The 61,915-nt window shown below is 42.5% G+C and overlaps 4 pseudogenes; all 4 read right to left on the reverse strand.

Annotated features, from left to right (window-relative positions):
• LOC116536983 overlaps positions 1-3,564 on the reverse strand; it is a 5,387-nt pseudogene extending 1,823 nt beyond the window's left edge.
• An 8,310-nt stretch (positions 3,565-11,874) lies between these two features.
• Positions 11,875-17,954, reverse strand: LOC116536984 (annotated as a pseudogene).
• A 10,859-nt stretch (positions 17,955-28,813) lies between these two features.
• Positions 28,814-44,955, reverse strand: LOC116536985 (annotated as a pseudogene).
• Positions 44,956-46,363: 1,408 nt separating this feature from the next.
• Positions 46,364-53,175, reverse strand: LOC116536986 (annotated as a pseudogene).
• Positions 53,176-61,915: the final 8,740 nt, after the last annotated feature.

The raw sequence follows: 61,915 nt of genomic DNA on the forward strand, positions 1-61,915 counted from the left end.
ACTATTATCACTGCTGCTTCTTTAAACCCACTTATCAATTGGAAACTGATGAGCTTGTCCTTTCTTTACCAGTGTACACTATTTCTATCTTTATTGCATTTCCTTTTTGACCATGCCTATTCTCCATGATTTCCCTAACAGCAGCAACACTCAGTCCTGCCCCAAGGTGTGTATAATCTGGGCCTGTCTTTTTGTATAACTCGATCAAGACAGTTGAAGGTGAGCAGTTCAAAATCTTAGGTTATAGACACTAGATTTTTTGTAAGGTTAATGAAGTTCATGGCATAATATCAAAATTTTCCTGTGTACTGTCTACTGTGGACAACTGATGTTTCAACACTGGATAAACAGACTTCCTCTTCACTTTTGGTAGAAACCAATGTAAATTCCACCTAAACACACCACATTTACATTCTTGAGAGTTAGTGCTGACTTCGGTAAAGGGTGTTCAATGAGAGATACCAGGCAGTATTGGCAGTCTGTGATGCATGAGTTGCTCCTTAACCTACTGAAGCTGTCTTTGGTCATCGCCAGCCATCACGTTAGCACAGTGGTTAGGTGAAGAGGTCTGGGTCAAAAAATGTGCTTTCTGATTGGCATTCACCATTAACTACCTGAGTATTAGAAACTTTATCGGTGAATGCCTTCCCATTGGATTCTGTTTCGAGATGAAATAAGCTAAGTGAATAGAACAGTTCAATCTTAGTCTTTTCCTCTGTTGATTTATGATATCTCTAATTTTATCTGAATGAGTGGGTGGGAAAGCTTTGGGTTGTACAATAGACCTCGTTAGAGCAAGTACCATATTTTGGTTGGAAAATAAATTTTCCCAAATGCAGTAGAAAAATCATGTGGACAAAACTGCTCAAAATGTTGAATTCCGTTGCTATCCAAATGTCACATATTGTGCCACACATAGGACAACTTTTCGCACTTCTGATCGTCATCTTGATACCTTACAACTGTGGGCTTTTTCGGCCGATCTCTTGATGGGGTGGATTTTGTCTTTTTCTGTGATGTGGTCTTTTGCTTTAATGATGAATCGTTATTTTGTACATGTGACAGTGGTTTCTGTTGTACTATACACCAAAAATACACTCGGGAGAAGAGCACATTACATGCCACAAGGCTTGTTGGTGTACTTGCAACTCTTTTGTCCTGTGGTTTTATATAATCAAACTTAGTTTTTGAAGCAAGTTCTGTCAACTGTTGCAACGTCTGCTTCCATTTGAGTATGGGCTGCTTCCTGGCATACATCAGCAGAGTCCAAATTTTTGCTGCTGTCAAGTGTCTGGTTACAATGACCCACTTCATTATTTCTTGGTGGCAACTGATGAAAATTCTTGGAACAACTTTCCAGAGTAATTATCCCTGGAGCAATACTTGTATTGATGTCAGTCTTGGATGAGTTTGATTTGGTATAAAAAGAAAAGAATGAATTTTTGGCTTCAAAATATTCATGTGACTTTGTGGATGCTTGGTTAGTAGCTGAGCTGCTAGGTGAGTTGGACAGTGTAGTTTGCCCATTGAAAACCACTGTGTTGCATGAACTTTGTTTTTCCAAAGATGGACAGTGATGAAGGTTTGGTGACTCTCCTTGTAAGTTTGGGTCTTGGAGGTCTTTTTATAACAGTGTAGAGGATAGCTTTGCAGCTATGAAGCAAACTGGCTGCTGTCTGCGTAATTCTTCATCCTTCTGACTTTGGGGAGGAATTCTCTGAAGGGGCTTCTGAGAGTTGAGTCAGGGCCTGTATGGTTACCACTTGCTCCAATGTTAATCTATCTTTGAGATAAGAGACTTGGTTGAACTGGAGATTCATCTTTTGGTTTTTTACCTGGAATACTCTCTGGAGTTTTGGGTTGATTGCCTTCATTGTGTATGCTAGCATGACGACTTATGTTGGAGTGTAAAGAATGTGGAATGGAATTTCACTTAAAGCCAGGCTGCTGGAATACTAAAACATGACTTCTCTCCTTAAGATGATCACTACTCAAATCAGTAGCAATGAAGCTCATAGCACTGTTACGGTTTTCAGTGTCTTTTAGGAATTTGTAAGATTTATTTTCCAGTGTGTTGCTGAATTCTTCAACACTGAATTTTTTAAATGACACGTTTGTTTCAATTAGTAAATAGTGTACATGCTTATTGCCATTTCTTAGTTTGTACAATTTTGCAGGTTTGGGTCATTTCTTTTCAACCTCAGCTTTTCTATTTGTCGGCTTCTGAAACATTAACACTGAAATCTCCTTCAATGTGATCAGTTAAATGGGATTTCTTGTTTTGTGTCCACTTCACCTCGATGCTGTCATGCTTTCTTCATTCTTACATTTCAAGATGTGGTTTCCATTCCAATTTTTGTTCCACCTGACCACATTTACTGTAGTCCATGGATTCTGACTTAGGGACATTTACTGGTTTGTTGTCAAAATCTGCCTTTAAAACTTGGGGCTACTTTTCCCTCTGGAGCCTCTTGTGTTACTTTGTAACTTCCAGATTCCTCTTTGCAGGCTCAACATGAGCAACACGTGGTGCTAAACCAGATCAAGAGATCCTTCAAAGCTACTGAAAATCAGCAGGAAGTTAGGCAACAACCAGTGAAGCATGGAAGAGTCCTCTGGGGCTAATGGGAACCCCTCAGTGTTAGCTGGCAGAAAGCTTATATGAACCTTTCTATATTTTCTACATTTTCTACATTGCTGATACCCATTACTGGAGTTAGTAAATTTGTCTCTAAGCTAGATGGAGTATTAAAGGTAGCAATTGGATTTGAAGGAACAGGAATGAAGACAGGCAAGTCTGGGACAACACCCCCACTAATACCAAGAGTTTCTTGTTGCTCTAAAAGAGTACCGAAGACCCCTCCTCGGACTGAAATAGCACCAGGAATCTCAGATGGATCTGGGGTCTCCCCCAGGGCCTCAGCGTGACCTGGGTCAGCCCCAGGAAGTTCCCAGTGAAGTGGGATAGCATCAAAGGCCTGTCCCAGGACAGAGGTGATACCAGAAACTTCCTGTTGATTAGCAGTAACCTCTTGGCTCTTACCTTTTAAAGAGGGATTTTGTACACCACTTAGTCTCTGGATAAGGAAGGACATGAGTGTCTTGGCTTGTAACCAAATCATTTTCTGAGTGCTTTACTCCCAAATCAGGATCTTATAATCACAATCATGTTGCTTTTCTAAACCCTTAGAAAAGGGAACATTTTTGGATTTGGCTATGACCAGTGGGGCTTGGGAGAGTTGCCTGCAAGAGGCGCTTCGTAGAGCCATGGTAAGCCCATTGCAGGTTAAGGACTCTGGGTTCTGACATCCTCAGTCCTATCAAAATTCATACGTGCTGCTCCAGTTCTTGTCAGAAGGCTTCTGACTGGCATGGTTGGTTTGGATTCTGGCTTTTTTCTTAACATCTCTTCAATTATTTGCTTTAATTTTCCAGGGCTTAAAACCTTGACCAATGCCACATTTTTGTTGACTGCCTTGGTGTCTTTCATAGTTGACTGTTTTGCTTTTTTGTTTACATCTTCCTGACTAATCTGGAAGGACTTGCGTGGCTGGATCGAGACATAGATACAGAGCAGGAAAAAATGAAAGCACAGGAAAGTCAATGGTCCTTTGGAAAGTCGCACTTCTGAGGAGAATCTGGATGCGCTGCTTTTGAGCCCAGTCACACAAGGTTTTGGTCACTGGCCAGGTCACACTCCCAGGGCAGTGCATGGCTTCCAGCTCTAAGCCTGTACCAGCTCTCAGGCAAACTTTCCAACTCTCACTCATGCCAACAACTTTGGAGCCCAGGGCCCCACAGGGCTTGAGGAGCATAGGCAGGTCATGAGGAAGCCTACTGGTTCCCAGCACAGTCAAGGCCTGAGCGCCCAAATAGGCAGCCGCTTCCCAAAGGTGCAGAGTGGAGAGATGCAGGGAAGGCTGCATGTCTTGGGTGGGGCAAGAGGGTACCCCAGGGGGATAGAGCCAGGAGTAGAGGGGCCAGTGGCTGTCTGCACAAAATTGCACAGGAGCAGCCTGCGGGGTCATTCCCCTCCAAGCCACTGGAGCAGTAGTGTGTCCCTAGAACAGATCTCGGGGAGTCTCTTTATTCCTTAGGTTCTTTGACAGAAGTCTTCGAAAAGAAATCTTAAGGACACTACTCATAACGGGTATTAGTTCTTCCCAAAGACAGACTGATGTGGGCATAAAGTTGAAGATTTCCATGGGACTTAACAGAATTGTGTTATAATAGGTCATTCCAGAACAAATAAAAATGGAATTAGATATCTGAGGCTTATTGAAGGGGGCTGGAAGGGAAATGTCCATAAAGGAAGAGGGAGAGGAATCTCAAGAGGCTAGGAGCCAAGAGATCACAATGCAAGTCCCATCTTGGGAGGCTGTTTTTAGAAGGTATTCTCAATATCCTGAGGACAGCTGCTTCTGGTAGTTGAGATAATGTTATACTGCTAATGAATCCCATGGTCATCAGCCCTATTCTATCCTGCACATGCTTTGCTGTGTAACATGTCTTCTCCATTGATCCTGTCCCATGTCAGGTCTTTTGCCTATAGATAAGGAATTTTGGAAGCCAACAAAGTAGTACTAATGGCCAAGGCTCTGTGGACAGGACAAGCAAACCCATGCCCAAAATGAAAACATAACTGGAAGTAGAAACCACTGGCCCTCCCAGAATAAAGAGGCTTAATGTAGTTCTGAACTGCCACTAAGTTCTGAATTGCTCCTTGAGCAATACATCAGGGCTTCAGGAGCCACACATAGGATCTCCTGCTGCCACTGATGCCATTCTATAACATCATTCTAGTTCTGAGCTGTACCTAGCTAACTTCAACTGGCAGAACCACTTCATCTATTTGTTCAGTGCCTCTTTTGATAGATGCCTTTTAACAATACAAGCATCTTCACAATTTGGGTGTGACTCCCATATGCTCGTATTTATATTCCTCTCCCAGTCCCTCTTGCTTCTAATCACCTAGTCCCTTTCTAAGCCCCAGATCACACAGAAGGCCATTGGCCACTGCCCAGGGATTTAGAGAAATTCTCACCTTGGGCTACTTTTTCTTCCATAGGAAGTGGATGACCAGGTATAACAAGTTCACTAATTAAAGACTCCTTCTCCACTCTTGAAACTGCCCCGATATGGCTGTAATGCACAGGTCATGCATCTTAATTCATAGCTTGCCAACCCAACTGTAAACAGGCTCTAGCTTCAGTCATATGAACCTACTCCATAGGGCCACTGATGGGATGTGAGGAAGGAGGACTGGTACAAATATTGTGGGTGCCCTGAGTCTGAGCTACCAGCTCATGCAACCCATGCTCTCTGGTTGTGTCGGGCTTGGTCCCAGAATAACCACTTCCACCTTATGAACCTGGACAGGTCCAGTGAGAAGGCTATGGTATTGTAGGTCAGACAAACTCATTTCAGAATAGGCTATTTTGAATGCGTGATCACTTTGTACCCCAAGAACACAGCCCAGCAAAATGCAAGGAGCTATTTCTCAAAAGATCTACAATTGTTTTGCAGTAGATGTGACTAATTTCTAAATACCAGGGTACTCTACAGTGATAATTCCATAAGCTTTATTCTGCATCTCTTCCTACCACTGGTAACTCCAACACTTCTCTGTCAGCTCCTAAGGCTTGAGTGGCAGTGATGCTTGCACCAAAGCCTGGACCTGCTGTAGCACTCATTCCTGCTCTGGGTCCTCTTAAAGTTGGAAGTCTTCTATGACTCTTCATATTGGCCAGGGCAGGATTCCTAGGTGACAAATGTTATCTCAAGAATTCAGAAGCCTACTATTCTTGTGTCCTCCTCTTTGAGATAGAAGACACCAGATGAAGGCTATTTCTTTATTCTGGAAATGTTCAATGTAACCTTGGACCTAATTAAATATTTCTGACATGATGGGTCCTAAAATTCTTTGGATTTGTCTCTACCCTCTGGATCATGTGTCTTACTAAGGCCTTTACAAAGTACCTCATGTTCATTTGGCACAATCAACATGATACCATTGGATCACTGATGTTCTCTGGGATGTTCAGGCAGTCCAAGTCTTGTAGGACTATATGGCAGATGACAGTTAATGTGTCCGAGGCAAACTGTATGAGTCTTATTTTCTATCCTGTATGAATATGAACTTTCTGATCATATAACTGAAATAGAAAGCAAGAAAATGCCAAGTTCTCTATCATGCATTCAAAAAGCTTTCTATTTGGGTGGAGAGAGCAGGTTCAGAACAAAGTCCCCATATGATAGTTTTAAACAATCTGGAATAGCAATTTAAGTGACTAGAAAAATAACCAGTGTGGGTCTCTGCATCCAGGATACATGGAGACTGTTTAAAGCAGAGACTCTATTCTAGATATTAGGCTTTGTAGTAAACTGAGGAACCATGACTATACTTCTAATTTCTGGATATCAATGTTGACTCAAACTGTTCAGTAATCCTCAAAATCAAGTTATTCCTTCCCCAATGTACAGTTGTCTGAGTAAATTATCACAGGTGCCTTGAGGAGGAACTGAGATAATCATGGTATATGATGGGGGCTTTTTCAGGGCTTTTCTACTTAAGGATTCAGGTACCTCTTCAAGGAGTTCTAGGTATAGAAGCTGACATGAGTTTGGGAATTGAACCTAACATTTTCACTGGTGATTATCTCAGCCTTCTGATCCTCCACTTTTGTCTTGCTCATAAGTGGTGAGCAGAGCCTTCCTGGCTGCATAACTAATTTGGTCCTTGGGGGACAATACTCAACAATCTCCACAACCCTCTCTCTGGGCAAGCCCCCTTAGTGTCCCCTCTGACCTTTCTGGCTCTTACAGAACTGCAGCCTTCTGACTTCTTGATGTTAAATGTTACCACCTGGCCTCACTATAACTTTTTATCCCCATAGGTATTGATCAGCCTCTGTCTGTGACTACCCCTGCTGCCATGTATTCTGGCCTGACGAAAACCATCACTGCACTATTTAGTAGTGTTGGTGTTCATGTTATCAGATAATTTGATGGCCTTTGTGAATAATGTCTTCTGGCTTCTCCCATTGGACATAATCTTGATCTTCTCCCCTTCTGTCTATTATAATATGTTCCCTTCCCTCTTTCTGTCTTCCAGGGAAATCTAAGTTTTTTGCTTGTTGAGCAGTGCCCAGCACTATTTTTCAGGTTTACAAGAGGCACCCTAGTGAGAGAGTTCCCCTGCCCTCACCACAGGACATGTGATGGGTGTGGCTCATCTGTTCAACTATCATGCACACTTAAACACCTTACAGGAGGAAGGGAGCATGCAGATGGGTAGGGCAGGAGCCTGTGCTCCAGTCCCACAGCAGCATGCAGGGCAGAAACCTGACTCCCGAAGCTCAAGTGGATTTGATACAACAGATTATTTTACCCTTGCCAGCTACAGACAGTTTAGGCATTAAACAGCTCAGTGGACCCTCTGCCTTTTTTGCAAGCACAGAAGGCCAGTGTGACAGCTTGCCATATCCTAAGCTCTTGTTGGGTGTCCAGAAACAGTTGCACACAAACTTGAAGGAATGGGAGGTCTGAGTGGTGGATGTGGCTCCCAGTGGTATGGCTAGGGAGCTGGAAAGGGGATGCAGTGAGAAAATAATCTTCCCCTGGAATTTGGCCATCCAGTGGCCAATTTCTTCTCTGACTACTCCCACCAAACTCCTGAGTTCATATGCTCCTTTTCTCTTTGCTGCTGTTCTGTTCATCTCCAGGTCTGCTCATCTGTTCATCTGCTTATCTTTTGTAGAGCCTAGTGTCTGGGGTTTATGTGAGTATAGGATAGGGGGTTATGGCAGGCCAAAAGGCAACTTTGAGGCATGATCCCATTTAGGGACACTGGCTTTCAGGCTGAAGAAGGTGGGGCCTTTGCTCAGGAATAGCCCTCTTGTAGCCAGTATTTCCCTGTCTCTTGTCTGTATTCCCCTCTGAAGATGCACACGTAGCTGCCGTTAGAATATGGATAAGGACCAATCTTAGCTAATTCCTGCTTGACAGGTGGTAGAACTTAAGGGAAAACAGTTACATTCCTCCCAGAGGTTTATTTAAGTGTCCTTGGCAATAGAAAGCCATTGTCTGAGATTCCAGTTGCCTAACCATTTGGAGTTTGGCCACAAGGCAAGAGAAATCATTTTATAAGGTTTAGTATGCAGGGGTTATACATGGGCATTATACAGGGAAAGAATCTAGTGCCAAAGATATGACAACAAGTGAAATATACTAACAACATTGTACCCTGAGCTGTTCACCCTGATGAAAGAAATTAAACCTCATACAGGAGTGGTTAAACTTTAGAAGAGCTAAAGTTTAACCACTCTTGCCTCATCTGCAGCAATTAATAAATACACCTTGGGAATTCTGGAGTTTGTGGAATGGCATGGTGGCCATAAAAACTGCTTCTGCTTTTTTGTGTCTCCCCATCTTTATCGTGAAAGACTGAGGTAGCCACTTTCCCGAGGTTCTTTAAAGTAGTGTCTGGTCCCAGGGCCCATTTCTGCAATGTCCTCCTGATATCAGGGGCTGCCTGGGTAATAAATTTATCCTTCCTAATTCATCAACTGAATCAGGAGATAGCTGTGCTTTCAAGGGCCCTTCTAGCCTTTCCAAAAAAACAGATTTTTGTTAAATTCCTGGTATATCATGGTCTATTTCATCAAATTCCTGGTACATCTAATTGAGGCTTGGTCTTAGTTCTAAAAAAAAAGCCCTCCATTATGCACACCTGAAAAGACCTCCTCTTCCAGTCTCCTCTAGTCACTGGAATCCCATCCAGGGTCATTTGCTGTTGCCACTTTTCTTCCAGTTGGATAAAGTTAGCCCTCCTCCCTGATGCTATGTGATACAAAGCTCATCCCCAAATTTTTCTCACACTGGCAGAGCAGCTTAGCTTGCTTCTCAGTGTCCAACAGGGTTTGATTTCAGAGTAACATTTTCAAGAGGGCTTAAATATTTGGGTTGCATTCTAAAAACTCTCTTTCTCTCCATACATAACAACCTATATAAAGACTCTCCGGGATATCTGAAAACTTGCCAAGATTCCCTTAATTTGCTTTAATTTCTGTGGAGAGAATAGGACCTGGACCTTACTGGAGCCAAATTCACCAGGCATCAGTTGGAGGTGCAACAGCAATACTGGGGCTTGTCTATTGTGAGGATTTCTAGGATGGGGCAGGAGAGAGACTGAAGCTGGATAGGGAGGTTGGCATGGACCTGGAGAAGCAGGGCTGGAGGGAGCTGGCTGCTCAGCTGGGGTGCCTGTGGAATTCATTTCTTTAGTTTTTTGGGATTGCCTCTTGTGACCTTTCCTTAGATGGCAAACAGGAGGGCTTCATTAGCCCTACAATGCTCTAAATTGCCCTGCAAGGTATAGAAAGTCTGTACATATGGAACCTCAATCTGTCTTCATGCCTATATAAAAAAAGTCCAACTGCCTAATAGTATTGAAATAAATGACTCCTAAGCCCAGCCAGTCCTTTATAATTTTGCCAAACCTTTGTGCAGAGGGCTATGAGGCATTTTGTTCTCCAGGTATTGAGGGTTAAAGCAGTCTCCATGGTTCAGGATACACTCCAGAGGAGTAAAAGTTGGGGGTGGTAAAGAGAGCTCGTTGCCCATTCTGAAAGTAAGGGAAATAGAGGCAATCCTCATTTCCCTTCTTTCACCAAAAGCTTGGGGTATAAGAAAGCATTCCCTCTTTTGTCCCCAAGTCCCAGTGACCCTAGACAGATGCCACCCATGCGTACCACTGTAACCTGCAACTGTGAAGCAGGGAGCACCTAGAGAATAGGAATTACCCACTGTTGCCTGTGTCTGTATTTTCCCTACTGTCAGCAACCTTTGAGTTTCCTGGCCCTTCTCTGCCGTGGAGCATGGCCTCCTTCCCTGAAGCAGGGTTTTAGTCGGCAGGCATTTGTTCTGCCTATTTACATTGTGCCTGTCACCTGGCTTTGGATTCCTCAGATCTGGTTTCCTTTCTAGGGCCTCAGCCTGAAGCCTGGGATTGAGTTTCAGACAAAATATTTCAGAGGCCTGCATGTATCTAAGTCTCAAATGAGGCCAGCCATATTTACAATTATTAGCCAGCAGGGGGCACTTCTTCATTATTTCTATCATAAGCAGAGTGCTAGAACCTTCTCACCTAAGGAGTAGGAAAAAACATTGGGGAAAGGAGAAAAACACAGTGTAAGTGGTAAAAGAGCAGAGGTCTAGAGGAAGAACTTCTATGCAGGGCCCTAAGGCAGCTGCAGTTTTCTCCTGCCCTTTGTAGGCATTGTGCATGGCTTCTGCTTGCTGCTGGACACTGAGGCACCTGAGCTGGGAGGGAAGGCACCATGTACCACGTGCACCTGTGGCTGTTGTGATGGGGCTGGGGATGGCACCTCTAAGAGACCACATGGTTCTGAACTGTACCTTTTGGCTGAGCCAAATGCCATCATTTAATGTCATTGCTGCAATCTGTAGCAAAGCCATTAACATTATAAAAGAAGAAATAGGAGCCATTTCAAATTGTGAAAGATACCATAACAAAGTCTAGGGATCTTGGCCAATGTAGTTCAGTCTTGGAGTCTTCCAGGAAAAGATGCCTTTGGTTGCCCCAGGGCTTTACTCCAGTCCCATGTGACAGCTAGATCTCTGAAGGGAAATGAAGCCAACATTCCTTTAACTTACAAGAAAGAGTGGCAGGGTATGGAAAAGAGACAGATCTGACAGTTCTGTGTTTTAACTTGCTATTTTTTGTGTAGCAGACAAGCTCTCAGAGGACATGGAGTTCCGTGACCCTCATTGCAGGATATGTGACAAGGGTGTGGCTCGTGTTTAGATGCTGTGTATGCTCAAGCCCCTTATGGGAGTGGGAGCACCCCTGGGCTCCAGCCCCATAGCAGTGTCCAAAACGGGAGCCTACAACTCCCAAAGCCCAAGTGAGCATGTGTTAGTGTGCTTAGTAGGATGGGTGGGAAGCCGGAAAGAGGACGGATCAGAATTGACTACTGGATGAGCTGAAGTGTCTAATTTGCAGGCCAAAGTCGCCAGGGAGAGACATGCTGTGGTAAAGATGGGACCTTCAGAGGGTGAATGGTACCTTCCAGAGGGTGGAAACAGTGATTTTTGAAAAACGAAAGCTGACTAAAGCTCAGTTTGTGTATGTGGTGCCCAAAGGCAAAGACCAGAGCTGTTTCTATCAGGCCATCTGGGCCCCTCCCTCCTTTATTTCTTTTTTTAGAACACACATTCCAAATATTAAAATGGAACTCTATACAAAAGGATAAATTATTTCTCCTTAAGCAAATATGCACAAACCATAGACAATAGGATTCTTTTACTATATTCAAGCTGCCTTTAAAAACAGGAAGTGCTTTTAAAATGTTTACAATGATTTACACAGGAGAAATATTTTAAGAGGAAACATTTCATAAGTTTATTTCAAAAAAATATGCCAGTTTTCTAGCAGTGAATGGAAGATGTTGGAGCAATGGCAGCATTAAATAATTCAGCTTATTTTTAACAGGTTGCATGTGTTTAAACATCAGAAGCTGTGTAGTTAACACTGTCTTGATTTTATATCATAGAAGATGAACCTGATCAAATCCTCTAAAAATGTTTCTTAGTAAACAGACTTAAAGCACCAGTGATCCTATCAAGGTTAATTTCTAACTGAAACATTTAATACTATAAAACTCTTATTTTTGCTTAAAATATGTATTGTCTAATTGTGAAAATTTAGGAATACCCACCCTGTTTATATATCAGACTTGAAACGGGTGAGATGAAGATATAGTAAATGACAACATGACTTTCTTTTAACAGCACCTTGAAACAAATGCACTGAACTAGCAAAGGCATTAAGAGGGAGAAAGTCCTTCAGACTCAATAGTTACAGGGCCCTGCATCATGTGTGAGACCATAAGGGGACATGGTGACAACACTGTCATGGGTCAATGTTAATGCTTTATAAAAAGAAAATAGGTTCAATTCATTCACTTCAAAGGGCAGATCTGGACCTTCATTAGCTGCCTGGTGTTTCTGTCCTGAGGTCTTAATTTTCTTATTCTTAGCTTCTTTAGCCTCAACCTTAATCTTGTTTAGTTCCAAACAGTATTGGGGCTTACTCAGGTTTTTGTGCTGGTAACGAGACAGAGGAGAGACAGGTTGGATTACTATGGTTGAGATGCTCAACAGGAGTGGTAAAGTGCAGCTCTTCCCAGGCACATACAATCAAAACCAAGCCCTGAGCAGATGCAATGGCCAATCCATCAGTATTTGCATCGAAAAAGATGTGCTCATTGTCTGAACAATACTAATCAATGTGGGGCAATTTTTCCTCAGCAGGTGACAAGAGGTCATCAGATAGGAGCTCCCCTGATAGAGGCTCATCTGCTTCAGAGTGCTGCTCATCTTCCATTGTGGAAGAGGCAAGGTCTTGAGCAGAGGTGAGGAAGAATGGCTGCTGGTTTGGCTGATGAGACATTAGTGGCTCAGTCACACTAGTGGGAGGCTCAGAATTAATCAGGGGCTCCACAGGAGCAGACAGGGCAGGGAGAGGAACCACTGCCTCAAGCTGTGAAATGCCAGGGCCTTCTGCAGCAGCTGCATGGGCACCACTGCGTCTTCCTGAAGGCATCGAGCAGTGGGGAGTGCTGCTTAAAACCCACACAAGGCTATTGGATTATTCTTCAGTGGAGTTAATGTCGCTGAAGCAGTCTTCGGGGACCAGGAGAAGCCTGGAGATGGCTCTTTTATTGGGCAAGAAGAAGATGGCATCAGTGAATAGGTTTAGTGTTGACTGAACTTTTTCAGGTAAAATGGGGATCAGTTTTACTGCAGGTCACATGGTCTGTTATACTCCCTAAGGTTGGCAGTGGCAAAGCCTTACTGTTTGTTGAGTTATTCTTCTGCTTGATTTGGCAAACAGCTTTCTTCTCCACTGCCCTTATGTTATGTGCAAAAACCTCCATTATTATTGTAGCCCTCTTCTTCCCAAAACAGGTAACAGGCTGAGTGATAGACGTTCTTTTTTTTTTTTTTTGTTTTTTTTTTTTTTTTTTTGCCATGGGGTGCCAGGACCTCAATGTCCCCAAAGTCCCCAAATTTGATCTTGGCTTCCATTTCTTCCTTGAAGCCAAACTCAACTGTGTCTGACAGTTTATAAAGAGGTAGCACATGGAGCTGTTCATCTTGAGGAACAACATCCAAAGAGTGGTTATCTCCTTGAATGGAAGCACTATGGTTTGTACTTTAACTCGTGTTCTGAATGTCCCTGTGGGGGTGGGCACAGAAGTTCATGCAAGCGGTGACCCCAGAGAAGAGATGACCATTTTTGCCACCAAGCCAACATTCTTGGGCAACGTTTTCATACTCCACCTGGTTCTGGTAAGCTACTGGAGCATACTGCTTATAAATTGGAGCTAATCCTGTGGCCAAACTGTTATCTTCAAGGTTTTTTCATGTAAGGAAGAGCTTGGATCAATTCTAAATCTTCTGGGGCTTGGGCTTCTACCAAACTTACAGCTATTAAAGTACATATTCCATGAAGAGCCAAAAGAGAATGAAGCTCCACAAGTATCTGGATCAATTCCTTGACATGTACAGGAACAATTTTCATTGAGGGTGCATCTTCCATCGGTAGGATGCCCACTGTATGATAGATTTTCTGTGAACACTGTTTATAGCTGATTGGCTTTTGAAAGAGGGATGCCATCCCATACCATGAGCACCACCATCACAGCAGTTGGACAGTGGTGACCTGGCACGCTGCTGAACCAAACAAACTATTCATCACTGCTGCTTCTTAAAACCCACTTAGCATTTGACACCCATGAGAGCTTGTCCCTTGTTTACTGGTCTACAATATTGTTTCTATCCTTACTGCATTTCCTTTTAGAACAAATCCTATTCTCCCTGATTTCCCTGACTTCAGAAACACTTGGTCCTGACCCAAGGTGTGTATAATATGGGGCTGTGTCTTTTTGTATAACTCGATCAAGACAGTTGCAGGTGGGCAGTTCAGAATCTTTATAGACATTAGGTTTTTTATGATCAGTAAAGAAGTTCATGGCATAATCATTGAAATTTTTCTGTGCACTGTCCACTGTGGACAACTCTGATGTTCTAACACTGGATGAGCAGACTTCCTCTTCTCTTTTGGTAGAAACCAGTGTAATTCCACCTGAACACACTACATGTACATTCCTGAGAGTTAGTGCCAACTCCAGTAAGAGTGTTTCATGAGAGATACCAGGCAATGTTGGCAGTCTCTAATGCATGAGTTGCTCCTTAACCTGCTGAAACTGTATCTGGTCACTGCCAGCTATCATGTTAGCACACTGGTTAAGTGGAGAGGAGGGCTGGGTCAAAGGATGGGCTTTTTGATGGGCATTCATTGTTAAAGCTTGTAATTCTCACGCATCAGTGAATGTCTTCCCATTGGATTCCATTTTGAGTTGAAATAAGCTGAGTGAATCAAAAGGTTAACCCTTCATCTTTTCCTCTGCTGACTCAGGATATCTCCGTAATTTTATGAGTGGAGAAAATACTGTTTGGGTTGTATAATTTGAGCCAGTGGTTTCCATAATTTGGTTGAGGAAGAAATTTTCCCAAATACAGTAGGAACATTGTGTGGACAAAATTTTGAAATTTCAATGCTATCCAAATGTCACATATTGTGCTATACATATGTGACAATGTTTCCTACTTCTGCTGATCATTTTCTTAATAACTTACAACTGTGGGCTCTGTTTTCCACCTGATGTCTTGATGGGTTGGATTTTTATCTTTTTCGGGGATGTGTTCTTTGCTTTGTTAATGATGAACCATGATTTTGTACACTTCAAGGTGGTTTCTGCTGTATGTATTGTACAGCAAAAATACAGTCTGGAGTAGGCACATTATATGCCACAAGGCTTGTGGGTATACTTGCAACTTTTCATCCTGTCGTTTCACATAATTGAGCTTAGATAAGCTGTCCCAACCGTGCTGCAACATCTTCAATTTGAGTATGGGCTGCATCCTGATATGAGAGATCAGCTAAGTCCAAAATTCTGCTGCCGTACAGTAACTGGTTACAATACCCTACTTCATTATTTCTTGGTGGCAACTGATAAAAATTCTTGGAACAACTGTCAAGAGTAATTATCCCTGGAGCAATACTTGTTTTGGTTTCAGTCTTGGATGAGTTTGAGGTTGGTATAAAAATTTGACTTTTGAATAGTCATGTGAGTTTGTGGATGTTTGGTTAGTAGCTGAGCTGATATGTGAGTTGGAAAGCATAGTAGTTTGCCCATTGGAAAAAAGTTCATTTAACACGGTGGTTTCCTAAGATGGACATTGATGAAAATTTTGTGACTCTCCTTGTAAGTTTGGGTCTTGGTCTTTTCTTACAATGTAGAGGATAGCTTTGCAGCTATTAAGCAAACTGGCTATTCTCTGCTGATTCTTCCTCCTTCTGACTTTGATGGGGAGGAATTCTGTGATGGGGCTTCTGAGAGTTGAGTCAGGGTCTCTGTCTCCCACTTGCTCCAATGTTAATCCCCTATCTTTCATTAATGATAAGACAGTTGGTTGAACTGGAGATCAATCTTTTGGTTCTTTTCTTTGTATATTCTCAGGAGTTATGTGTTGATCACCTTCGTTGTGCATACTAGCATGACGACTTATGGTGGAATGTGAAGAATGTGGGATGGAGTTGCAGTTAAAGCCAGGCTAGTGGAACACTAAAACATGACTTCTGCCCTTTGAGATGATCACAACTCATATCAGTAGCAACAGAGCTCATAGAATTGTTATGGGTTTTAGTGTCTTTTAGGAGTTTATAAGAATTGTTCTTAAAGTCTTGCCAAAATCTTCAATATTGAATTTTTTAAAGGACACATTTGTTTCAGTTGGTAAATAGTGTACGCTTAATGCCATTTCTTACAGTTTGTACGAACAATTTTGGAGGTTTGGTTCGTTGTCAGCTTCAGAATTTTTCAATTTTTCAGTTTCTGGGACATTAGCATTGAAATGTCCTTTGTGACAAGTTGAATGTGATTTCTTGTTTTATGTCCACTTCTCCACCTCGATGACTGTCATGCTTTCTTTATTCTTAGTTATATTATCAACAGGATGTGGGTTCAATTTCAATTTTTGTTCTTCCCATGAGCACATCTTCTGTCCATGGATTCTGATCTGGGGCCATTTAAAAGCAATTTTGACAACAAACCATTAAACCTTTGGGCTGCTTTTCCTTCTGGGGCCTCTTGGTTTTCTTTGTAGCCTCCAGATGCCTCTTGGCAGGCTCAAAACAACTGACCCTTGGTGCTAAACCAGATAATCAAGAGACCCTTGAAATCTGAAAATCAACAGGAAATTGGGCAACACCCAATGAAGCATGGAAGAGTCCTCTCTCAGAACTTAATGGGAACCCTTGAGTGTTAGCTGACAGGAAGCTTATATGAACCTGCTTCTCATTTTCTGCATTGCTTATAGCCATGACTGGAAAGTGAATTTTTCTGAGTTTGAGAAGTGTGTCATGAGCCAAAAGGCTAGATATGCATACCACCCTGGACTGCAAGTTCATATGGGACAGTGCTTTGGGGCTCAGGCCATTTGGAAGGAGCATTAAAGGTAGCAATTGGGTTTGAAGGAAGAGAAAGGAAGACAGGCACATCTAGGACAACACCCGCACTCATGCCAAGAGTTTCTTGTTGCTTTAAAAGAGTACCAAAGACCTCTCCTTGAACTGGAATAGCACCAGGAATCTCGAGTGGATCTAGGGCCTCACCCAGGATCTCACCATGACCTGGATCATCCCCAGGAAGTACCCACTGGAGTGGGATAGCACCAAAGGCTGTCTTAGAAGAGAGGTGGTAACAAACTTCCTGTTGACTTGCAGTAGTTTTGAAGGTCTCTTGATCTGGTTTTAGCACCAAGGGTCACTTATTTTGAGGCTGCAAAAAAAAAAAAAAAAAAAAACAAAAACATTACGGTAGGAGATGTAGACTCACCAAGAGCCAAGCAGTTTCTACGGTTCCTTTCAGGTATAACCTTAAGACTGAAATGGTTGCTACTCCACACCCATTTTTAACAGAATCCATGTAAGAATTGGATAACTAAAGAGATTCTACTCGTGAACCCAACTCTTCTAACTGAATGCTGGGGTTTCCTTAAGAGGTAACTTTGGGGCTTGCTCTTTTAAGACAAAGGACCACACACTGTCCTGAGCAAACATTTTGGGGGAACCACTGGTATCATTCAATGTCTCTTCAGAGAATAGTTCTTCACCACTGCATGTCCCTTTCAGTGGCACAAGAAGGATCCCATCTGCAGGGCCACTGTGATTAGGGATACTGATTTTTGGAATCTTCAACTCTTTGGGACAAAGACTGAGTTGTCTCTTGGCTCTTAGCTTTAAAGAGGGATTTTGTACACCACTTAGTCTCTGGATTAGGAAGGACTTGGGCATCTTTCACTGAAATCGAGTCATTTTGAGTGCTTTACTCCCAAATCAGGGAGTATTTTATAATCACAATCATGTTGCTTTTCTAAACCCTTCAAAAGTGGAAACTTTTGGTCTCCAATGTCTTGCAAAAGTCTTTAAGAATTTGGCTATTACCGATGGGGGTTGGGAGAGTCACCTGCTAAGAGGTGCTTCATAGCACCATTGTAAACCTATTGCAGGTTAAGGATTCCAGTTCTGAAAAAGAATCTCAGTCCTATCCAAATTCATTCGTGCTGCTCCAGCTCTTGTCAGAAGGCTTCTGACTGGCATGGGTGGTTTGGGTAGTTTTTTTTTTTTTTTTTTTTTAATTAACATCTTTCTTAAATTAATTGCTTTAATTTTCCAGGGCTTAGTCTTGACTGATGCCACATTTTGGCTGTCTTGGTGGTCTTTAGTAGTTGGCCGTTTTTCTTTGATTTACATCTTTATTCCTGACTAATTTGGAAGGTCTTGCATGGCGGGATCAGGACATAGTTACAGAGTAGGAAAAAATGAAAGGGCACAAGAGTCATTGGTCCTTTTGGAAAGTCTCACTTCTGAAAAGAATCTGAGCTCTTGAGCTCAGTCACACAAGGTTTCATTCACTGGCCAGGACACACTCCCAGGGCAGTGCACTGCCCCCAGCTCCAAGCTTGCACCAGCCCTCAGGCGAATTTTCCAATTCATGCTCCTCCCCACAACTTTGGAGGTAGGGCCCCTTGAACGCAAGGAAGCAAAGAACTGGGACAGGTGTGGGAGGTTGCCTACCTGCTCCCAGCACTGTCAAGGCCCAAGCCCCATAGGTGGGGAGCCACTTCCTAAGGGTACACAGTGGAGGGAGGCAGATAAAGCTGTATGACTTGGTAAGAAGTGGGTGTGCCAAAGGGGCAGATCCAGGAGTAGGAGGATTAGGGGTTGCTCACACAAAACAGCACGGAAGCAGACTGGCCACTCCCCACCAGGTCAGCGCCCCCCCCTCCACAGCAGCACTGTCTCCCCAGGACAGACCTCAGGAAGTCCCTTTATTCCTTCTTAAATGTCTTTGACAGAAGTCTTTGAAAAGAGATCTCAATGGACTCTACTCATAAAGGGTATAAGTTCTTCCCAGAGACCAACTGTTGTAGGCATAAAGTTGAAGACTTTCCTGTGGGACTTGCCGTAATAGTGTTAGCATGGGTCTTCCCAAGAACAAAGATGGAACTAGATATCTCAGAGGCTTTATTGAAGGGGGCTGGAAGGAAAATGGCCATAAAGAAAGATGGAGAGAGAGAGAGGGATCTCAAGATGCTAGGAGCCATGAGGTCACAATGCAAGCCTCATCTTTGGGAGGGTGGAAGGAAAATGTTTTATATGTCTGTGCATCTCTAAGAAAGTTTTGGAAAGGTTAATGGAGACCTCGAACAAGGGTGCCTACAAAGAGTCCAGTATCTCACAAGATTAGGCCTGTCTTAAAGTTATGTGCTGATTCATTGGTTAGAAACAACCGAAGGGAAATGGAGCCCAGACAAATCCATGTATTTCTAGAGCACAGAGCATGGTGACTGAGGCCATCCAATATACTGTCTGCATTGAAGTCTGAAAGGCATATTTTCATGGCCACCACAGTCCATTCTTTCACTGCATGGATCTCCTTGAAACAGATGTGGAGAAACATCTCCTTCATAGCTCCAGTTGGCCTCCCTTTCTGAAGGGAATCTTAAGGTTAGTAGAACAAACTACAGGCATTTCATCTGAAGTTTTACACCACAGCTCTTCCCCTCATTCCTTTCCTACTTAATTCTCACCCTCAACTATCACAATGGCAAATCTTGGTGGCTTACCTAGTGGGGTGACCCCAATCCTTTATTCCAGAGGGGACTGACACTTTAATCAAGGAAGCACCAGAAAACGTCCAAGTGGATCACCTGGCTTCACATATTTTACATATCTCTTTCATACATTGCAACCCTCTCTTCCTGCTAATCAAGCTCAATTACTTTTTCCAGTATGGCAACTCATCCACAAATGTTGACCCCTGGGCATAGTAATCCAAGGTATCCTGATAGCTGTTGGTTATAGCTCAATGGGACCTTGAGTCCCTTGCCCAGAATGAATCTGCTTTGGTAACCAGAATTTCCAACCCTGAAGAGCCAAGACTTCCAGAGATGGGAAGTCAGTCTCCTAGTGGACTATTAGAAATGACTATATATAAGATACTGCTATTTTTAACCCAGTGGCTGCTAGTATGCGGTACTTCTATTGGAGACTCAGCACCATATTGATCTCTAAACACACATAATATATTCTGAAGGCTGACATTGTTTCTGTTAAGTGTTTTCTGAGATGCTGCTTTAGTTTTTATTCTTAGATGGTATCCTCAATATCCTGAAGAAAACTGCTTCTGGTAGTTGATATGTTATACTACTAGTGAATCCCATGGTCATCAGCCCTATTCTGTCCTGCATATCCTTTGCTGTGAAACATGTCTACTCCTTTGATCATGTACCGTGTTGGTTCTCTTGCCTGTAGATAAGCGATTTTGGAAGCCATCAAAGTTGTCCTAATGGCCAAGGCTCTGTGGACAAGAAAGGTTAAACCCATGGCCAAAACAAACATAAAAAGAAATTACTGGCCATCCCAGAATAAAGAGGCTTGATGTTGTTCTGAACTGCCACTAAGTGGCCTCCTTGAGGAGCAATACATCTGGGCTTTAGGAACCATACATAAGGTCATCTGATGCCACGGATGTCATTCTATAACCCACTATAACCCATAATTCCAGTTCTGAGCTGAACAATGAAGCCTAGCTAACTTCAACTGGAAGAATCACTTTGATGGTTCAGTGCCTCTTCTGGTAGAATCTTTTAAAGATACAAGAATCTTCATAATTTTGGTCTGACTCCCATATACTCATATTTATGTCCCTCTCCCAGTCGTCCTTGTTTCTAATCATCTAGTCTCTAAGCCCCTGACCAGACAGAAGGCATTGGCCACTGTCCAGGGATTTGGAGAAATTGTCATCTTGGGCCACTTTTTCTTCCACAGAAACTGGAGAACCAGGTATAAAAAGTCTCACTAATTGAAGACTGCTTCTCTGTTCTCTTGGAATTGCTCCTGTATATGGCTGTAATGCATGTGCCATGCATCTTAGCCCATAGCTTGCCAGTGCATCTGGAAACAGGCTGTAGCTTCAGTTGGTCATATGGCACTACTCCACAGAGCCATGACCCGATGTGAGGAAGGAGGACTGGTGCAAATGGTGTGGGTTCCCTGAATCTGTACTACCTGTTCATGCAACGTATACTCTCTGGTTCTGTCTGGCTTGGTCCCAGATTAACCACTTCCATCTTAGACCTGGACAGGTCCAGTGGTAGTCTATGGTGTGGTAGGTCAGACAAACCATTTCATAATAGGCTGTTTAGAATGGACGATCACTGGGTACCTCATGACCAGAGCCCAGTAAAATACCAGGAGCTATTTCTCAAAATACAATTGTTTTGCTGTAGACAAGACTAATTTAAAAATACCAGAGATAGCTATAATTCCATAAGCTCCGTCCTGCATCTCTTCCTACCACTGGCACCTGCAACACTTGTCTGTCAGTTCCTAAGGCTTACGTGGCAGTGACGCTTGCACCAAAGCCTGGACCTGCTGTAGCACTCATTCCTGCTCTGGGCCCTCTTAAAGTTGGAAGCCTTTTATGACTTTTCACATACGCGCCAGGGCAGGATTCCTAGGTGACAAATGTTCTCTCCAGAATCCAAAGAGGCCTATTACTCGTTGTGCCCTCCTCTTTAGGATAGCAGATGCAAGATGAAGGCTGCTGCTTTCCTCTGGAGATGTTCAGTGTAACCCTGGACCTAGTTAAATACTTCTGACATGATGCATCCTGAAAGTTTTTTGGATTTGTCTCCAACCTCTGGAGCATATGTCTTACTAAGGCCTTTAGAAAGCACCTCGTGTTCTTTTGGCACAATCTATGTGATACACCATTGGATCACTGATGATCTCTGGAATGTTCAGGCAGTCCATGTCTTTTAGGACTATACTATGGCACACGACAGTGTTAATGTGCCCGAGGCAAACTGAGTCATATTTTCTATCCCATATGAATATGAACTTTCTGATGATACAACTGGAATAGAAAGCAAATACAACTGCAAAGTTCTCTATCATGCATTCAAAAAGTTTTCTATTTTGGTGGAGAGGGCAGCTTCAGAACAAAGGGTATATGGTAGTTAAACAACGTGGAACAGTAACTTTAAAATAGTAACTTTAAGTGACTAGAAAAATAACCAGTGAGTGGCTCAGTCTGTGGATCCTGGATGCATGGAGACTGTTTAAAGTGGGGGCTTTATTCTAGATACTAGTCTATGTAGTAAATAGAGGAATCATGACTGTACTTCCAATTTCTGGATATTGGGGTTGACTCAAACTGTTCGGTAATCCTTAGTGTCCAGTTATTCTTTCTCCAAAGTACAGTTGCCTGAATAAATTATCATAGGTACCTGTGTGGAGGAACTGGGAGAATCATGTTATATAATGGGGGCATTTTCAGGGCTTTTCTACTTAAGGATTCAGGTACCTCTTCAATGGGTTACTGATCTAGAAACAGACACAAGTTTGGGAAATGGGCCTGACATTGGCTTCACTAGTAATTATCTTAGCCTTCTGATCCTCCATTTTTGACTTGTTCATAAGTGCTGAGTTAGAGCCCTGCTGTGGCTGCAAATCTAATTTGGTCCTTGGGGGAAAATATTTAATCTTCACACCACTCTGGGTCAAGCCCCCTTAGTGTACCCTGTGACCTTGCCAGCCCTTACTGAATTGCAGCCTTCTGACTTCTCAGGGTTAAATGTTACCACCTGGCCTCACCATCACCCTCCTATCCTCATAGGTATTGATAAGCCCATCTGACTGCTGTCTTGTGTTCTGATCTGAAGAAAGCCATCACTGCACTATTTAATAGTGTTGGTGTCCATGTCATCGGATCATTTGTGATGGCCTTGGTGAATACTGTCCTTGGGTTCTACCATTGGACATAATCCTCTGGATCTTCTGCCCTTACATGTCTATTATATATTATGTTCCCATTTTTCCTCTTCTTTTTTCAGGGCAATCTACATATTTTGCTTTGCTGAGCACTGGCCATCACTACTTCTCAGGCTTACAAGAGCCACCCTAGTGAAACAGAGCTCACCAGCCCCCATCACAGCACATGTGACAGAGGTGCGGCTCATCTTTTCAACTGTCTTGCACACTTAAACACCTTACAGGAGGGAGGCATGCACACGGGCAGGTGCAGGACCCAGCAGTCCAGCCACACAGCAGCATGCAGGGCAGGAACCAGTGACTCCTGAAGCCCAAGTGGATGTGCTGGAAGAGGGATGCAGTGAGAAGATAATCTTCCCCTGGAGTTTGACCACCCAGTGGCCAATCTTGTATCTGATCACCCCCAGCAAAAGTCCTCACAGTTCATATGCTCCTTTTCTCTTTGCCATGCTGTTCTGTTTTTTTCTGTTCATCTTGTTGTCTGCTTATCTGCTAATTGGTTCATCTATTTGTGGAGCCTGGGGTCTGGGGCTTATATGGGTACAGGATAGGGGACCATAGCAGGCCAAACGGCAACTTTGGGGCATGAAAATAGGAATGTCTGTTCCCATTACGGGGCTGCAGGATTCCAGGCTTAAGTGTGGGGCCTTCGCTGAGGAATTGCCTCTTGTACCCATTATTTCCCTGTCTCTTGTCTGCCTCATTTCCCCTTCTGAAGAGGCACATCTGCCATTAGAATATGGATAATAGCTAGTCTTAGCTACATCCTGCTGAGAAGTGGTGTTAAAGGGAAAACAGTAGCTTCCTCCCAGAGGTTTATTAAAGGGTTGCCAGCACAAGGGAGCCATCGCCCGAGGCTCCAGTTACCTAACCATTTGGAGATTGGCCACCAGGGAAGAGAAATAAAGTTATATAAGGTTAAATATGCATGGAATAAACCTGTGTATTATACAAGGAAAGAATCTAGTGCCCAAGATTATGGAAACAAAAAGTGAAATATACAAACAACATTGTACCGTAAGCTGTTTCACCCTGGTGAAAGAAATTAAACCTCACACAGCAGTGGCTAAACTGTTCTTGCCACATCTGTAGCCATTAAGAGGTACACCTTAGGAATTCTGGGGTTTGTGGGCTTGCATGGTGGCCATAAAAGCAGCTTCTGGTTTTTATCTATCTTTATTGTAAAAGACTGAATGTCCAGAGGTTTTCTAAAGTATTGTCTGGTGTCAGAGCCCATTTCTACAGTGTTCTCATGATATTGGGGGCTGCTTGGATAATAAATTTTTCCTTCATAATTGTTGACCAACTGAATTAGGAGATAGAGGAGTGTGCTTTACCAAGGGCCCTTTAAGTCTTTCCTAGAGGGCAGTGATATTTTTATGAAATTCCTGGTCTATCATGGTCTACCTATTAAATTCCTGGTCTATCTATAATTGAGGTGTGGTTCTAGTTCTACATAAGCCCTCCATTATGAACACCTGAAAATGTCTCCTCTTCCAGTCTCCCATCTCGTCATTGGAATCCCCTCCAGGGTCATTTGCTGCTACCAATTTTCTTCCAGTTGGATAAAGTTTGCCCCCCTCCCTGATGCTATATGTGATACAAAGCTCATCCCCAAATTTTTCTGCCACTTGCAGAACAGTTTGCTTCTCAGTGTTCATCAGGGTTTGATTTCAAAGTGACGTTTTTTTTTCAGGAGTGCTTAAATACTTGGGTTAATTGCCAAAAAAACCTCTATATATCAGGGTTATCTGAAAATTTGCCAAGATCCCCTTAATTTGATTTAATTTCTATAGAGAGAAGAGGACCTGGACCTTACTGGAACCAAATTCACCAGGCATCTGTTGGAGGGGCAAGAGTGAGACTGGGGCTTGTCTAATGTAAGGATTTCTAGGAGAAGACAGGAGAGAGAATGAAGCTGGATACACAGAGGTTGGCATGGACCTGGAGGAGCAGGGCTGGAGGGGGCTAGCTTCTCTGTTGGGGGTGCCTCTGGAATTCATTTTAGTTTTTTGAGATTGCCTCTTGTGACCTTTCCTTAGATGGCTGTACATATGGAGCCTCAGACCATCTGTCCTTGTGCCTATATAAAAAGGTCCAACTGCCCAATAGTATGGAAATAACTCCTGAGGCCCAGCCAGTCCTTTATAAGTTGGCCAAACCTTTGTGCAGAGGGCTATGAGGCATTTTGTTCTCCAGATATTGAGAGTTAAAGCAGTCTCCATGGTTCAGGATACACACCAGAGGGAATATAAACTGGGGTGGTAAAGAGAGCTGGTTGCTCATTCTGAAAGTAAGGGAAATGGAGGCATTCCTCATTTCCCTTCTTTCAGCAAAAACTTGGGGTGTGAGGAAGAAAGGCATTCCTTTTATTTTGTCCCCAAGTCCCAGTGACCCCAGACAGATGCCCCTCACATGTACCATTGCAACGTGCAATCCTGAAGCAGGGAGCACCTAGAGAATGGGAATTCTCCACCCTTACCTGTGCCTTTTATTTTCCCTACAGTCAGCAACCTATGAGTTTCCTGGGCCTTCTCCCTGAAGCAGGGTTTTAGTCGGCAGGCATTTGTTCTACCTGTTTACATTGTGCCTGTCACCTGGCTTTGGATTCATCAGATCTGGTTTTCCTTTCTAGAGCATCAGCCTGAAGCCTGGAATTGAGTTTCAGACAAAATATTTCAGGGGCTTGCATGTCTGTCTGTCTCAAATAAGCCCTGCCGCCTTTGCAATTAGCCAGAAGGGGTCACTCCATTTTTTTTTTTTTTTAACCACGAGCAGAGCATTGGGGAAAGGAACCCTCTCTTAGAGAAGTGAGGGGAAGAAAATGGGGAAGGGAAATAGCTTAACGGGCAAAAGCGGGGGAGGTCTAGGGGAATAACCTCCATGCAGGGCCCCAGTGGCAGCTGCAGTTTTCTCCCGCCTTTGTGGGCATTGGGCATGGCTTGAGTGTGCTGCTGGACAGAGGCACCTGAGCTGGGAGGGAAGGCAGCATGCACCACATGCACTTGCGACTATTAGTATGGGACCTGGTATGGCACCTCTAAGAGACCACGTGGTTCTGAACTGCACATTTTGACTGAGTCAAATACCATCATTTAATATCATTGCTGCAGTCTGTAGCAAAACCATTAACATTATAATAGAAGAAATAGCCATTTCAAATTGTGAAAGAAGAGATACCATAACAAAGTCTAGGGGTCTTGGTCAGTGGAGTTCAGTCTTGGAGTCTTCCAGCAAAAGATGCCTTTGGTTGCCCTAGGGCTTTACTCGAGTCCCATGTGACAGACCTCTGAAAAAAAGCCAATATTCCTTTTACTTACAGGAAAGAATTAGCAGGGTCATGGCAAAGAGATCTGACAGTTCTGTGTTTAACTTGCTATTTTTTGTATAACAGACATGCCCTCAGATAAAACACTTCCCTGCCCCCCCATATCAGGACGTGTGACAAGGGTGTGGCTCATCTGTTTGGATGCTGTGTGTGCTCAAACCCCTTATGGGAGTGGGAGCACCCCTGGGCTCCAGCCCCACAGCAGTGTCTGAGGTGAGAGCCTGCAACTCCCGAAGCCCAAGTGAGCACGTGTTACAGTGTGCTCTGTGGAATGGGTGGGAAGTTGGAAATGAGACCAGAGTTGACTATTGGATGAGCTGAAGTGTCTAATTTGCAGGCCAAAGTCACAAGGCAGAGACCTGGGGTGGTAAAAATGGGACATCCAGAAGGTGGAAACAAAGTGATTTTTGAAAAATGAAAGCTGACTAAAGCTCAGTTTATGTGTATGAGATAAAGGCAAAGACTGGAGCTATTTCTGTTCAGCTGTCTTGGCCCCTCCCTCCTTTATTTTTCATTCAAATAAATTTATTTCCTTGCTTTGTGAGAAAGAGCATTCTAAAAGCAGTGTCGCTAGCATACAATCACAATACTGCAGAACATTGAATAAGCTTTTGAAAAATCACAGGGCAGAGAATGAGATGGTAAATTGTTGAAATTAGCAAAGACTTCAACAAAGCAGGAATCCAATTTGGTTCCACAGTGGCATAATCAGTTTAAGTCCATGATAATTACAACAATGGAATGAAAATATTTCAGTTGATACTAGATACTTTCACATACTTGGTAAATTGCAACAAGCATCAGAAATCCCAATAGTCCCAAAAATTAAATGTACCAAGTTTAGATTAAGAAACCTATTGAGACAGGTCAATTTGAATTACTGCATATGTTACCAGATTATTCTGAAGATAATTTGCTATTTTGAAATATTTGAGGGTAGTTTTTATTCAAGTTTACTATGTCATAGGTGGTGATTCAAAAGAAAACAAAAGTGACAGATTTTGCAGGCATTCAGTAAGTGTAGACTGGAAGAATGAATAAATGAGCAAATGCGTAAAGAGCCATAGAACTTTATCCATTAAATCTGGTGAAGAAATAATTTCTAGTGGGAGCAAAGGCCTAAAATCTAAAACATAATCTCGCGAGGTTATATTCCTGATAGTCGATAGTCAAACACTAGTAAACATCTTACTGAAGCAGCTGAAGCAGTAAACAATCATTTATATACTTAAATGTGTAAGAAACCTTAGGCTCACAAAAATACACATGTTTTAAAACAGAAATCTAAGGCACACAAAATACTAAAGTCAATGAACTACCCTATTACACATTTTTACAAGCAGTAATCTACTTGTACATGATGCTCTATCAATGGACATTTTATTTACGATCCCTTCATATTCCTTTACTTGGATGAGTCAAAAGCTCAAAACAGATACTTTGTACCATATATTAATAAGTTACAGTGAGTTTTACTTTAGAGAGCTGGCTGGAACTGTTTGCTTTTGCACCAAAATTTTAAGTGTTAGTGGTTGTGGGATTCCCATGGAGAATTCCAAGGGAGAAGCACCATTAGGTTTTCCATACTCCCCAGGAATCTGACACTTTGAATGTTACAGCACCTCTGCATTTTAACAGAATCAAGTATTTTATTGAAAGTTCTCCTTGTTCTAAACATGTTGTTTGGGTAATCCTTTTTGTTTTGCAATACAATGAGTCAAAGTAATGGGAAAAAATGGAATGACTAAAATAAACGACTTTTTTCCTGTTACTTAGAACATCAGCAATTATCAGAAATTATTTTCCCAACTCTAATACGCTAAGATAAATCAGTTAGCTCTTAAAGGACAAAGCCATGTTTATAGTATCATTCCTCTTGTTTGACATGGGGTTGGGGAGGCTGATTAAGTAGAGATACTTTGAAAACAAATTCTCGACAAAAACTTAATTTTCTAATTCTATATTAGACTTCAGTATGAATATCTACTTAATTTTTGTGTTTTATTCACCTTGAGGCATTAGAAGCATTTGACTCTGGTGAAACCTAACCTGTCCCATCATCTCCTTTTGGAAACACACCTCATGGATTATACCGAGAAATGTGGGATGACACTAAAGTGAGAGTGTTCAATAAGTCAGAAAAGACCACTCTTACCTAAAAGACCACTCTTACCTAGTTCCAAAGAAAATGTTCATGTTGGTGATAGGCTTCCTAATTCCATAATTAACAACTTCTCATTAACTATATACTGCAAGTTGCTAATAGTTGAATGTGAAAGGACACAGTAAAAATACAAACCATACACATGATTAGAATACATACTGCACTTAAGAGGAACTCTGCAGAGCAAGGATAAATGATTTCTCTTGTATGCAAATAAGCACAAACAGTAGACAATAGAATTCTTACATTATTTCAAGCTACTTGTAAAAATAGAAAGTGCTTATAAAATATATTTACAATTTATGAACAGCCTCCAACCATTGCTAACAACAATGATTTATTTTACACAGGAGAAATATTTTAAGAGAAAACATTCCATAAGTTTATTTCAAAAGACTATGCCAATTTTCTAGCAATGATTGGAAGATGTTGGAACAATGGCACCATGAAATAATTCAGCTTATTTTTAACTGTGTGGATGTGGTTAAGCACCAGAAGCTGTGTAGTTAATACTGTCTTGATTTTACATCATAGAACATGAGCCTGTTAAAATCCCCTAAAAATGACTCTTGTTTCATAGTAAACAGAGCTACACACCACCACTCTTGTTGAGCATCCCAACCATCTCTCCCTTGTCTTGTTACCAGCACAAAAATCTGAATAAACCCCAACGTAGTCTTGGTAACATAGTCTACCAAGGTTAATGCCTAAATGAAACATTTCTTTTATGTATTTAAAACTGTAAAACTTTTATTTTTGCTTAAAATGTGCACCTTCTACCAAGTGTCAAAATAGTTAAGAACACCCACCCCATTTGTTACTATTCTTTTTACCTCAGACTTGAAATGGGTGAAATGAAGACATAGTAAATGACAACATGACTTTCTTTTAACAGCACCTTGAGAAAATACACTGCACTAGCAAAGGGATTAAGGGAGGAGAAAAGCATCCAGACCCCATGGTTATGGGGCCCTGCGACGTGTGTGAGAGCATAAGGGGAAATGGTGACAACATTGTCATGAGTTAATGTTAATTCTTTGAAGTGAATGAATTGAACCAAATTCTTTCTCATAGAAGACAGTTCTGGACCTTCATTAGCTGCCTGGTCTTTCTGCTCTGAGGCCTTTATTTTCTTACTATTAGCTTCTTTAGCCTCAAACTTAATCTTGTTTAGTTAAAAACCGTGTTGGGATTTATTCAGGTTTTCGTGCTGATAACAAGACAAGGGAGAGACGGTTGGGATGCTCAACAAGAGTGGTAGAGTGCAGCTCTCGCCGGTCACACTCAAAACCAAGCCATGAGCAGGTGCGACGGCCACTCCACCAATATTTGCATCCAAAAAGATGTGTGCTCATTGTCTGACCAATACTTATCAATGTGAAGCAATTTCTCCTCAGCAGGTGACAAGGGGTCATCAGATAGGGGCTCCTCTGATAGAGGTTCATCTGTTTCAGAATGTTACTCATCTTGTTCCATCGGAGAAGAGGCAAGATCTTGAGGGGAGGGGAGGAATGAGGGCTGCTGGTTTGTCTGATGAGACTTTAGCAGCTCAGTCACACCAGGAGAAGGCTCAGAATAATGAAGGGCTGTGTCACAGGAGCAGACATAGAAGAAGAGCAACTTCACCAAGCTGTGAAATGCCAGGGTCTTCGGCAGCTGCATTGGCACCACTGAGTCTTCCCAAAGGCATCATGCAGTGGGGAGTGCTGCTGCTTTCCGAAAACCCACAAGAGACTGCTTAATCATTCTTCAATGGAGTTGGTGTGGCTGAAGCAGTCTTTGAGGACCAGGAGAAGCCTTGAGATGCCTCTATCGCTGGGTGAGAAGCAGATGGCATCAGTGAATAGGTTTTCATGTTGTCTGAACCTTTTAAGATAAAGTGGGGATTGGTTTCACTGTGTACTCCAGATTGCATGATCTCAGCTTGACTCCCTAAGGTGGCGGTGATAAAGCCTTACTGTTTGTTGTTGTTCTCCCGCTTGATTCGGGGAATAGGTTCCTTCTCCACTGCCCTTATGTGCAACAATCTCCATCATCTTTGCAGCCCTATTCTTCCCAGAATGGGGAATAGGCTGAGTGAAACACGTTCCTTTTTCTGGAGGGTGTCAGGACCTCAATGGCCCCAGATTTAATCTTGGTTTCCGTTCCTTCCTTGGAGCCAAACTCATCTGTGTTGAACCAGTTTATAAAGACGCAGCACATGGAGCTGCTCATCTTGAGGAATAACACCCAAAGAGCAGTTATCTCCTCGAGTTAAAGTACAAACCAAGGTGCTTCCATTATTCACGTTGTGAATGTCCCTGTGGAGGTGGGCACAGAAGTCCAGGTAAGCAGTGACCCCAGGGGAGGGACGACCTTCCTTGCTGCCAAGCTGACATTCTCAGGCAATATTTTTATATTCCACCTGATTTTAGTAAGCTACTGGAGCATACTGCTTATGAATTAGAGCTAATAGTGTATCCAAACTGTTACCTTCAAAGTTTTTTCTTTCGTGTAAGGGAGAGCTTGGATCAATTCTAAATATTCTGGGGCTTGGGCCTCTACCAAACTTAGTTGTTAAAGTACATACTCAATAAACAGCCCAAAGAGAAAGAAGCTCCACAAGTTACCTGTACATGTCAAGGAATCCGGAGACAATTTTCACTGAGGGTGCATCTTCGGTCAGTAGGATGACCATTGTATGACTTAGATTCTGAGCTCTGTATAGTCGGTCGGGATGCCATCCCATACCATGATGAGCACCATCATAACAGTAGTTGGACAGTCATTACCTGTATGCTGCTGGACCAAAGAACTTTTTCTTCAAATGCTAAGTGGGTTTTAAGAAAAAGCAGTGATGGACACCCATGAGAGCTTTTCCCTTCTTTACTGGTGTACACTATTTCTATCCTTACTGTATTTCCTTTTTGACCATACCTATTGTCCATGATTTGCCTGACAGCAGCAACATTCGTCCTGCCCCAATGTCTGTATAATATGGGCCTGTCTTTTCGTATAACTCGATCAAGACAGTTGCAGGTGGGCAGTTCAGAATCTTTACAGACACTAAGTTTTTTGTAGGGTTAGTAAAGAAGTTTATGGCATAATCGTGGACATTTTTCTGTGCACTGTCTGCTGTGAAAAATGCTGATGTTCCCACACTGGATAAACAGACTTCCTCTTCACTTTTGGTAGAAACCAATGTAATTCCACCTGAACATACTACATTTACATTCCAGAGTTAGTGCTGACTCAACTAAGGGTGTTTCATAGGAGATACAGGGCAATGTTGGCAGTCTCTGATGCATGAGTTGCTCCTTAACCTGCTGAAACCGTATTTGGTCATTGCCAGCTGTCATGTTAGCACATTGATTAGCTGGAGGGGAGGGCTGGGTCGAAGGATGTGCTTTCTGATTGGCATTCACTTTTAATCGTACCTGAGAACTATAAGCTTTATCAGTGAATGCTTTCCCATTGGATTCCATTTTAAGATGAAATAAGCTGAGTGAATCCAATGGTTTAACCTTCATCTTTTCCTCTATTGATTCAGGATATCTAATTTTATCTGCGTGAGTGTAGGAAATACTGTTTTGGGTTGTATAATGGACCTCATCTGAGCCACTGGTTTCCATAATTTGGTTGAGGAAGAAATTTTCCCCAATACAGGAGGAAAATCATGTGGACAAAATATTGAAATTTCAATGCTATCAAAATGTCAAATTGTACTGTACATAAAGGACAACGTTTCCCACTTTTGATCTTTTTCTTGATAACTTACAACTGGGCAGCTTTTTCCGCCAATCTCTTGATGGGGTGGATTTTCTTTTTCTGGAATGTGTTCCTTTGCTTTGTTAATGATGAAGCGTGATTGTTTTGTAATTTGAAGGTGGCTTCTGTTGTACAGCAATAACACAATTATTTTTGGATAAATGTGCCCTTGTGCATGTAATGTGCCTATTTTACCTTTGGGCTCATGAGACATTCCTCAGTCATCAAACTCAGAAAAATTCAATACCTCCAATAATGGCTATAAGCAATATAGAAAATGGGAAGGACACATTACATGTGACAAGGCTTGTGGGTCTACTTCCAACTTTCTTGTCCTGTGGATTTATATAATTGAACTTAATTATTGAAGCAAGTTGTCCCAACCGTGTTCCAAGGTCGTCTTCAATTTGAGTATGGGCTGCATCCTGACATAGATAGCTGAGTCCAAATTTTTGCTGCTGTCTAGTTATGAGTTACAATACCATACTCCATTATTTCTTGGTGGCAACTGATGCAAATTCTTGAAACAACCATCAAGAGTAATTATCCCTGGAGAAATACTTGTATTGGTGTCAGTTCTGCATGAGTTTGATTTTGGTATAAAAAGGGAACATTTGTGATTTTTGAATATTCATATGACTTTGTGGATGCTTGGTTAGCAGCTGAGCTGTTATGTGAGTTGGAAAGCATAGTTTGTCCATTGAAAACCACTGTGTTGCATGAACTTTGTTTTTCCAAAGATGGGCAGTGATGAACGTTTGGTTACTCTCCTTGGAAGTTTGGGTCCTGGAGGTCTTTTTTTTTTTTTTTTTTTTTTTCCCAGTGTAGAGGGTAGCTTTGCAGCTATTAAGCAAACTTGCTGTTCTCTGCTGACTTTTCATCCTTCTCTGACTTTGATGGGGAGGAATTCTCTGAGAGTTGAGTCAGGGCCTCAATGACTCCCACTTGCTCCAATGTTCATCTCTTATCTTTTATTAATGATGGGAGACTTGGTTAAACTGGAGATTCATCTTTTGGTTTTTTACTTAGTATATTCCCTGGAGTTATTGGTTGATCACCTTCATTGTGTATACTAGCATGACAACTTACTTTGGAGTGTGAACAATGAAGGATGGAATTTCAGTTAAAGCCAGGCTAGTGGAACACTAAAACACTACTTATCCCCTTGAGATGATCACAACTCATATCAGCAGCAAAGGAACTTATGGCATTGTTATGGTTTGCAGTGTCTTTTAGGAATTTGTAAGAATTGTTTTCCAATGTCTTGCTGAATTCTTCAATACTGAATTTTTTAAATGACACATTTGTTTCGGTGGGTGTAAATAGTGTACATGTTTAATGCCATTTCTTACAGTTTGTACAAACAATTTTGCAGGTTTGGTTTATCTCACTTGAGTTTTTCAATTTTTTCAGCTTCTGGGACATTAACATTGAAATTTCCTTTGACATGATCAGTTAAGTGTGATTTCTTTTGTTCACTTCTCCACCTCGATCCCTGTCATGCTTTCTTCATTCTTAGTTACATTTTTAACAGGATATGGGTTCAATTCCAATTTTTCTTCCCCATAAGCACATCTACTGTAGTCCATGGATTCTGACTTGGGGCCATTTACTGGTTTGTTGTCAAAATCTACCTTTAAAGCTTTGGGCTTCTTTTCCCTCTGGGACCTCTTGTTTTCCTTTATAATATCCAGATTCCTCTTGGCAGGCTGAAAACAAGGAACGCTTGGTGCTAAACCAGATCATCAAGAGAACTTCAAAGCTTCCGCATCAACAGAAAGTTGGGCAACAGCCAGTGAAGCATGCAAGAGTCCTCTCAGGGGCTAATGGGAACCACTGAGTGCTAGCTGTCAGGAAGCTTATATGAACCTACTTCTCGTTTTCTACATTGCTTGTAACTGAGTGTGTCATGAGCCTAAAGGCAAAAATCTGTATAGCACCCTGGATTGCAAATCCATATGAGACAGTGCTTTGGGGCTCAGGCCATTTGGAAGGAGCATTAAAGGTAGCAATTGGATTTAAAGGAACAGAAAGACAGGCAAGTCTGGGACAACACCCCCACTCATACCAATAGTTTCTTGTTGGTCTAAAAGAGTACCGAAGACCCTCCTTGGACTGAAATAGCACCAGGAATCTCAGGTGGATCTGGGGTCTAACCCAGGGCCTCACCATGACCTAGGTCAACCCCAGGAAGTTCCCATTGAAGTGGGATAGCACCAAAGGCCTGTCTTAGAAGAGAGATGGTATCAGAAATATCCTGTTGATTTACAATAGCTTTGAAGGTATCTTGATCTGGTTTAGCACCAAGGGTCACTTGTTTTGAGCCTGCCAAGTGGAATTTTATTACAGAGGTAGGAGATGTACTCCCACCAAGAGCCAAGGAGTTAATAAGGATAACCTGAATTGAACCTTTGGAGGTGAGGTAGCGATCATGTTCACTTTTAATGAGATCCAGGTAAGAGTCGGGTAAGTTCAGGGGTAGAATCTCTTAAGTTAACTCTTCTAACCAAATGTAGGGGTTTCCTTGAGGTAACTTTGGGCGTTGCTCTTTAGGGCAAAGGAGCACACAGTGTGTCCTGAGCAGACAATTTTGAGGAACTACTGGTATCATTCCATGTCTCTTCAGAGAATAGTTCTTCACCACAGAATGTCCCTTCCAGTGGAGCAGGAAGGGTCTCAGCTGCAGGGCCCCTTTGGGTAGGGATACTGATTTTTGGAATCCTCACCTCTTTGTAACCAAGACTGCGTTGTCTCTTGGCTCTTAACTTTTTATTAAAGAGGAATTTTGCCCACCAGTTAGTCTATATCAGAAAGGGCTTGGGTGTCTTTCATTGGAACCAAATCATTTTCTGAGTGCTTTACTCCCAAATCAGGGAGTATCTTATCATCATAATCATGTTGCTTTTCTAAACACTTAGAAAGTGGAAACTTTTTGGGTTTGGCTATGACCAGTGGGGGTTGGGAGAGTCACCTGCTAAGAGGTGCTTCATAGTGCCATTGTAAGCCCATTGCAGGTTAAGGACACTCCGGGTTCTGACAAAGAACCTCAGTCCTATCCAAACTCTTATTTGCTGCCCCAGCTCTTGTCAGAAGGCTTCTGACCAGCATAGGTGGTTTAGGATCTGTTTAACATCTTTCTTGAATTAATTGCTTTAATTTTTCATGGCTCACAGTCTTGACTGATGCCACATGTTTGTTGGCTTCCTTGGTTGTCTTGTAGTTGACTGTTTTTCTTGTTTACACCCTTTTTCCTGATTGATCTGGAAGGCCTTGCATGGTGGGATCAAGAGATAGCTAGCTACAGAGTAGAAAAAAATCATAGGGCACAGGAAACTGTCACTGGTCCTTTGGAAAGCCTCAGTTCTGAGGAGTATCTGCATGCACTGCTGTTGAGCTCTGTCACACTCCTAGGGCAGCACATGGCTTCCAGCTCCAAGCCTGTACCAGTCCTCAGGAAACCTTTCCAATGCCCTCTCACCCCACGACTTTAGTGACGGGCCCCCACAGGTGGGAGGGGCGTGGGCAGGTCAGGAGGAAGACTACAGGCTCCCAGGACAGTCAAGTCCTGACCCCCCGGTGTGGGGAGCCACTTCCCACAGGTCTACAGTGGAGATATGCAGGTAGGGCTGCATTTCTTGGATGGGCCAGGAGGGTGTCCTGGGATGGCAAGCCCAGGAACAGAGGGGCCAGCAGCTGCCTGCACAAAGCAGTGCAGGAGCAGACCGCACAGCAACTCCCTGCCAGGTCAACCCCTGGAGCAGCAGTATCTCCCCAGGACAGACCTCAGGAAGTACCTGTATTCCTTCTTAAGTGGCTTTGACAGAAGTCTTTGAAAAGAGATCTCAAAGGACTCTACTCATAACAGGTATTAGTTCTTCCCAAGGACCAACTGCCGTGGGTATAAAATTGAAGACTTTCCTGTGGGACTTTACATAATTGGGTTAGAATAGGTCTTCTGAAGTACAGATAAAGATAGAATTAGATATCTCAGAGGCTTACTGCAGGGGGCTGAAGGGAAAATGGCCATAAAGGAAGATGGAGAGAGAGGGATCTCAAGACAGGCTAGGAGCCATAAGGTCACAATGTAAGACTCACCTTTGGGAAGCTGAAAAATTAATTCAAGAAAGATGTTCAGGGGAAAAAAAAAAAAAACAGAACCTTAGATGTCTGTGCATCTCTAAGAATGTTTTGGGAAAGGTTAATGGAGACCTTGAATAAGGGCATCTATGAGGAGTCCAGTATCTCACAAGATTAGGCCTGTCTTAATAGGCCTAATTCATTCATCAAACTCTGTGCTCATTCATTGGTCAAACAACCAAAGGGAAGTGAAGCCTAGACAATGCCGTGTATTTCTAGAGCACGGTGACTGAGGCTGTCAGCATTCAAATCTGAAAGGCATGTTTTCATGGCCACCACAGTCAATTCTTGTACTGCATGGATCTCCTTCTAACAGATGTAGGGAACATCTCCTTCATAGCTACAGCGGGCCTCCCTTGCTGAAGGAGAAACATAGAGGAAGGTTAGTAGAATAAACAGCCCTTTTCTCTCAAGTTATAGGCTACAACTCTTCCCCTCATTTCTTTGCTACTCAATTCTTCTCACCCTCAACTATCGACATTGTAAATCTTGGTGTCTTCCCTAGTGGGGTGACCCCAATCCTTTATTCCTGAGAGGACTATTTAATTGTACCCTTATCTGAGGAATGATCTACATATATGCCCATAGTCACAATTGGTCAAGGAAGCACGAGAAAATGTCCAAGTGGATCACCTGGCTTCACATATTTTACATATCTTTCTTCATATACATTGTATAAAGGCAACCCTCTCTTCCTGCTAATCAAGGTCAATTACTTTTGCCAGTATGGCAACTCCTCCTCACCTGTTGATCCTTGGGCATAGTAGTCCAAGGTATCCTGATAGCAGCTGTAAGTTGTAGCTCAATGGGACCTTCAGTCCCTTGCCCAGAGTGAACCTGCTTTGGAAACCAGAATCTCAAACCCTGCAGAGCCAACACTTCCAGAGATGGGAAGTCGGTCTCCCAGTGGACTATTAAGGATGACTATATATAGGATATTCCTGTTTTTACCCCTTGGGTTCTGGTTTATGGTACTTCTCCTATTGGAGACACAGCAGCACATGGATCTCTAAATACACATAATGTATTTTAAAGGCTGACATTCTGCTTCTGTGAAGAGTTTTCTGAGATGCTGTTTCAGTTCTGTTCTGAGAAAGTATCCTCAATATCCTGAGGACAGCTGCTTGTGGTAGTTGAGATAATGATATACTAGTGAATCCCATGGTCATCGGCCCTATTCCATCCTGCATATGTCTTCCTGTGAAACACGTCCACTCCTTTGATCCTGTGCTATGTCAGGTCTCTTGCCTGCAGATAAGGAATTTTGGAAGCCATCAAATCACTAATGGCCAAGGCTCTGTGGATGAGAAAAGCAAACACATGCCCAAAATAACTGGAAGTAGAAATCACTGGCCATCCCAGAATAAAGAGGTTCAATGTGGATCTGAACTGCCACTAAGTGGCCTCCTTGAGCAATACATCTGGGCTTCAGGAACCATACGTAGGATCTTCTGCCACTGATGCCATTCTGTAACCCATCATTCCAGTTCTGAGCTGAACAATGAAGGCTAGCTAACTTCATTGTTAGCAGAATCCCTTTCTCTACTTGATTGTTCAGTGCCTCATGGGGTAGATGTCTTTCAAAAATACAAGCATCTTCACAATTTGGACCTGACTCTTCCCGTATACTCATATTTATGCCTCTCTCCCAGTCTTTCTTGATTCTAATCTGGTCTCTTTCTAAGCCCCTGACCTGACAGAAGGCCATTGGCCACTGCCCAGGGATTTAGAAAAAATCTCATCTTGGGCCACTTTTTCTTCCACAGGAAGTGGATAACCAGGTATAACAAGTCTCACTAATTGAAGACTGCTTCTCCGTTCCCTTGAAACTGCCCCGGATATGGCTGTAATGCAAGTGCCATGCATCTTAGAACATAGCTTACCAACCCATCTGTAAACAAGCTCTAACTTCAGTTGGTCATATGGCACTACTCCATAGGGCCACTGATGGGATGTGAGGAAGGAGGACTGGTGCAAATGTTGTGGGTGCCCTGAGTCTAGGCTACCTGCTCATGCAATTTATGCTCTCTGGTTCTGTCAGGCTTGGTTCCAGATTTACCACTTCCATCTTGTGGACCTGGACAGGTCCAGTGGAAGTCTATGGTGTTGTAGGTCGGGCGAACCCATTTTATAATAGGCTGTTTTGAATGCATGATCACTTGGTACCCCATGACCACAGCCTGGTAAAATAGGAGCGATTTCTCAAAAGATCTACAATTGTTTTGCTGAGAGACAAGACTAATTTCAAAATACCAGGGATCTCTATAGCGATAATTCCATAAGCTTCATCCTGCATCTCTTCCTACCACTGGCACCTCCAACACTTGTCTGTCAGTTCCTAAGGCTTGAGTGGCAGTGATGCTTGCACCAAAGCCTGGACCTGCTATAGCACTCATTCCTGCTGTGGACCCTCTTAAAGTTGGAAGCCTTTTATGACTTTTCAGACATGGGCCAGGGAAGGATTCCTAGGTGATAAGTGTTATCTCCAGAATCCAAAGAGGCCTACTATTCATTGTGCCCTCCTCTTTAGAATAGCAGATGCAAGATGAAGGCTTTTTCTTTACTCTGGAAACATTCAGTGTAATCCTCGACCCAATTAAATACTTAACGACATGATGGGTTCTAAAAATTCTTTGGATTTGTCTCGACCCTCTGAAGCATGTATCTTACTAAGACCTTTACAAAGTGCCTTTTTCATTTGGCACAATCAAATGATACCATTGGATCACTGATGTTCTCTGGGATGTTCAGGCAGTCCATGTCTTTTAGGACTATACTATGGCACATGACAGAGTTAGTGTGCCTGAGGCAAACTGTAGGAGTTCTTTCTATCTCATATAAATATGAACTTTCTGATCATCATATAACTGGAATAGAAAGCAATAAAACTGCAAAGTTCTCTATCATGCATTCAAAAAGCTTTCTATTTCGGTGGGGAGGGCTGTTTAAGAAAAGTTTATCATCATTAAACATCCCAAAATAGTAATTTAAGTGACTAGAAAAATAACCAATGAGTGGGTCTGTGGAGACTGTTTAAAGTAGGGACTCTATTCTATATATTAGTCTATGTAATAAATGGAAGAACCTTGACTGTATTTCTGATTTATGGATATCAATGTCAACTCAAATTGTACAGTAATCTTCAATGTCTAGTTACTCTTTCCCCAAAGTACAGTTGCCTGAATAATCACAGATACCTTTGAGGAGGAACTGAGATAATCATGGCATATAATGAGGGCTTTTTCAGGGCTTTTCTACTTAAGGGTTCAAGTACCTCTTCAATGAGTTCTAGATCTAGAAATGGACACAAGTTTGGGAATTGGGCCTGACATTGACTTCACTAGTGATTATCTCAGCTTCCTGATACTCCATTTTTGTCTTGTTCATAAGTGGTGAGGAGAGCCTTGCTGGCCACATATCTAACTTGGTCTTGGTGGACAATACTTAACAATCTCCACAACTCTCTCCGGATCAAGCTCCCTTAGTGTCTCCTGTGACCTTGCCAGCTCTTACAGAACTGCAGCCTTCATGTTAAATGTTAACACCTGGCTTCACTATAGCTCCCTTATCCCCATAGGTATTAAAACGACTGTCTGTGACTACCTCTGCTGCCATGTGTTCTGGCCTGAGGAAAACCATCACTGCACTACTTAGTAGTGTTGGTGTCCATGTCATCAGATCATTTATGATGGCCTTGGTGAACACTGTCCTCTGGGTTCTCCCATTGGACATAATCTTCTGGCTCTTCTGCCCTCATATGTCTATCATAACATGTTCCCTTCCCTCTTCCTCTATCTTCTTCCAGAGAAATCTAAGTATTTTGCTTTGCTGAGAACTGGCCATCACTACTTCTCAGGCTTACAAGAGCCACCCTAGTGAAACAAATCTCCCCAGCCCCCATCGCAAGACATGGGACAGGGGTGTGGCTCATCTTTTCAACTACCATGCACACTTACAGGATGAGGAGCATGCAGATGGGCAGCACAGGACCCAGTGCTCCAGCCCCACAGCAGCATGTACGGAAGGAACCTGCAACTCCCAAAACCCGAGTGTATGTGCTACAATGCATTTTTTTATCCTTGCTATCTGCAGACGGCTTAAATCTTAAACAGCTCAGTGGACCCTGTGTCTTTTTGCAAGAGCAGAAGGCCAGTGTGACAGCTTTCCATATCCTGATCTCTTGTCTGGCATCCAGAAAAAATTGGGTTACACACAAACTTGAAATAAATATGGGAGTTTTGAGTGGTGGATGTGGCTCTCAGCTGGATGGTTGGGGAGCTGGAAAGGGGATGGAGTGGGAAGACTATCTTCCCCTGGAGTTTGGCCATCCAGTAGCCAATCTCTTCTTTGACTACCTCCACCAAACTCCTGAGTTCATACGTTCCTTTTCTCTTTGCCATACTGTTCTGTTCTGCTCTTCTGTTCATCTTGTCTGCTTATATGTTCATCTGCTCATCTGTTTGCAAAGCCGGAGTTCTGGGGCTTATGTGGGTATAGGATAGGGGGCATGGCAGGCCAAAAGGCAACTTTGAGACATGAAAATGGGAATACCTGTTCCTATATTGTGGCCACAGGTTTCCAGGCTGAACAGAATGGTGCCTTTGCTGAGGAACTGCCCTCTTCTACCCAGTATTTCCCTGTCTCTTGTCTGTATCATTTTCCCCTCTGAAGAGGCATATCTAACTGCAATTAGAATATGGATAATCACCAATCTTAGCTACTTTCTGCTTGACTAGTGGTAGAGTTTAAGGGAAAATAGATTCCTCCCAGAGATTTATTTAAAGCTCCCCGGCAAAAGAGAGCCATTGTCTGAGATTTCAGTTGCTTGATCATTTGGAGTTTGGCTGCCAGGCAAGAGAGATAGTTTTATAAGGTTAAGTATGCTTAGGTTAAACATGTATATGATACAAGGAAAGAATCTAGTGCCAAAGATTATGAAAATACGTAAAATATGCTAACAACATTGTGCCCTGAGCTGTTCACCCTGGTGAAAGAAATTAAGCCTCATATAGGAGTGGTTAAACTTTAGAAGAGGTAACTGTTCTTGCCACATCTGTAGCAATTAATAGGTATGCCTTTGGAACTCTGGGGTTTGTGGGCTTGCATGGTGGCCATAAAGGCTGCTTCTGCTTTTTTGTCTAGCTATCTTTATTGTGAAAGGCTGAGGTAGCCACTTTCCAGAGGTTCTCTAAAGTACTGTCTGGTCCCAGGGCCCATTTCTGCAATGTCATCCTGATAACAGGGGCTGCCTGAGTAATAAATTTATCCTTCCTAATTCCTCAACTGAATCAGGAGATAGCTGTGCTTTACAAAGAGCCTTTCTAGCCTTTTCAAAAAAATAGACCATGATAGGCCAGGAATTTAATGAAATCGATTTTTATTAAACTTCTGGTCTATCTATAATTGAGGCCTCATCCTAGTTCTACATAAGCCCTCCATTAGGCACACCTGAAAATGTCTCTTCTTCCAGTTTCCTCTAGTCATTAGAATCCCATCCAGGGTCATTTGCTAGTACCGCTTTTCTTCCATTTGGATAAAGTTTGCACTCCTCCCTGATGTTATGTGATACAGAGCTCATCCCCAAATTTTTCTGCCACTGGCAGAGCAGCTTGCTTCTCAGTGTCCATCAGGGTTTGATTTCAAATAACTTTTTTTTTTTCAGGAGAGCTTAAATACTTTGGTTATATTCTAAAAAGCCTCTCTCTCTCTCTCATTGCTTCCTCCCTCCATTCCTACCTCATATGTATCTGTATAATATATAGAGAGAATGTCAGAGTTATTAGTAAACTTGCCAAGATCCCCTTAATTTTCTTTCATTTCTATAGAGAGAATAGGACCTGGACCTTAATGGAGCCAAATTGACCAGCCATCAGTTGGAGGGGCAAGAGTGAGACTGGGGCTTGCCTAATGTGAGGATTTCTAGGAAGGGGCAGGTGAGAGACTGAAGCTGGTTAGGGAGGTTGGCATGGACCTGGAGAGGCAGGGCTGGAGGGAGCTGGCTTCTCTGTTGGGGGTGCCTCTGGAATTCATTTATTAGTTTTTTGGGATGGCCCCTTGTGACCTTTCCTTAGATGGCAAACAGGAGGGCTACATTAGCCCTACACTGTTGGCAAAGCTCTACCTTACCTGCAAGGTATAAAAAAGCTGTACCTATGGAGCCTTAGATCATCTGTCCTCGTGCCTATATAAAAAGGTCCAACTGCCCAATAGTATTGAAATAAATGACCCCTGAGGCCAAGCCAGTCCTTTATAATGAGGTCAAAGCTTTGTGCAGAGGGTTATGAGGCATTTTGTTTTCCAGGTATTGAGTGTTAAAGCAGTCTCCATGGTTCAGGATATTCTCCAGAGGAGAATAAGCTGGGGATGGTAAAGAGAGCTGGTTGCCCATTTTGAAAGAAAGAGAAATAGAGGCATTCCTCATTTCCTTTCTTTCAGCAAAAATGTGGGGTGTGAGGAAGAAAAGCATTCCTATTTTTTTTGTTTTTTTGTCCCCAAGTCCCAGTGACTCAAGAGAGATGCCACCCGTGGGTGCCATTGCAAACTGCAACCGTGAAACAGATCACCTAGAGAATAGGAATTATCCATCCTTACCTGTGCCTTTATTTTCTCTGCTGTTGGCAACCTTTGATTTCCCTGGGCCTTATCCATGCCATGGAGCACGTCCTCCTTCCATGAAGCAGGGGTTTGGTCGATAGGAATATGTTCTGCCTGTTTACATTGTGCCTGTCCATCTGGCTTTGGATTCCTTAGATCTGTTTTTTCTTTCTAGGGCCTCAGCCTGAAGCCTGGAATTGAGTTTAGAACAAAATATTTCAGAGGCTGCATTTATCTGTTAGTCTCAAATGGGCCCTGCCAAATTTGCAATTATTATCCAGCAGGGGTCACTCCTTCATTTTTTCTATCACAAGCAGAATGCTGGGGAAAGGAACCCATTCACTTAGAGAAGGAGGGGGAAAAAGAAAATGGGTATGGGAAAGAAACACAGCATAAGGGGCAAAAAGGGGAGATCTGGGGGAAGAACCTCCATGCAGGGCCCCAGAGGCAGCTGCAGTTTTCTTCTGCCCTTTATGGGCATTGGGTGTGGCTTGAGTGTGCTGCCAGACACACAGAGGCACCTGAGCTGAGAGGGAAGTCACCAGGCACCACATGCACCTGCGGCTGTTAGGATGGGGCCATGGATGGCACCTCTAAGAAAGGCCATGTTCTGAACTGCACCTTTTGGCTGAGCCAAATGCCACCATTTAATGTCATTGCTATAGTCTGTAGCAAAACCATTAATATTATTTAAAAAAAAAAAAAATAGGAGCCATTTCAAACCCTGAAAGAAGAGAAACCATAACAAAGTCTAGGGGTCTTGGCCAGTGGAATTCAGTCTTGGAGTCTTCCAGCAAAAGATGCCTTTGGTTGCCCCAGAGCCTTACTTCAGTCCCATGTGACAGCTAGTCCTCTGTAACAGGAAGCAAAGCCAATATTCCTTTTACTTACAGGAAAGAGTTGGCAGGATCATGGAAAAGAGACAGATCTGACAGTTCTGTTTTAACTTGCTATTTTTTGTATAGCAGACAGGTCCCCAGAGGAAGCAGAGTTCCCTGACCCCCATATCAGGACATGTGATAAGGGTGTGGCTCATCTGTTTGGATGCTGTGTGTGCTCGAACGCCTTATGGGATTGGGAGCACCCCTGGGCTCCAGCTTCGCAGCAGTGTCTGCATGTGAAGCATGTGTTAGTGTATTCAGTGGGATGGGTGGGACGCTGGAAAGGGGATCAGAATTGACTACTGGATGAGCTGAAGTGTCTAATTTGCAGGCCAAAGTCACAAGACAGAAACTTGGAATGGTAAAGATGGATCCTCCAGAGAGTGAATGATACTTTCCAGAGGGTGGAAACAGTGACTTTTGAAAAACGAAAGCTGACCAATGCTCAGTTTATGTGGTGCCCAAAGGCAAAACTGGGAGGTGTTTCTATTTGGCCATCTTGGCCCCTCATTCCTTTTTTTTTTTTTTAATTTCAAACAAATTTTTGTCTCTTAGCAAGAAAGAGCATCCTAAAAGCAATGTAGCCAGTATATAATAATGATGCTGCAGAACATTGAATAAGCTTTTTAAAAATCACAGGGCAGAAAATGGGATGGTAAATGGTTAAAAGCAGGAGAGTCCAACAAAGTAGGAATCCAATTTGGTTCCCTCAGTGGGGTAATCAGTTTAAGAAGTCCATTCATGATCATTACAACAATGGAATGGAAACATTTCAGTCGATATTAGGTATTTTCATATACTTGTTGTGGTAACCTGCAAGAAGCATCACAAATCCCAATATTCCCAAAAATTAACATTGATCTTTCAAGTTTAGATTGTTAAGAAACCTATTAAGAGAGACATCAATTTGAATTACTGCGACATTACCATGAATTATTCTGAAATATTTTTTTAAATATTCCTGAGGGGGAGTTTTCAAGTTTACTGTGTCATAAGTGGTGATGCAAAGACAGAGGTGACAGATTATGCATCCACTCTTCTATTTATTGTTTGAGCCTATACTTATCAATGACTATCCGATAAGTTTAGGATGCATAAAAAACCATAAAACTTTATTCATTAAATCTGGTGAAGAAATAATTTCTAGTGGGAGCTAAGGCCTAAAATCTAAAACATAATCTCGCAAGGGTGTCTTCTTGATAATCTAATACTAGTAAACATCTTACTGAAGCAGCTGAAGCAATAAACTATCACTTATTTACATACTTCCATGTATGAGAAACCTTAGGCTCACAAAAATGTACATGTTTTAAAATAGAAATTTAAGGCACACAAAATAAAGTTAATGAATTACCCTATTACATTTCAACCAGCAGAAATCTCTACACAATGTTCTATCAATGGACATTTTGTTTACAATCCCTTCATATTCCTTTACTTGGATTAGTCAAAAGCTCAAAGCAGATACTTTGCATCGTATTTTATTTTAATAAGTTACAATTAGTGTTACTTTAGAGAGCCTGCTGGACTGTTTGCTTTTGCACCAAAATTGTGTTAGCGGTTGTGGGCTCCTAGGGCATTTCCAAGGGAGAAGCACCATCAGGTTCTCCATACTCCCCAAGAATCTGACACTTTCAATGTTACAGCACCTCTGCATTTTAACATAACGAAGTATTTCACTGAAAGTTCTCCTTGTTCTAAGCATGTTGTTTGGGTAATCCTTTTTGTTATGCAATACAATGAGTCAAAGTAATAGGAAAAAATTGAAAGACTAAACTTGATGCCTATTTTCCTGTTACCTAGAACATAGGCAATTATCAGAAAAGATGAGTTATTTTCCCAACTCTAATATGCTAAGATAAGCAAATGAATTAGCTCTTAATGGACAGTCATGTTTATAGTACCATTCCTCTTGTTTGACTTGGGTTTGGGGAGGCATTTCATAGTAGGGAATTTCTTTTCAAAATATTTCAAGAATTTCTCTAATTCTATCAGATGTCAGTACAAATACCTGTCTAGTTGATTTTTGTATTTTATCACCTTGAGATATTAGAAGCATTTGACTCTCCTGAAACCTATTCTGTCCCATTATCTCCTTTTGGAAACACCTCTCATGTATTAGAAAGGTGGGATGAAACTAAACTTAAGATTGGTCTCTTCTGACTTATTGAACAACCTATCTAGTTCCAAAGAAAATGTTAATATTGGTGATACGTTTTCAGTTCCATAATTAAGAACCTCTCAATCTATTTTATATAGCGCAAGTTGCTAATATTTGAATGTGAAAGGACACCATTAAAAGAACAGAAACCATACATGTGATTAGAATACATACTGCAGTTAATAAGATGGAACTCTGTACAGAAGGATAAGACTTCTCTAGCATGCAGCTATGCACAATAGACAATAGGCTTCTGTTATTTCAAGTTACTTTTAAAAATAGAAGGTGCTTTTAAAATACAAGTTATGAACAGCCTCCAACCTTTGCTAACAACAATGATTTATTTTACACAGGAGAAATATTTTAAGAGAAAACATTTCATAAGTTTATTTCAAAAGAATATGCCAATGTTTCAGCAATAATTGGAAGATGTTGGGACAATTGCACCATGAAATAATTCAGCTTATCTTTAACTGTGTGGATGTGGTTAAGCACCAGAAACTGTAGAGTTAACACTGTGTCTTGATTTTACATCATAGAACATGAACCTGTTAAAATTCCCTAAACATGGCTCTTGTTTCATAGTAAACAGTTAATTTGAAGCTCCAAACTGAGTGATTCTACCAAGGCTAATGCCTAATATTCCTTTATATATTTAAAATGATAAAGCTCTTATCTCTGCTTAAAATGTGCACCTTCTACCAATTGTCAAAATATAGTCAGAAATACCCACATTTGTTTTTTTACCTCAGACTTGAAATGGGTGAGATGAAAATATGCTAAATGACAACATGACTTTTAACAGCATCTTGAAAAAATGCACCAAACTAGCAAGGCATTAAGAGGGGGAGAAAAACCTTCAGACCCAGTGGTTACAGGGCCCCACAGCATGTGTGAGAGCATAAGGGGACATGGTAACAACACTGTCATGGGCTAATGTTAATGCTTTGTGAGAAGAAATTTGGTTCAATTCATTTACTTCTGAGGACAGTTCTGGACCTTCATTAGCTGCCTGATGTTTCTGTTCTGAGGCCTTCATTTTCTTGTTCTTAGCTTCCTTAGCCTCAAACCTACTCTTGTTTAGTTCAAAACCGTGTTGGGGTTTATTCAGGTTTTTGTGCTGGTAACAAGACAAGGGAGAGGCGGGTTGGATGATTATGGTTGGGATGCTCAACAGGAGTGTTAACACGCAGCTCTCTCCAGGCACATACAATCAAAACCGAGCCGTGAGCAGGTGCAATGGCCACTCCACCAATATTTGCATCCAAAAAGAGGTGCTCACTGACCGATACTCATCAATGTGGGGCAGTTCCTCCTCAGCAGGTGACAAGGGGTTATCAGATAGGGGTTCCTCTGATAGAGGCTCATCTGCTTCAGAATGATGCTCATCTTCCATTGGAGAAGAGGCAAGGTCTTGAGAGGTGAAGGAGGGATGCTGGTTTGGCTGATGAGATGTTAGTGGTTCAGTCAGTCACACCAGTGGAAAGCTCAGGTTAATAAGCTCTGTCACAGGAGCAGACAGGGTGGGAGAGCAGCAACGTCACCAGGCTGTCAAGTGCCAGGGACTTCTGCAGCAGCTGCATTGGCACCACGGAGTCTTCCCAAAGGCATCATGCAGTGTGGGGAGTGCTGCTGCTGTCTGAAAACCTGCGCAAGACTGCTGCAACATTCTTCAGTGGAGCTGATGTGGCTGAAGCAATCTTCAGGGACCAGGAGAAGCCTGGAGATGGCTATTTCACTGGGTGAGAAGTAGATGGCATCAGCTTAGTGTTGCCTGAACTTTTTAAGATAAAATCGGGATTGGTTCCACTTTGTATTTCAGGTTGCATGATCTGTTTTACTCCCTAAGGTTGGCAGTGACCAAGCCTTACTGTTGGTGGTTGTTGAGTTATTCTTCTGCTTGATTCAGGGAATAGGTTTCTTCTCCACTGACCTTATGGGCCACAACCTCCATCATCTTCACAGCCCTCTTCTTCCCAGAACAGGAAACAGACTGAGTGAAACACGTTTGTTTTTTTTTTCTGGCAGGGTGTCAGGACCTCAGTGGCCCCAGATTTTATCTTGGCTTCAATTCCTTCCTTGGAGCCAAACTCATCTGTGGCTGAAAGTTGATAAAGAGGTAGCACATGGAGCTGCTCATCTTGAGGAATAACACCCAAAGAGTAGTTATCTTCTAGAGTTAAAGTACAAACCACCATGCTTCCATTATTCATGTTGTGAATGTCCCTGTGGGGGTGGGCACAGAAGTCCAGGCAAGTGGTGACCCCAGAGAATGGACGACCTTCCTTGCTGTCAAACTGACATTCTCCCACAACATTTTCATATTCCACCTGCTTTTGAAAAATTCTGGTAAGCTACTGGAGCATCCTGCTTACAATAGTGTAGCCAAACCCTAAATTATCTTCAAGAGTTTTTTTCATGTAAGAGAGCTTGAATCAATTCTAAATCTTTTGGGGCTTGGAATTCTACCAAACATATAGACATTAAAGTATATACTCCATGAACAGCCAAGAGAATGAAGCCTCACAAGTCTCTGGATTAATTCCTTGACATGTACAGGTATGATTTTCATTGAGGGTGCATCTTCAGTTGATAGGATGCCCATTGTATGATTTTAGATTCTGTGAGCTCCGTGTATAGCCAATCAGCCACTGGAAGAGGGATGCCATCCCATACTATGAAGAGCACCACCAGCACAGCATTGAACAGTGGTTACCTGTATGCTTCGGACCAAACAAAGAACTTTTTCTTAACTGTTTCTTAAAATTCACTTAGCAATTGGACATCCATAAGACCTTTTCCCTTCTTTACTGGTGTACACTATTTCTGTCCTTACTGCATTTCCTTTTTCACCATACCTATTCTCCATGATTTCCCTGAGAGCAGCAACACTTGGTCCTTACCCAAGGTGTGTATAATATGGGCCTGTGTCTTTTTGTATAACTCAATCAAGACAGTTGCAGGTGGGCAGTTCAGAATCTTTAGTTATAGACACTAGGTTTTTGTAGGGTTAGTAAAGAATTTCATGGCATAATCGTTGAAATTTTTCTGTGCACTGTCCACTGTGGACAACTCGGATGTTCTAACACTGAATGAACAGACTTCCTCTTCATTTTTGGTAAAAACCAATGTAATTCCACCTGAATGTACTACATTTACATTCCAGAGAGTTAGTGCTGACTCTGCTAAGGGTGTTTCATGAGAGATACTGGGGAATATTGGCAGTCTCTGATGCATGAGTTGCTCCTTAACCTGCTGACACCATATTTGGCCATTGCCAGCCGTCATATTAGCACACTGGTTAGAAGGAAAGGAGAGCTGGGTCAAAGGATGTGCTTTCTGATTGGAATTCACTGTTAACTGTACCTGAGAATTATAAGCTTTATCAGTGAATGCCTTCCTGTTGGATTCCGTTTCAAGATGAAATAAGCTGAGTGAATCCAATGGTTCAATCTTCATCTTGTCCTCTGTTGGTTCAGGATATCTGTAATTTTATCTGAGTGAGTGTAGGAAATACTGTTTTGGGCTAGATAATGGCCTCGTTTGAGTCAGTGGTTTCCGTAATTTGGTTGAGGAAGAAATTTTCTAAAATACACTAGGAAAATCATGTTGACAAAATTGCCCAAAATTATGTGACATTTGGATAGATTTAATTTCAAATTGTGCCATACATACAGGACAACGTTTCCCACTCCTGATCATTTTATTGATAACTTAAAACTGTGGGCTGCTTTTTTCACCAATCTCTTGATGGGGTGGATTTTGTCTTTTTCTGGATTGTGTTCTTTTGCTTTGTTAGTGATGAGCCATGATTATTTTATATACTTGTAGGTGGTTTTGTTGTATTGAGCCCTTCTCCTGATTGTATTTTTGCTGCACATTTCATGCCACAAGGCTTGTGGTATACTTGCAATTTTTTGTCCTGTGGTTTTATATAATTGAACTTAATTATTGAAGCAAGTTGTATCAACTCTGTTGCAACATCTTCAATTTGAGTATGGGCTGCATCCTGAAGCAGCAATAGATCATCTGAGTCTGAATTTTGCTGCTGTCCAGTAACTGGTTACAAAACCCCACGTCATTATTTCTTGGAGGCAACTAATGCAAATTCTTGGAACAACTGCTCCAGTATCCCTGGAGCAAAACTTGTTTTGGTTTCAGTCTTGGATGAGTTTGAGGTTGGTATAAAAATGAATTTATAACGTTTGAATATTCATGTGACTCAATGGATGCTTGGTTAGTAGCTGAGCTGATATGTGAGTTGGAAAGCATAGTAGTTTGCCATTGAAAACCACCATGTTGCATGAACTTCGTTTTTCCAAAGATGGACAGTGATGAAGGTTTGGTGACTCTCCTTGGGTCTTAGAGATCTTTTCTTACAGTGTAGAGGATAGCTTTGCAGCTATGAGGCAAACTGGCTGTTGTCTGCTCTAATTCTTCATCCTTCTCTGAGTTTGATGGGGAGGAATTCTCTGATGGGGCCTCTATGGCTACCACTTGCTCCAGTGTTAATCTCCTATCTTTCATTAGCAATAAGAAGCTTGGTTGAACTGGAGATCCATCTTTTGAGAATATTCCAAGTAAACCAAGAGTCTTTGGTTGATCACCTTCATTGTATATACTAGCATGATGACTTATGTTGGAGTATAAATAACGTGGGATGAAATTGCAGTTAAACCAGGCTGCTGAAACACTAAAACATGACTTCTCCCCTTGAGATTATCACAACTCATATCAGTAGCAACAGAGTTCATAGTGTTGTTATGGTTTGCAGTGTCTTTTAGGAATTTATAAGACTTGTTTTCCAATGTCTTGCTGAATTCTTCAATACTAAATTTTTTAAATGACACATTTGTTTCAGTGGGTAAATAGTGTGCATATTTAATGCCATTTCTTAGTTTGTACAAAAAACTTTGTGGGTTTGGTTTGTTTCTTGTCAATCTCGGTTTTTTTATTTTTCAGCTTCTGGGACATTAGCACTGAAATTTCCTTTGACATGATCAGTTAAATGTGATTTCTTGTTTTGTGTCCACTTCTCCACCTTGATGCCTGTCATGCTTTCTTCATTCTTAAGTATATTTTCAACAGGATGTGGACTCAATTCCAATTTTCATTCTTCCCCATGACCACATCTACAGTAGTCTATGGATTCTGAGTTGGGGCCATTTATTCCTTTGTTGTCAAAATCTACCTTTAAAACTTTGGGCTGCTTTTTCCTTTGGGGCCTCTTGTTTTCCTTTATAACCTCCAGATTCCTCTTGGCAAGCTCAAAACAAGTGACTCTTAGTGCTAAACCAGATCATCAAGAGACCTTCAAAGCTTCTGCAAATCAACAGGAAGTTGGGCAACAGCCAGTGAAGCATGGAAGAGTCCTCTCTCAGGGGCTAATGGGAACCACTGAGTGTTAGCTGTCAGAAAGCTTATATGAACCTACTGCTCACTTTCTACATTCCTTGTAGCCATTATTGGAGGTAATTAATTTTTCTGTGTTTGATCACTGAGTATGTCCTGAGCCCAAAGGACACACTATAGCACCCTGGATTGCAAGTCCATATGAGACAGTGCTTTGGGGCTCGGGCCATTTGGAAGGAGCATTAAAGGTGGCAATTGGATTTGAATGAACAGGAAGACTGGCAAGTCTGAAACAACACCCCAACTCATACCATGAGTTTCTTGTTGCTCTAAAATAATACCAAAGACCTCTCCTTGGACCAGAATAGCACCAGGAAACTTGGGTGGATCTGGGGTCTCACCCAGGGCCTCACCATGACCTGAGTCATCCCCAGGAAGTCCGCATTGAAGTGGGTTAGCACCAAAGGCCTGTCATATGACAGAGGTGGTATCAGGAGCTTCCTGTTGATTGAAGTAGCTTTGAAGGTCTCTTGATGATCTGATTTAGCACCAAGGGTCACTTGTTTTGAGCCTGCCAAGTGGAATTTTATTACAGAGGTTGGAGACATACACTCTCCAAAAGCCAAGGAGTTAATAAGGATATACCTGAATTGAACCTTTGACTGGAGGTGGGGTAGCAATCATGTTCACTTTTAATGGGATCCAGGTAAGAATCGGATAACTTGAGATTCTACTCACGAGTTTAACTCTTCTCACTGAATGCAGGGGTTTCCTTGAGAGGTAACTTTGGGGTAACTCTTTGGGGCAGAGGAGGACACACTGTCCTGAGCAAACAGTTTTGGGGGAAACACTGGTATCGTTCAATGTCTCTTCACAGAACAGTCCTTCACCACAGCATGTGCCTTCCAGTGGCCCTGTGGGTAGGGATATTGATTTTGGAATCCTCAACTCTTTGGCACCAAGACTGAGTTGTCTCTTGGCTCTTAACTTTTAAGAGGAATTTTGTACACCAGTCTCTATCAGGAAGGACTTGGGTGTGTTGCATTTGAACCAAATCATTTTCTGAGTGCTTTACTTCCAAATCAGTATCATATCACAATCATGTTGCTTTTCTTTTCTTTTTTTTCCATTTATTTATTTTATTGCATTTTAGGTTTTGGGGTACATGTGAAGAACATGCAAGATTATTGCATAGGTACACACGTGGCAGTGTGATTTGCTGCCTTCCTCCCCATCACCTACATCTGGCATCTCTCCCCTTGCTATCTCTCCCCAACTCCCCACCCACTACCGTCCCTCCCCTATTTCCCCGCGACTGACCCCAGTGTGTAGTGCTCCCCTCCATGTGTCCATGTGTTCTCGTTGTTCAACACCCGCCTATGAGTGAGAACATGTGGTGTTTGATCTTCTGCTCTTCTGTCAGTTTGCTGAGAATGATGGTTTCCAGGTTCATCCATGTCCCTACAAAGGACACAAACTCATCGTTTTTGATGGCTGCATAATATTCCATGGTGTATATGTGCCACATTTTCCCTATCCAGTCTATCGTCGATGGGCATTTGGGTTGGTTCCAGGTCTTTGCTATTGTAAACAGTGCTGCAATGAACATTCGTGTGCACGTGTCCTTATAGTAGAATGATTTGTAATTCTTTGGATATATACCCAGTAATGGGATTGCTGGGTCAAATGGAATTTCTACTCCTAGGTCCTTGAGGAATCGCCATACTGTCTTCCACAATGGTTGAACTAATTTACACTCCCACCAACAGTGTAAAAGTGTTCCTATTTCTCCACTTCCTCTCCAGCATCTGTTGTCTCCAGATTTTTTAATGATCACCATTCTAACTGGCGTGAGATGGTATCTCAATGTTGTTTTGATTTGCATTTCTTTGATGACCAATGATGATGAGCATTTTCTAAACCCTTAGAAAGTAGAATCCTTTTGGATTTGGTTGTGACCAGTGGGGGTGCGATAGTCGCCTGCTAAGAGGTGCTTCCTAGCGCCATTGTAAACACATTGCAGGTTAAGGGCTCTGGGTTCTGACAAAGAACCTCAGTCCCATCCAAACTCATGCGTGCTACTCCAGCTCTTGTTAGAAGGCTTCTAACTGGCATAGATGATTTAGGCTCTGTTTTTTTTTTTTTTTAACATCTCTTTCTTGAATTAATTGCTTTAATTTTCCATGGCTTACAGTCTTGACCATGAAACATTTTTGTTGGCTGCCTTGGTTGTCTTTTGTAGTTAGCTGTTTTTCTTTTTCTTGTTTACATCTTTTTCCTGGCTAATCTGTAAGGTCTTTCATGGCAGGATCGAGGCATAGTTACAGAGTAAAAAAATGAAAGGGCACAGGAAACAGTCATTGGTCCTTTGGAAAGTCTCACTTCTGAGAAGAATCTGCATGCACTGCTCTTGGGCACAGTCACATTAGGTTTTGGTTGCTGGCAGGGTCACACTCCCAGGGCAGAGCAGGGCCCCCAGCTCCAAGCCTGCGCCACTCCAAGCCTGCACCATCCCTCAGGCATACCTTCCAACTCACACTAGTTCCCACAACTTCGGAGCCCAGGGGCATGGGCAGGTCAAGGAGGATGGATGCCTTCTGGCTCCCAGCACAATCAAGTCCTGAGCCCCCGAGGTGGGGAGCCACTTCCCAAAAGTCCACAGTGGAGAGAGGCAGGTAGAACTGCATATGTTGGGTGGGACAGAGGGGTGTCCCAGGAGGCAGACCTGGGAGTAGAGGGGCCAGAGGCTGCCTGCACAAAACTGCACCAGAGCAGACTGCGCAGCCACTCCCTGCCAGGTCAGCCCCCAGAGCAGTACTGTCTCCCCAGGACAGACCTCAGGGATTCCGTTTATTCCTCCTTAATTGGCTTTGAGAGAAGTCTTTGAAAAGAGATCTCAAAGGACTCTACTCATAAAAGGTATTCATTCTTCCCAAGGACACACTGCTGTGGGAGAGAAAAGACTTCTCTGTGGGACTTGCCATAATTGTGTTAGCATGGGTCTTCCCAAGAACAGATAAAGATGGAACTAGATATCTCAGAGGCTTATTGAAGGGGGCTGGAAGAAAATGGCCATAAAGGAAGATGGGGAGAGAGAGGGATCTCAGGAGAGGCTAGGAGCCACGAGGTCACAGTGCAAGTCTCCTTTTCGGGATGGTGGAAGGAAAATAAGGAGGTTCTTAAATGTCTGTGCATCTCTAAGAATGTTTTGGAAAGGTTAATGGAGACCTTGAACAAGGGCACCTATGAGGAGTCCAGTATCTCACAAGGTTAGGCCTGTGCTCATTGATTGGTCAGAAACAACCAAAGGGAAGTGGAGCCTAGAAAATGCCATGTATTTCTAGAGCACAGTGACTGAGGCCATCCAATATGCTGTCTGCATTCAACCTTAAAAGCATGTTTTCATGGCCATCACAGTCCTTTCTTGCACTGCATGCATGGTCTTTTCTTGCACTGCATGGATCTCCTTCAAACAGATGTGAGGAACATCTCCTTCATAGCTCCAGTGGGCCTTCCTTGCTGAAAGGGATACTTAGAGGGAGGTTAATAGAACAAACAATAGCCCTTTTCTCTGAAGTAGTTTTAGGACAGGACTCTTCCTCTCATTCCTTTGTTACTCAATTCTTCTCACCCTCAACTATTGCCATGGCAAATCTTGGTGGCTTTCCTAGTGGGGTGACCCCAATTGTTTATTCCTGAGAGGACTGACTATTTAATCGTACCTTTATCTGGGGAATGATCCACATGTATGTGCATAGTCCCAATTGGTCAAGGAAGCACCAGAAAATGTCCAAGTGGATCACCTGGCTTCATGTATTTTACATATCTATCTTCATGTACATTGTATAAAGGCAACACTCTTCCTGCTAATCAAGATCAATTACTCTTGCCAGTATGGCAACTCCTCCTCACCTTTTGGTCCGTGGACATAGTAGTGCAAGGTATCCTGATGGCAGCTGTGAGTTGTAGCTCAATGGGACCTTGAGTCCCTTGCACACAGTGAACCTGCTTTGGGAACCAGAATCTCCAACACTGCAGAGTCAAGATTTCCAGAATTGGGAAGTCAATCTCCTAGTAGACTATCAGAAATGACTATAAGATATTCCTGTTTTTACCCCTTGGGTTCCGGTATATGGTACTTCTCCTATTGCAGACGCAGCACCATATAGATCTCTAATTAAGCACACATAATGTATTCTGAAGGCTGACATTCTGCTTCAGTGAGATGCTGCTTTAGTTGTGTTCTTAGCAGGTATCCTTAATAGCCTGAGGCCAGCTGCTTCTGTTAATGCTATACTACCAGTGAATCCCATGGTCATCAGCCCTATTCTATCTTGCATATCCTTTGCTGTGAATCATGTCTATTCCTTTGATCCTGTGCCATGTGGGGTCCCTTGCCTGTAGTTAAGGGATTTGGAAGTCATCAAAGTAGTACTAATGGCCAAGGCTCTGTGGACAAGAAAGGCAAACCCACGCCCAAAACAAATATATAACTGGAAGTAGAAACCACTGGCCCTCCCAGAATATAGAGGCTCAATGTAGATCTGAACTGCCACTAAGTGGCCTCCTTGAGGAGCAATACATATGGGTTTCGGGAACCATAAATAGGATCTTCTGCTGCCACTGATGCCATTCTATAACCAATCATCCCAGTCCTGAGCTGAACAATGAAGGCTAGCTAACTTCAACTAGTGGAATCACTTCATCTACTTGAATGTTCAGTGCCTCATGGGGTAGATGTCTTTTAAAGATACAAGAATCTTCACAATTTGGGCCTGATTCACACATACTCAAATTTATGCCTCTCTCCCAGTCTTTCTTGCTTTTAATCTTCTGGTCTCTTTCTAAGCCCCTGACCAGATAGAAGGCAGTTGGCCACTACACAGAAATTTAAAGAGATTCTCATCCTGGGCCACTTTTTCTTCAATAAGTGATAAAACTACTTGATACCTGGTTATCCACTTCCCATGGAAGGAACTGATAATTGATAAACTTGTTGTCAATTCGTGATAGCAAGTTTTACTAATTGAAGACTGCCTGTCCACTCTTGTAACTGCCCCTGGATATGGCTGTAATGCACATGCCATGCATCTTAGACCACGGCTTGCCAAGCCATCTGGAATCAGGCTTGAGCTTTTTTCATCTAAGGCCTTTACTGTACAAACCACCTCGTGTTCATTTGGCACAATCAACATGATACCATTGGATCACTGAGATGTGCTCTGGGATGTTCAGGCAGTCCATGTCTTTTAAGACTATACTACGGCACGTGACAGAGTTAATGTGCCCAAGGCAAACTATGAGTCCTATTTTCTGTCCTGTATGAATATGAACTTTGATCATCATATAACTGGAATAGAAAGCAATAAACTGCCAAGTTCTCCGTCATGTGTTCAGAAAGCTTTCTATTTTGGTGGGGATGGCAGTTTCAGAACAAAGTCTTGTATGGTTGTTATTTAAACAACCTGGTATAGTAATTTAAGTTTCAGTGTCTAAAAACATAACCAGTTAATGGATCTGTGGAACCAGACTATATGGAGACTGTTTAAAGTAGGGGCTCTATTCTAGAAACTAGTCTATGTAGTAAATAGAGTAACCATGACTGTACTTGTGATTTCTGGAAATCAACGTCAACTCAAACTGTTCAGTAATCGTCAATGTCTAGTTCTTTCCCCAAAGTACAGTTGCCGAGTAAATTATCATAGGTGCCTTTGAGGAAGAACTGAGATAATCATGGTACGTAATGGGGGCTTTTTCAAGGCTTTTCTACTTAAGGATTCAGGTACCTCTTCAATGAGTCTAGATCTAAAACTGACACAAGTTTGGGAATTGGGCCTGACATTGACTACACTAGTGATTATCTCAGCCTTCTGATTCTCCATTTTTGCTGTGTTCATAAGTGGTGAGAAAAGCCTGCTGGCTACATATCTAACTTGGTCCTTAGGGGAAAATACTTAATCTCTACTGCTCTGTCTGGGTCAAGCCACATCTGTAGTAATTAATAGGTACGTCGCCTTGGGAATTCCGGGGTTTGTGGGCTTGCATGGTGGCCATAAAAGTTGCTTCTGCTTTTTTTGTCTCCCTATCTTTATTGTAAAAGACTGAAGTGTAGACACTTTGAAGAGGTCTTCTAAAGTACTGTCTGGTTCCAGGGCCCATTGTTGCAATGTCCTTCTGATTTCAGGGGCTTCCTGAGTAATTTATCCTTCATAATTAGTTGTTCCTCCACTGAATTGGGAGATAGAGAGCTGTGCTTTACCAAGAACCTTTCTAGCCTTTCCAAGAAGGCAGTAAGATTTTTACTAAACTCGTTGTCTGTCATGGTCTATCTACTTCATTAAATTCCTGGTCTATCTAAAATCGAGGCTTGGTCCTAATTCTACATAAGCCCGCCAGTATGCATACCTGAAAATGTCTCCTCTTCCAGTCTCCCATCTCATCATTGGTATCCCATCCAGGGACATTTGCTGGTACCGCTTTTCTTCCAGTTGGATAAAGTTTTTTCCCCCACCACCCGATGCTATATGATACAAAGCTCATCCCCAGCTTTTTCTGCCACATGAAGAGCAGCTTGTTTCTCAGAGCCCATCAGGGTTTGATTTCAAGTTAACATTTTTTTTCAGGAGACCTTAAATATTTGGGTTAAATTCTAAAAAGACTCTTTCATATATAATATATATAATATGCATATATATAATATCAGGGTTATCTGAAAACTTGCCAAGATCCCCTTAATTTGCTTTAAGTTCTGTAGAGAGAAGAGAACCTGCACCTTACTTGGGCCAAATTCACCAGGCATCTGTTGGAGGGGCAAGAGTGAGACTGGGGCTTATCTAATCTGATGATTTCTAGGAGGTGGCAGGAGAAACTAAAGCTGGATGGGGAAGCTGGCATGAACCTGTGAAGCAGGGCTGGAGAGAGCTGGCTTCTCTGCTAGGAGTGCCTCTGGAATTTATTTTTTCAGTTGCCTGGGATTGCCCCTTGCATCCTTTCCTGATACGGCAAACAGGAGGGCCGCATTAACCCTGCACTATTGGCAAAGCTCTGGATTGCTCTGAAATGTATAGAAAGGCTGTACATATGGGGCCTCAGACCACCTGTTCTCTTGCCTGTATAAAAAGGTCCAACTGCCCAATAGTATTGAAATAAATGACTCCTGAGCCCAAGCCAGTCCTTTATAATTTGGCCAAACCTATGTACAGAGGGCTATGAGGATTTTTCCTTCAGATATTGAGGGTTAAAGCAGTCCCAATGGTTCAGGATACACTCTAGAGGAGTATAAGCTAGGGATGGTGAAGAGAGCTGGTTGCCCATTCAGAGAGAAAGGAAAACAGAGGCATTGCTCATTTCCCTCTTTCACCAAAAACTTGTGGCGTGAGGATGAAAGAAAGGCATTCCCTTTTTTGTTGTTGTTGTTGTTCCCAAGTCCCAGTGACCCTAGACAGATGGCTGCCATTGCAATTTGCACCCATGATGCAGGGGCACCTGGAGGGTAAGAATTAGCCACCCTTACCTGTGCCTTTATTTTCCCTACTGTCGGCAACCTTTGAGTTTCCTGGGCCTTTATGCCATGAAACACGGCCTCCTTCCCTGATGCAGGGGTTTAGTCAGCAGGCATTTGTTCTGCCTGTTTACATTGTGCCTGTCGCCTGGCTTTGGATTCCTCAGATCTGGTTTTCCTTTCTAGGGCCTCAACCTGAAGCCTGGAATTGAGTTGGGGACAAAATTATTTCAGGATCTGCATTTATCTGTTGAAGTCTCAAATGGGCCTTGTGAAATTTGCAATTACTAGCCTGCAGGGGGTCACTCCACTTTTTCTAGCATAAGCAGAATGCTGGGGAAAGGAGCCCTCTCACTTAGAGAAGGGGAAAAAAAAGAAAATGGGGAAGGGAAAAAACACAGCTTAGGGGCAAAAGGGGGAGGTCTGGTGGGAAGAACCTCCATGCAGGACCCCAGCAGCAGCTGCAGTTTTCTCCCACCCTTTGTGGGCATTGGATGTGGCTTGTGCGTGCTGCAGGACACACGAAGGCACTTGAGCTGGGAGGGAAGGCATCATGCACCACCTGTACCTGCAGCTGTTGAGATGGGGCTGGGGATGGCACTTCTAAGAACAGACCACATGGTTCTGAACTACACCTTTGGCTGAGCCAAATGCCATCGTTGCCGCAGCTGTAGCAAAACTGTTAACATTATAAAAGAAGAGAGAGGAGCCATTTCAAACTGTGAAAAAGATATAACAAAGTCTGGGGTTCCTGGCCAATGGAGTTCAGTCTTGGAGTCTTCCAGCAAAAGATGCCTTTGGTTGCCCCAAGGGTTTACTCCAGTCCCATGTGACAGCCAGACCTCTGTGAAGGGAAACAGAGTCAGTATTCCTATTGATTACAGGGAAGAGTTGGCAGGGTTATGGAAAAGACAGATCTGACAGTTCTGTTTTACTTGTTGTTTTTTTTTATCCCAAACAAGCCCCTAGATGAAAGAGTTCCCTGACCCCCATTGCAGGACATGTGACAAGGCTGTTGCTCATCTGTTTGGATGCTGTGTGTGTTCAAACCCCTTATGGGAGAGAAAGCACACAGATGGACAGGAGTCGGGCAAGCACACCTTGGCTCCAGCCCCACAGCAGTGTCCGAGGTGGAAGCCTGCGACTCCTGAAGCCCAAGTGAGCGTGTGTTACAGTATGCTCAGTGGGATGGGTGGGGAGCTAGAAAGGGGATGGAATGGGAACACAATCTTCCCCTGGAGTCTGGCCACCCAGTGGCCAATCTCTTCTCTGACCACCTCCAGCCAGACTCCTCTTGGTGTTCAGATGCTGCTTCTCTTCTCGCTGCTATGCTGTTGTGCCATTCTTCTGCTCTTCTGTTCATCTCCTCACCTGCTTGTGGGGTCTGGGGTTTATAAGGGTACAGGATAGAGGGGGTATGGCAGGCCAAAAGGCAACTTTTGATGCAAAAATAGGAATGCCTATTCCCACTTAGGGCTGTGGGTTTCCAGGCTTGAGGGTGGGGCCTTTGCTAAGGAACATATGTTAGTTAACTCTAAAAACAATTCTATTGTACAGTTACTTCTTTATCCAGCCCTGCCTGTTCTCAGCAAGAATACGCTGTCCTTAACCCTATGTATTACCCTGGCAGCCAGAAGAGGTGAGAGCAGCTCCTGAGGGAATACCTGTTGCTGCACCAAAGTGTTACTTTTTACTAGAGAAAAGTCGTTACCACTGAAAGCCCAAAGCATTTAGGGTATCTACAGTTTCAACATCCTCAAGGGCATCCCTTCCCATGCCATGTTTCAGTGTCTCAGGTTTTCCTAAATATGGCTCTGACTTTAGAATAACACTTTCCTGAGCTCTCAAACATTTCTGTGTGCTTGTAACAATTGTCTTTAGTCTGCTTTTCAGCTGTGCATCATTGCAGGGGACTTTCTTTGGTTGCTTAGAAGGAGAACCTTAAGTTCTCATGCCTTATCCATTAATTGTTTAAGAGCTCTCCACTTCATTATTCTGCAGGGGCACCAGTGTAACTTAGAAGAAACCAATAAACTCTAAGATCTTGGATCTAATCTCATCTTAGTATTTTACTGAAGAATATGCTTGTGAAGGAGAATCAGGGAGGGAGCCGGAGGAGGTTGGGAGCACTAATGGTAAATGCCAGCCTGACTTCTGTAAAGGATTGAGAGAGGCTAAGGAATTATCGCTAAACTTGGCCTTGCTGAAACTTTTAGAAGTTCCATGTGAGAGTCTTGGAGTCATAGTTCCCTGTCAGAAGTGTACAGTCCCAGGTGGGCCTATTCTAGGTCCCTATCATGCTGGACCACTGGGAACAGCTTCTGGGAAATGTGGCCTCAGTAGAAGCATGGTGATAGTTTAGATGGCAGCAGTTAAAACTGTCAGTCAACTGCATTCGCTGTAGAAGATATGGAAGATACAATTAAAGGTTGCCACAATAATTTTCATGGCTTCTTATATGTTTCATAAGTTATTTCACTTTAGGTGACAAACATAATGTCCTTTGGCTACATTTAGATTTCACAACTTCTGTATAACAATATACGAAAGCTAGAATTATAGGAACATGGTATTTTATAATCTGACACAGACTGCACAACTATTGGAGAATGAAGACATGATTCTTTCACATGATAGGCTGAATTTCTTGAAATTCCATAAATCGGGTTCCAACTTATGTCTACTTTCTTCCAGTATACTTTCCTCCAGGGGAAAAAAAGATGTGCGGTGGGAGAACAGCGAGATTTCTTAGTTTAACCTTACTAGATGACATTTTAAAATTTCATCAGAGGTCATTCTGGGTCACTGTGATTTGCCCTTTCACCCCTGCTCTGTAGACAGCTTGTGAGCACATACTTTGCACTGATTCCAAAAGTCTTCCTCTGGTTCCCAACCATGGCGGGAGATAGGTAAAGCAGAAGACGCATCTTATGATTGTTCTCCATTCATAGGGAGAACACTCATTCTCTAAACTGGGACGAAAGTTTAAGGAAAGCTCACTATGGTGTGAGAGGATGGAAGTTAGAGATGCATGTAATTGGATCCCTAAATGATCACACATTCCAGGTACCTCAATAGTGGAGTGGTTTCCATTCTTTGGACTAGCCAAAGAGAAACTAGAAAGCAGTTTCTATAGTTTCATGCAGAACTCTTTCCTTTGCACCTGACTACTCCTTTCTGTCATGCCCAATTACATGATTTGGTATATACCTAAAGACTAGTGTATTCAAAAATTTCCTGACTGTATGGAGTTGTAAATCTAAGTCTGTTCACTAATTTTACATTTTGTCCTTCCTTTGGAAGCAGTACTATAAAGACGACTTCTTTTGGATCTGGCTTCAGAAATAATGAATGTAGCTAATGTCTGCTGTGTTGGGAACTTTAAGTGCATGAAAACTCAGACCTCCAGGAAATTTTCAGCACCTTTCCTTAGTTAAGGAAAACGTAGATCAGAGGCTGGAAGCTTTTGGGCTTTAAAAACAAACTTGGCTGAATCCCTGGTTTCATTGTTGTTCACTGAGTGACCTTGGGCAATTATATCACTTCTGGGAACTCAAT

The sequence above is a fragment of the Sapajus apella genome, unplaced genomic scaffold (assembly GCF_009761245.1).
Source record: "Sapajus apella isolate SASKATOON/1434 unplaced genomic scaffold, GSC_monkey_1.0 scaffold106, whole genome shotgun sequence".
NCBI lineage: Eukaryota > Metazoa > Chordata > Mammalia > Primates > Cebidae > Sapajus > Sapajus apella.